This window comes from Mercenaria mercenaria, chromosome 3 (assembly GCF_021730395.1).
Source record: "Mercenaria mercenaria strain notata chromosome 3, MADL_Memer_1, whole genome shotgun sequence".
Classification (NCBI taxonomy): domain Eukaryota; kingdom Metazoa; phylum Mollusca; class Bivalvia; order Venerida; family Veneridae; genus Mercenaria; species Mercenaria mercenaria.
In genome coordinates, this window is record NC_069363.1 from 35,323,066 (window position 1) to 35,395,154 (window position 72,089).

General features: G+C 34.8%; 2 protein-coding genes across 7 annotated transcripts; both read left to right on the plus strand.

Moving 5' to 3' along the window:
- Positions 1-13,335: 13,335 nt before the first annotated feature.
- Positions 13,336-23,304, plus strand: LOC123525091 (2'-5'-oligoadenylate synthase 1A-like). 2 transcript variants are annotated; one of them, XM_045303832.2, is made up of 6 exons: positions 13,336-13,486; positions 15,943-16,397; positions 16,548-16,809; positions 17,037-17,206; positions 18,173-18,411; positions 22,923-23,304. In XM_045303832.2, exons 2-6 carry the CDS (start codon positions 15,966-15,968, stop codon positions 23,086-23,088), a joined length of 1,269 nt encoding a protein of 422 aa, XP_045159767.2. In that variant the 5' UTR covers positions 13,336-13,486; positions 15,943-15,965; the 3' UTR covers positions 23,089-23,304. The 2 variants fall into 2 exon arrangements, with proteins under 2 accessions (XP_045159767.2, XP_045159768.2); XM_045303833.2 differs by having other exon boundaries at positions 13,388-13,486; positions 15,828-16,397.
- Positions 23,305-27,612: 4,308 nt separating this feature from the next.
- Positions 27,613-32,529, plus strand: LOC123525095 (2'-5'-oligoadenylate synthase 3-like). Of its 5 annotated transcripts, XR_008370158.1 has the most exons (5): positions 27,613-27,842; positions 28,113-28,306; positions 28,768-29,050; positions 29,981-30,087; positions 30,633-32,529. XR_008370158.1 is itself a non-coding variant. In XM_053538181.1 (4 exons), exons 2-4 carry the CDS (start codon positions 28,133-28,135, stop codon positions 30,647-30,649), a joined length of 474 nt encoding a protein of 157 aa, XP_053394156.1. In that variant the 5' UTR covers positions 27,616-27,842; positions 28,113-28,132; the 3' UTR covers positions 30,650-32,529. The 5 variants fall into 5 exon arrangements, 4 of the variants coding, with proteins under 4 accessions (XP_053394156.1, XP_053394157.1, XP_053394155.1 ...); XM_053538181.1 differs by lacking the exon at positions 29,981-30,087 and having other exon boundaries at positions 27,616-27,842; XM_053538182.1 differs by lacking the exons at positions 29,981-30,087; positions 30,633-32,529 and adding an exon at positions 30,271-30,441 and having other exon boundaries at positions 27,617-27,842.
- Positions 32,530-72,089: the final 39,560 nt, after the last annotated feature.

Consider the following 72,089-nt stretch of genomic DNA (forward strand, 5'->3'; position numbering starts at 1 on the left):
AACAATGGCAACATTTTGTCAATACAATTTTCATTTTTTCAATAATATCTAAAACAATTTAAAAAATGATCCTACTATCGCTGTCAGAGACCTTTAAAATGATGTATAACTTACATCTGCAAGCCACAGATCAAAGAGTAGTATCGCTGGAGGCGGGGTAAAATTTGAATGAGCTTTGTTTTCAAAAGAAGCTCTGCTTTTTAGAACCGCATTAGTTTGTTAATAGAAATATGACCAATTCTATTTTGTACGACTTCAAATGTATAAGTTTATATACCTTACAAGTACAATAAAGAAAACAAAAAGCGAATTACTTTCCATAAAAGGTCACACGATACATTAAAGATACTAGTTTCTGCCCTTCTAATGACCAGTTTTCAACTCTGGCACTAGCGAATGTTAAATCCCATAATAGTTAAGTCATCGCTTATCCCTGCATTTCTACGGATTTTTACTAAAATCGGGCGCGTATATTTGCAAAGTATTAGCTTAACCTTCGCCACAATTCCATACTCAACTTATCGTCAGCTGAAACATTTTATGTCACCATCCCACTCGGAACGGGGTAGCATAATTATAATGACTGACAATCCGTCCTCTTGGATTCCAGTTGAAAACTTTAGAATGCTTTAACGTTAAAACTTCAAACCTTTAAGTTGGTAGGCAGGTTGGTCATAACTGGCAGAAGACCTTTATTGATTTTGAGGTCAGTTGCTCAAAGCTCAAGGTCGCGGTGATCCTTAGCTGAAAATCGGTTTCAAATGAGCAGCTGAAGATTGGTTTTGCCTACAGGCGTCAAACTTTATAGGGTCATTGTCACTGGTCACTTAAGGAGATGAACCAATTTGTTTTGGGTTTTAATAGTTCAAAGGCCAACTAATCCAAGGTGATGAAGATTATTTGAATAAGGTCTATTTGTTACATGCCACAGAGGCTAACCAATATCTCTATTCTCAACATTTTTCCATTGACCTCTTGTTAAAGATGTTCATCTATATCTAAATATTTCAACTAATATAGAGATAAGTCATTTCTCACATCGCTTAAGACTTAGCCTTACATTTTGAAAAAAATCAAACAACACCAAATCATAAAAAGAAAAGGTTGTTTCACATGAAAACTGAAAGCATATAAAACATGTATATTACTCTACACAACAACTGTCATTTTACTGATATCTACATTGAATTCCCGAAAAGGGCTGAATAAGGGAATCACACTTTCGGACAGTTCAGTGCTTTAAAAACTCACCATTTTCAAAGAACTGTTACATATATCTTCGTTACGATGCATTTGCAATAATGTCCCGGTGCTGAAATTTATCATAACTAGGTTGAAACTAGTTTTCAGCAATTGTTTATTTTTATTTCTTTGCAAATGGCATTCATTCTTAAAGGGGACAATTTTTTCACAATGTTTTAAGCATCCATCGTACGGAACAGCACGGCAGAACATGTAATAGTCAGGCAGATTGTTGGTAAAGATGTTGTTCGTGTGTTTTGAAGATACACTCCTAAACCTTAAAGCTGAAAAATCGAAACTATTGTTTAACTTTCCTCCTGTCCCGATATTCACGTGCTGACTAAATCGTTATAAATATATACAACACGGCTTAACTCCAAGGTTAAGTCACAACTTAACTTCTGAAAGTTTACCAAAAGTATATCTAATGTAGTCAAGCGGAATCGTTTTAACAGTTCCAGAGCGATCTATACAAGAATATTTCTCACAAAGTTTGATGAATATTCACTCAGAGGTTCATGGGCAGATGTTGTTCGAGGGTTTTGATACATTGTGACAATGATGTAAAGTGAAACCATTCCAAGAAGCTTGATAAATGTTACAGACCACGTGTATAATGTCGTCTGCTGTCCGAATGCTGTCAAGAAGCTTGATAAATGTTACAGACCACGTGTATAATGTCGTCTGCTGTCCGAATGCTGTCAAGAAGCTTGATTGATATTACAGACCACGTATATAATGTCGTCTGCTGTCTGAATGCTGTCAAGAAGCTTGATAAATGTTACAGACCACGTGTATAATGTCGTCTGCTGTTCGAATGCTGTCTAGAAGAATCTTGAGGGAGGTCTTTTCAAAATTACACAGACCATGCTTGAGTAAAACACGCAATACTATTGACTAAAGACGATGAACAACGGACTTCGGACTATACACATTTACTAAAAGCTCCGTTTAAAGTCATTTTACTACTATTGTTTATAATGTTATATTGTCAACTCTCTTTAATAAGTAAGACTTTGAACTTAATTGTCACATCATGTTCAGGAAGGAGCTCATTAACAATTCGTAAAAAAAGTGACTATAAGTATTTCTCTCGTGATGATTTTGTGTTGTTTATCCTAACCATAGGATTAAATGAAAATGATCTGAAACTTGGACAGGCTATCAATGCCGCGGATTCAAGAAAGTATATATTTATCTTATTGAGCTTAAAATTGCGTTGAAGTTGACTTTAAATTAATTATCTTTACCTCAGATAATAAACATTGGAATATGTGTTTTATTTGAAGAAAATGAGTAAATCCTTAAAATAAACGTACACTTAATAAATTTTGTAATCTCTATTTTACTTCCTGATCTAAACATACTCGGAATGAAGATAAAGTTGATCATTTTCGTTTTTGAAGCCAGGCAATCAAAACGGGGTAAAAGTGGTGAAATGGCATTGTTAATTGTAATTGCAATAGCACTGTTACATTCAAAGACACTTCTAGTTCAAGGTGATAATGATAATGATACGGAAAATGTTTTGGATATTGTAAAAAGGCAGCTAAACTGGAATGTAAACGGTTACATAGTTTCAAGTCGAGGTTTAACCATAAAAATCGATTACTTGCAACCTCATTCTAGAAATGCTCAAGTACTGGACAACAGAAATTACATGGCCTTCACGTTATATATGAGAAACGGTCGACCGGAAGCACCAAAAACTGGAATATTTCATTTCATCGACTCAGAAATAGCTGATCAAAATATGGATAAGTGCAGTAGAAAGACAATGCATGCTGGCGCTTATTATCATTTCTACAGCAAATGTCCCGAAAACGAAAAAAATATGGTGGCATCGGGATATTGTTATCAAGGATCAAATGGCCGTGGTCTGGTGTATAATTCACTCACATTCAACAGTCCTGCAATGACATATGTAGATGGACAATACTACCTAGATAATGATCCACGAGTTGTTAATTCGTATGAACAGTCACTTATCCGAGCATGCTTCAGTTCCTGGAAATCCAGTGGATTCAAAGTAACTTCGTGGAAATGCCCCACCAGTGGAATTCCTCTTGCATCAGGACTTGCAAGTCATTCCAGAGATAGAGTCAAACGTTCTGCGGAGCAATGTAATGACTGTGAATGTACTCCTGTAAATGATTCGCACAGACTCTGTTATTTGAATATTCTAATTATTGTCATGAGTTTGCATGTTTTCGCTTGAAAAGTATCAACATGGACTGCGTACAAGTTTTGTAACTTCTTCAACATACTTTGTACTGAAATATGTATTGTTCCTCTATTTTTCAGTGATACATGTGTTTTTTGGAAATAAACATCAAACTGAACTTTATCTGGTAAAAATGGTCGGAACTACTTCATAGAATAATATCATTATGTGAACAGATTTGTACTGATTCTGTACAATGTTTGAAAGAAAGTTCCCAGTCTTAGAAGTGTTTGTACAATGCAAATCCGCCGAGAGGTTTCCCAAACGCCTTGTATTTTGCCTGCTCAAGAGTTATTATAATATTTGCTCAGACCGTTAGTCATACGATTACAAGATGGATACATTATTTGAAAGTAACCATTGTTACAAAAAAGTATTGACTCTTGCTATAATAACAAATGTACAGAAGTGCGTGATAATATTATTTCTAATTACTTTTTATCTTCTACTTTGACAATTTGTATCCATATTTATGTTCGTGAAAACCAGAAACTGATAAATTTGTGCAATAAGTTTAAATTCTGTCTGATAATTTACTATATACATATGGATAGACAATCAAAATCTACACCTCTTCATCCTTACGAGAGATAATTGCTCGTTTGATAAATATATATTTTTGTGACTTAAAATGAAAATAAATTATATCATTTTATTGAAATTGTAATACTTACATGTTATTCAAACGGTTTTTTTTTTTTTTTTTTTTGGTAAACCGTGTAATTTCATTAATGTATTTTGATATTGCAATATGAATTGTTTCGTTTTTGTAAAGTTTTGTGTCACATCGACAATATGTTATATCGTAATTTGGTGCCGTTTAAGTCTTTTATGGTGGAGGATGACCCCCCACCCCAGGTACCGACCCCCAGCTTTCATTATTTCTTGGAATGGATGGGTACATTCGTAGAAGCACCGACCTTCCACGAGGCAGCTAGATAGTTTCCTAGCATGAAAGGGCTCTACCTCACGAACAATTTTTCAACCCTTGCAGCGGTGAGGATTGACTGTGATTAAAGTTGGCGGCCTTAAGAGGTCATTAGATCACGCCTGGGAAACAACAGAGCTACCACGTAAATTGTTGGCATTTTCATAAGCATTTTATCGATTCATCAAAAATCGGGGAATGGTAGGCGATGTAGATTTAAGTTTACAAACAACTTAAATTGATTTGTTGCCAAGGCGCTATTTACCAACAAGCTGATTTAGGGGTGAACTAACACATTTTGTCATGACAGCACCGTCGTTATCACATGTTTACCTTTTAACTGATAACAAGAAGCCAAGAGAGTTGACGTGAGATAGCCCTAAGGTATATAGTACATTTGGAGTTGAAATTTACACTTAAATTCGTTGGGGAGTAGAAATATTTACTTTCTGTTGCGAGAGACAACCCTGTCGTGAAGTGAAAGAGATAGTCATGTCTCCAAGGAGATAGCTCTGTTTTAAAAGTTACTATGACTCATTAACGTTCCTAAACTTTCTAGGACACTAGTCATTTCCAGTTACGAAATACAGTTCAGTTATATTCCTTTTATATTCACTCACTATATGTAATATATCTTGCTATATACTTTCTTAGATTTATTTGTTTGCCGTTTTCCATTAGTCTTTCAGTTATATAACCTGTCCAGTGTACCTGGGTTTGTACCAGCACTTACTTGTTCTCCAACTACCGACTTCTCCACATGAATCATGGTATCAATGTTGGAAACGACTGATTTCAGCCACAATGTCAAATCGTCATTGAGAACATAAGCCTCGTCCGGGAATCGAACTCACGGCTCTACGATCCACAGATCTGCGTCCTCCCTACTAAGCTAAGCGGACGGGCTATATTGTCTTAGAATGTATATGTGCTCCTCGTTTTCTGAAATGAATTCAATTAGAAAAAATTTACACACGAAATTAGCTTGTGGAACAATGTGTTGGTTAGTTCCTGCGTTCTAAACTCTGACAGACAATTTTACCCGTTAATTTTTTAACCCCATCTACCTATAAATAAGTCTCGTAGCAGTGGCTCTGAACTTCGTATACATTTCGAATTAAACTAGTAAAGTCTAAGCCGGAAAATAATCATACTAAAATTGCTTTTCTTTGCTTAAATAACTTCTCCCTTTTATCACATTTTTCCAATAATATAGACATTTATAAAAAAAAAAAAAAAATGAATATTGAAGATTAATTAAGAATGTACTTCTGTCTCAATATTGAAAAGAAATAAACTGTCACTGATGTACATTGTATTTGATGTAGATGTGCTGTATTTATTGGAAATAAAAATATATTACAAAAAAAAAAAAAAAAAAAATTGCTTTTCGTGGAGTACAATGCTACGGTGCCCCTAAAGTGACATGTTACACACTTTTTTTCCAGTTAGGTAATGTGAGACTTTTTTTATTTCGTTTAAACGAAATGATTTCGTTTAAACTAAATAATCATTTCGTTTAAACGAAATAACTTACTTCGTTTAAACGAAATGATTATTTCGTTTAAACGAAATGATTTCGTTTAAACGAAATAAAAAAAAGTCTCACATTACCTAATTGGAAAAAATGTGTGTAACATGTCACTTTAGGGGCACCGTACAATGCACCTATATACATGTATTTTTTACTACTACTACTAACATCGGGAACAGTCAAATGCACTTGTAAATCTAAGATTTTAACGAGATAAAATTATCAGACAATCTTTAGCAGAGGCTAATTATCACGTATTTTAGTATGTGAACGTACGCATTGAAATAGCTACATCTGAATTACTCATGCAATAATTGGCGCAACTTTTCTTAGGAAAAGACAAAAAATCCGCATTAAGATTGCGTTCTGTAATACCATAATGAAGTTATTTATATATATATATATAGTGTCCTGTACATCAGCATAATTTATTCGATGTCACTTTCAGTGTATTTCAAAGTTTCGTCTACATCTGTGACTACTTCATAACTTCGAATACGCTTGTCTTTCTTTACTTCTGCATATTCTATTAACATTTCATTCCTAGGTCGGTTAACTTTTATCGTTTATCGTTAAGCACAGTGCATGTTTGGTGATTGACCCCTCTACAGTTAATCGCTACGCTTTCCTATTTGATGGTGCGAAGACTAATAAAGTGTAAGATTCCTTGATGCTTTTCTCCTAAATCCTACATAAAACGGACGGAGGGAGTGGAATTTTGTCTTGCAGCTTCCTTAGTCGTGCCCTTAAAAGTTAGGCTCTTGGTGCTCTGACTTCAGACAAGCTTTTGAGTACATTAGTGTAATTATACCTTAGACTGACCCTGTTTTACTTTCTATGATCTGGTATTTTGTCACTAATGTTAGAGCCCTTCTCTGTGGCGAGTGATTTTATTAGTCCCCTACTGGTTGAAAACCAGTTTCGGGGACTATAGGAATGCGCTTTTCCGTCATTCCGTCCGTCCGTCTGTCCGTCCCTCCGTCCGCAATTTCGTGTCAGGTCCATAACTCTGTCATCCATGAAGGGATTTTAATATTACTTGGCACAAATGTTCTCCATGAAGAGACGACGTGTCATGCGCAAAACCCGGACCCCTAGCTCAAAGGTCAAGGTCACAATTGGAGGTCAAAGGTCAACAGGGCTTTTTTCCTGTCCGGTCCATAACTCTCCCATCCATGAAGGGATTTTAATATTACTTGGCACAAATGTTCCCTATGATAAGACGACGTGTCATGCGCAAAACCCGGACCCCTAGCTCAAAGGTCAAGGTCACAATTTGAGGTCAAAAGTCAACAGGGCTTTTTTCCTGTCCGGTCCATAACTCTGCCGTCCATGAAGGGATTTTAATATTACTCGGCATAAATGTTCCCCATGATGAGACGACGTGTCATGCGCAAAACCCGGACCCCTAGCTCAAAGGTCAAGGTCACAATTTGAGGTCAAAAGTCAACAGGGCTTTTTTCCTGTCCGGTCCATAACTCTGCCGTCCATGAAGGGATTTTAATATTACTTGGCACAAATGTACCTCATAATCAGACGATGTGTCATGCACAACTTTCAGACCCCTGGCTCAAAGGTCAAGGTCACACTTAGCAGTCAAATGTTAACATAGCATGAACAGGGTCTGTTTCGTGTCCGGTCCATAACTCTGACATTCATTAAGGGATTTTAATATTACTTGGCACAAATGTTCCCCATGATGAGACGACGTGTCGTGTTCAAATCCCGGACCCTTAGCTCAAAGGTCAAGGTCACAATTGGAGGTCAAAGGTCAATAAATTTTTTCCTGTCCGATCCAGAACTCTGTCATCTACATCTTTCACCCAACCGTCGATTTCCGACTATCACTGGGCGGCGAATGTCCATCAAGGAATTACAATATCACTTGGCATAATTGTTCCCCATGATGAGACGACATGTCATGCGCAACACCCAGTACCCTAGCTTAAAGGTCAAGGTCACACTTTGAGATCAAAGGTCAGTAGGATTTTTTCCTGTCCAGTCTAAAACTTTGTCATGCAAAACAGGATTTAGATATCAGTTGGCACAAATATTCCCCTGGATGAGACAACATGTTATGCGCAAAACCCAAGCCCAGGGTCTAATGTCAAGGTCACACTTAGAGACCAAAGGTCAGACACAAGAATGACTTTGTCTGGAGCATTTCTTCTTCATGCATGGAGGGATTTTGATGTAACTTGGCACAAATGTTCACCAGGGTTTTCCCGGACGCAGGTTTTCTGCGTCCCTGACGCGCTTTGACTGCTTTGAACTCGCATTTTGTAGTGCCTCTGCGTCCACTGGACCCGCAAAATCGGTCACGAAACTCCTTTGCACTGAAGCCTCCTTTGCGCAGATACCCACGTAAAATGCGCAGTTTTTTACCACCGGGACCATTCCCGAATCGTGGGTGCTCATTACACACAGGTATAGACGATTTTCCAACTTCAAAACAAGTTTTGTTACCGATGTTCGCCATTTTGGTAAAGGGAAACTACTCTCCGCGCTAACTGACACCGCTAAAATCTAAGATTGCCGTTACGTTCCGTAAAAGATCGAATCTACATCTACATCGGTACAACCAACAATGGTTTATTTTTCTATTAAACAAAATTAATTTCATATAAATTCAAAGTATTTTGATGAAAAAATATGAATAAATCACAAAAATTATTATACTAATTAAGGATCGAGTATTATCTTTAACCGAGATCAAACTGTGAACAACATAACTGACACGAGGTGACACTTAATTGCCGGTAATTACTGGCTATTTGATCATAACAAAAAGACTGTCACACCTTTTGTTATCAGTCTGGATTGAGAAGCTCATGCCATTTTGAAAGATATCATTCCGAAATATTGAATCAGCTGCTATCTAAATTAAAAATATACAAGTTCATTCTGTTTTAGGATAAATTTTTTTAGTAATAATGTCCATTTTCAAGATCAATAATTTGTGGACCCCCAAAAATTATTAGGGACCCTTAAAATAGCAGCCATGGGAGTCCATGGACTCCCAAATAAAAAACCCGAGGGAAAAGCCTGGTTCACCAACATAAGACGGATTGTCATGCGCAAAAACCAGGTCCCTAGGTCTAAGGTCAAGGTCATATTTAGAGGTCAAATGTCAAATTCAAGAATGACTTTGTCCGGAGCATTTCTTCTTCATGCATTGAGGGATTTTTATGTAACTTGAACCAAATGTTCACCACCATGAGGCACCCTTATTTTTAGAATTATGTCTCTTTACTATAAATAGATTTTATTGTAACTTTTTTATTATTGGCCGTAGAGAAAAATCGAGATCACTTTTCTGTGGTACAACATGCATGTTACATCCATTTTTTAGGTGTATTTTGACCTATCTCTACCTGGTAAAGAGTTTCTTGTGGACTTATATAGATTTTTTTAAAGATAAATTTCCCTTTGTTGGTACTATAAATAACTTATATGATAACTTTTTTATAATCGGCAAAAACATTTCAATATGAAAACAACTGTGGGTTTTTATATATGCACATTTTAATCCAGGTGTGTTGTTATAACATATTGTATATAATAGTACAATATTGTTTATACATCATTGACTGATATCAGTTCATGATGTTATACTGCAGTAGAGAAAGTTAGGTGCCTTCCAGTAGAGGACTTTGTATTGCATGGCAATACTTCATTCACTTGTTTACACTGTCTTGTCTAACTTGTTGAAAATAGGGTACGTGCGAGTTCGGTATGCCCTAAACGCGTTTAAACCCCCGGTTTCCTTTTTATAGGTTACTGACCGTTCCAAGGAGGTACCCCTATTTTCAACTAGTGTTCAGTCCGTCTCGTACCTTGCGTTGTGTTTGTTGTCTTGTTTGTTGTTAGCGTTTCTTTCCTCTTTCTCCTCACTACCCCCATTACCCCATCGCCCTATCCATCATTTCCCTTGAATTTATGCTACCTTGCATTTGCTACCTCTCTCCTTTTACCAAGAGTAAGTTATCTTGCTCACCATAATTTTGACCGCCGGTCGTTATAGGCGGGGCTCTACTGTTGTTGTTTCTGCGTATGTGTGTTTGTATGTGTATTTAAGCGTGTTTGTTATGGGCGGTGACCCACAGTGTAGTTTTTTCTTTTTTTTCTGTGTATGTTACTTGTGCGTACGTGCGTGCGAGCGCACGCGCGTGTGTGTGTGTTTGTACTGGCGTGTCTGCGACGTTGTTGGAATACTGCGTTTAAGGAACGTTGAATATCAATCATTGCTCCACATTTCCCCTACATCCGACCCTTTTATCTACCCTTACCACCCCACCCCTATTTTTCTGTATTTTGCATATTGACGGTGTCGATCGAAAATCCCGAATAACGAAAATGCCTATTTTTTCTTTGCCGAATAATGTTCAGCATTTTCCCGCGCACATTCTCTCCAAATATGGGGTCAATTAGCCAATGGGAAGGGGGTGAAACATGAAGAAATAAAATACCGAATAATTAGAAAAATAGAAAATGCCGATTGATTTCGCTGACTGGACAAAAGCCGAATAGTGAATTTCAACATTTTTAAGTTACAAGTGTCTTTTCAATACTTTTCAATGCTCAAGTATGTAGCTCATTCAAATACCAATTAGCATTGCAAGTATGGGTGTTCTGTGTTGTTTACCTTTTTCAGAAATTGATCTGAAAAATACATTGCTCGGTATTTTATTTCTGATTTAGAAAAGGCGGGAAAAACACTAAAAATTAGTTTTTTGCCTCTCCTGAAAACCACCTTTTCATTTTTCGGGATTTTCGATCGACACCGTCGATAATGTACTAATTGTTGGATTTTAAAGCAACCCGTCTACAATATTTTTCCGTTACAGCTTCTTTTTGTTGCGGGCCTACTTTGCGATGCATGGCTCAGTTGCTGTGTTTGGGGTGCTCTGTGCTTCCGGGAAATCTACCCTTACATTTTGTCTTTAATAGGGATGGCAGCAGCTGTCTTGTAGGAGATTTGAATGGAATTTAACTTATTGTAACAACTAGCGTTCTATTCTGTGGAACTTTTGGTGTCCTTGGTTGCACTGGCTTTTTTATGTCGTAAATGTAGTGGTAGTTTCCATTCTTCTGAAAAAGATAAAAAGTAAGTGTAGATTCCTGGAAGCACAGAGCACCCCAAACACAGCCATAGAGCCATGCATCGTAAATTAGACCCACAACAAAAAAGAAGCTGTAACGGAAAAATATTGTAGACGGGTTGATTCAAAAGTCCTACAAGTACATTTTAATTATAAGAGGTAGAAAAAAAGGTCGGGTGTTGGATGTTGAATTCTGCCCGCTTCAATACAGCCATCTGGAACGAAACCAATCGTAAAGACTTTTCAATATTACCTTCATTATAATTCAGAAAAATAAACAGAATGTATAACTTTTCAAAACGGTGCAATATAGCCTTATGAAACAAATTCTGTTATTTCAAAAAGAGGACACCAAACGTCCATATATTGCACTAACTTGTACGTATATATACACAAATCGGACGAGTACAAACGATATTAGCTTATGATTCAAACCTATGAAGACAGAGCCATCTCCTTGGCAACATGACTGTCTTCAGAAATTGATCTGTAAAATACATTATTCGGTATTTTATTTCTGATTTAGAAAAGGCGGGAAAAACACTAAAAATTAGTTTTTTGCCTCTCCTGAAAACCACCTTTTCATTTTTCGGGATATAATTCAGAAAAATAAACAGAATGTATAACTTTTCAAAACGGTGCAATATAGCCTTATGAAACGTCCATATACAGTAAAGTTCCGCTAATAAGACCAGGCAAAATTGTGGTCCTATTAATGAATCGGTCTTATTAGCGGACCGTTTTTGCTCTATATTTTACACTTTGGTTCTTTAGAATTTCCAATTTTTGCATGATTTTGAAATATTAGAAGTGGTCTTATTAGCAGAACTTTACTGTATTGCACTAACTTGTACGTATATATACACAAATCGGACGAGTACAAACGATATTAGCGTCTTAACGACAGGTATATCTCACAATAAAAACACATATTTCTATTCCAAAATGCTTTTCGCTGCAGATTGTAATTCCAAATGTATTATATACCTTACAGCTATTCACGCCTACTCGCTGTGCTTCTTGATATCAGTTAAAAGGCAAAGAAGTGATAATGAAAGTGCTGTTATTACAATGGTCATGTTCACCGCCAGGTCATCGGCTTGCTGTTAAATACCATCACGACCACAAATTAAACTTTAAGTTTTCTGTAAAGTTAAATCAAATCTACAACGCCTACCATTCCCCGATATTTGATATTCAATAAAAATGCTTGTAAAAATGCCAAAAATAGATGACACTCAAATTTGTTTACGCTTTTACTCACATGCACTAGCTCGGTAAGTTGCGACAGAACAATTAACCGCCTACATCTGAAAGGTGTAGCTCTGTTGTTTCATAGGCGTGTGCATGTTTTGATACCTGTAAGTACAACTTTTGAAATAATCATGTTGCCACTGTCTTCTACTCTGAAAATTGATACCGGATAAAAATCTAACTTCTATATACCAAAAAATTAAATATTAGGTTATGAGTTGGTTAATGCTCAATAAAAAAATGATCAAAGAAACTTAAAGGTATGTGTCAGCTTCAGATTGAAATTGAATGATGTATAATGGTGTAAAGACTTTAAGATTCATAAAAGGAATTTGGCTTGATAGCATGAAAACGAACAAATACCTAGAATTCGTGATTTAACAAGAACAGTATATTTTTCTCAGTTCATGTTCGAGTGTCATGATTGCCTCAATAAAATTGTAAAAATACAACTAACCTGTTTATAACTGAAAATAAAATAAAAAAAAGTTCTATTTATTTCGTTTCCAAAGCCAGAGTCCATTTACTGATGCAGAGTTGAAATGGATATGGCCATACTATGTCCTCATAGAATAAGTAATTAAACCACTGTTACCTCAAGCTATGATTATTTATTTATTTATTTATTTATTTATTTATTTATTTGGGTTTTACGGCGCACCAACACAGTATAGGTTATCATGCTATGATTAATATTTTAAAGGTCCCAACTTAAAGATTGAGTGGTAAAGTATTAAACGACATTCCCTGTATACTTCAGGAACGGCAGAGCTACCAAAGTTTTTCATTTCAGCGACCAAGATGAAGCAATATGGAAACTTTAGGGATACAAACTTGGACTGAAAATGGGAAGAAATATATGATAGAATTGTGAACTGATATCAAGGATCATATATATGTGTATGGTCTTGTTGAAATGATTTCATATTTAAAAGGGTGGATGGACAACGCTACTCCACGTGATTTTCTAGCCTGTCTTCCGACTGGCTTTGAGATTAACGCTCTTCAATGGTTTATGAACGGTAGAGTGTACACCAGCCTAGTGATTAACCTGCACAGTTATTTTCCTCAATGATGTTTACCGAATTTACGTCATATCTATTTGTGACCATATTTATCCGCACATTAACACCTGCAATTGCAAACAAGGTAATTTAAATCGAACACGAAAGAAGGAATAGGTCAAACAAATCAAATAAAAGGTAAATGTTTTATATAGTTGTTTTAATAATTTAGATTCATATAACTGATGACATGTGTTTAGTTTAATAGCTCTTACATGTATACACGGAAACACAGTTTAATGGAATGTGAAAGCGAAACAGCTAATCAACATCGACGAATAACAAAATGTCCCGAGATGTTGAATAGATTATTCGAATTACATTTTCAAATTAAATGAAAAATGTATGAACATTGGATGTTTAAATTACTGTTTATAGAAATCTACAGTATTTTCTATAGCTGATACATATCCTTGTTTAGTTTCAGTTTTCAAATTGGCGTCACAACTTTATATTCATTTGTTATTGAATAGCAATTGCTTTATATTTGTTTAAATAATAGCTCATAGTTGAAGAAAATTATAGGAAAGAAGCAATTCATCGTATTTTATTTCATTGAAAGACTAAATTGAGACATGACCGCTTTGCTATCCAAACTAAAAGTATAAGTTCCCAGAGTTTACATGCAGACAAAATAAACGCGTTTACCCCCTTATCTCAGTTGTTGTGTATTATTCATGTAAGGACTTATAAATAAATAAAATATGTTTAAACCAACCCCCAGTTTCCATTATATAGGTTACTGACCGTTCCAAGGCGGTGCCCCTATTTTCAAATGTGTTTTGTCTGTCTTATATTGTCTGTTGCGTATGTTGTCTTGTTCGTTGTAAGACATTTTTTTCTCCTCCTCACTCCCCCTTTCGCCTCCTCCTTTCCCTTGCATTTACGCTCCTTTTTGCATCCCCTCTCTCTTTACTTTGAGTTAGTTTTCGTGGCTCCCCTTTATTTTGGCTGCCGGAATCCTAAGGCGGTACACTATTGCTTTTCCTGCTTATAGGGTGCGTTTGTGTGCTTGCGAGTCTAAAGCGGTGCCCTACTGTGTTCTTGTATATTACTTGTCTGTTTTTCTATGTTAGTTAGTTAGGGTTGGGTGTGGTTGTGTGTTTATCTTTGGTACATGAATGTCTGCGCTATTGTTGTTTACGTTGTAGTGTAAGTGTGATTAAGGAACGTGGCATTCCCTTTGTATATTTATCCTTGTTCTACTTTCCCCATCAACTTCCTCACCCCCACCCTCATTACCCCTTACCACTTCATCCCCCTCTGTCTATATTTGGCATAAATTTAAATACTTGTATGATTTTTGAAGCAACCCGTCTGTAATATTTTTCCATTACAGCTTTTTTTGTGGGCCTACTTTGCAAATGTGTGGCTCTGAGGTTGTGTTTTTGGTGCTCTGTGCTCCCGAGAAATCTACCCTTACCTATTATCTTTTATAAGAAAATGCATGTATTAGTATAGGGCTGATAGTTTCCATTTATATTTAGTCGGTATGCTTTTTTCTATTCTTTACTTTTGTGTTGTGATAGGGCGCCATTAAAAATAACGAAACTAATTTGCAAATGAACTAGATTATTGATACCAGTGTACTTTAATCGATTTCACAAATGTAACTATATTAATGTTGAGTTGTTTTTTTTATTTTTACATACGAAATATCAGCGCAACTGTGACGTGTCAATTTATTAATGTCATTTTAAATGAAGAAATTTTCAATGACCCGTTAGAAGTTTACATAGACTCATTTAAATTGTATTCTGGATACAATCGCAAATATAAAGAACCATTTATGATAAGAGAATGCAAATCAATAAAATACAATGAGTAAGCGTTGGTACATGTTACCATGATATGAACAGAGAGCACACTTTTTTCATATTTATTTTTATATTTATATTTGCATATGTACAAATGAAATGTGTTGTTTTTCTGAACCTGTCCCGTTATCAAAATCAAATTAGATAAAATAGTTATGCTGATCAGCTTATTGAGAAGTTGATAAACTTCACATATATTTGACAAATTGACATTCTAATATAAGTTTAAATGACAAGTTGCATATCCCAGTGAGAGAAACAATAGGCCTTAAACAATTCGTTGCACAGATAAAATAGTTGACTAACACATTATTTCTTTTAAACTTATATCCTCACCCACAATGTTTAGACAATTTAAGAAGAAGGTTTCTGCACAGTTTGTCTTTTTTATAATATAGTTAGACATGTATATGTATTGCTTACATTGCACTTTCCAAATATCCTTTTCCGATTTGAAATTTCTGTCATTTTAGATCAAGTGTTCCCCTAAACTGTAAACCAACCGTAATATTTTGACACCATTGTGCACGTATTTAATATAAGATTGTTAAGGTGAGGTCTTCAAATTTTGAAAGCTATATACATTATGTAATTAAAACTATGGCACGTCATTCAATTTTTAAACTTAAATTTAAGATTAAAGTAAAAATTTCATAACACAGACTGATATAGCAACAAACACTGAAGACACTCAGATGTCAAAATTTACACAAATCTACATCATTACGCAATGTCAAGCAGAGTGAAAATAACGTATCTGGAACATGGATTTTACAGATTACAACTGAAACATTTCCAAGATGAAACAACGGCGGTGCCCCGATTGCGGACTGTCTGGTGAATTTAGCAAGTCAAAAATGAGAAAACACCGTCTACAGACCCATGGCTTTGTGACATGTGAATGTGGTAGACAGTTTTGTAAAGAAGAACACATGGCGCAACACAAGAGAGACAACAGGATTCATGCAGGGGGATCGCAGTATTCATACTCGGCGTTGTATCGTGTAGGAATGCAAGGATTACATGGAGCATTTGGAGGCCTAAGCATATCCACTCTATCGTCAGACATATACACATTGAGTTCTGGCACTTTGGAAAGTTTCATTGATGACAACATTCAAGCTAATGCACAATTTCTCGGATGTTGTGGTGAAGTTATTGATAGCCTTGTTCGCAAATTACAGGACACAGATATGGTACCTTCAAAACTTCGCCCGAGGCGAATAATCAAGGTAATATTCCATGCAATAACTTGACGGACGGCAATTTTAAATGAGTAAAATGTTCACTGCAAGTAAATGTTGATAAAAAATAACTTATCAAAGAGTTGTATTATTTGAAGTATATTTATTCATATTTTATTAAGAACTATCTTTTTTAAGTCCGGTTCACTCGGAAAAGGTACAGCTGTGAAGGGCAGGTCTGATATAGATCTCATTCTGATGCTCGTTAAGTACGATAATGTTGAAGTTCTTATGAGGGATATGCGTGACCTTCTCCGGAGTCTAGAGAAACACCTGAATGAAAATACTACAGCAAATCACCAAAGGACAACACGATACTCGGTACAGGTAGAACTAACATGTCGTTCTTCGCATAAACATGATGTTGATATACTTCCTGCTGTTGACCTGCTCGAAATAGGTTATTTTTTTTTATTCGGTAAAGTTTATATACATGTTGTTTTTTAATCCATTATTAGATGACTACATGTTTTCTTTTCTGATACTATACCAGTCAAATTTTTTATGTGTTAATCAATGCAATTCAGTAAAGCTGATTACATAAAATGCATCAAATATTATCATCAAATTATTGATAATTTTCTATGTAATTATCTAGGATTTAGACACACTTTCTTTTATTTTCAGGCAACATACCTTCAGATGTGTATAGAATGATGAAAGGGGTTGCAGACAGTACTATCCATGAATACTCGGTCAGTCTGGCTCCTTTACAGTTAGAAATCATTGGTGAATTGCCTACCAAAGTAAAAAACTTGATAAAACTTATCAAGTACTGGAAAGACAAGAAACTAAAGGTAAATCTTGCAAATTAGAGACAACCTACCAGATACAATTAATACTGGAATATTTGAACAGAAGAACTTAACGCTAAAATATTTTCTTGCATCACCTGTTTGGTTTTACTTACTTCATGTCTTCGAATGGTTTTAAACGCATAAGTAGGACGAAACATACTGGTTACAAAAGCCAGCGGTTTTTGTATCAAAATACAATCAGGACATAATACGAAATATCTTAGGTTGCACTACATTGTCCCTAAAAGAATTTTTGAAAAAAGAGAGAAAAATACTTTTACGGGGTTTTATTTAAGTATTATACAGGACAATTTAAGCATTGGAAATACATAGGTACAGTAACTGAAATTTGAAAACCCTCATTTCAGTCATTAGCTTTTACAAGCTACATGTAAATGCATAATTTTACGAACATCTTTGTTTGTTTTAGCTCATGCTAAATACGGAGCCTCCGTGGCGGGGCAATTACTGTCGCTTAATTCGAATCACTTGCACCGTTATGGGTTCAAAACCCCGCTTGGAGTATAAAGTTTTTTCATGTGAGAAAGCCACCCGGCTGAATGAAGGAAGGCCTGTGACTCTACCAAGGTGCCCGCCCGTGATGAAATATTGCTGGGAGGGGTACTTTGGGTCTTCCTCCACCGTAAAAAGCTTCAGAGTCGCCGTATGACCTATTATTTTGCCGGTATGACGTATAAACAAACAATGACCATATCTGAAATAAAATTGCAGAGCCTACATATGAAATTACTTTGAAAACGTATAAATACATATCTGACTGCTTGATCAGTATCGGAAAAAAACTTTTCTTTCATTTCATGTTGGCTTCAAAAAGTTTGGCAGAAAGTGGCAAGATCAAACAATATCATAGATATCTAAATGGCATACGTATAACAAAAAAGGACCAGTCTTATGTAAGAATTTCAGCTTGAAATTCGTATTCACTGAATCATTTTATCAATATAGGAAAAAGATGAGCAAGAAATGCCGAGCTTTGCTGAGAAACGATATGGAAAACCAAACTGGCCGAGTTCATATGCTCTTGGACTGGTGGTTTTGAATGCCTGGACAGAGGCAAATGAACCTGTGAGCTTTGACATGACTCGAGCTTTGCATGCAGTTCTGACTTCTTTGGTTAACCATAGACAATTTAAAATAATTCTCAGACGAAAAATGAAGTACAACACAACATTGATACAGGCAAGGTAAAAATATATGATTCATATTTTGTTCAAAGTTCATATTTTTGAGTTATCAGTTGTGCGAACATAAAATGTACGAGATAACTGAGGTTCTAAAATGCAAAATACGTAAAATATTCAAACAATATTTTTCCAATTGTGAAAAAGCAACAATATTTTACCAATCGTAAAAAAATAAACAATATTTTACCAAAACTGTATAATAACATTTCACTGCATTATGCTTTACTGATAATTTCGTTATAGAGAAATTTTTACTCATTATAATAAAAATCGGTGACAATACAGTCTTCTTCAGCTTTAAAGGTGGTCAATCACATTTAAACAACATTTAATGACATTTTAGCTCACCTGTCACAAAGTGACAAAGTGGGTTTTTTGATCGCGCGGTGTCCGTCGTCCGTCGTCCGTCCGTGCGTGCGTGCGTCAGTCCGTAAACTTTTACTTGTGACTACTCTAGAGGTCACATTTTTAACGGGATTTTTATGAAAATTGGTCAGAATGTTCAACTTAATGATATCTAGGTCAAGTTCGAAACTGGATCATGTGCCGATAAAAACTAGGTTAGTAGGTCTAACAATAGAAAAACCTTGTGACCTCTCTAGAGGCCATATATTTCATAAGATCTTCATAAAAATTGGTCAGAATGTTCACCATGATGATATCTAGGTCAAGTTTGAAACTGAGTCACGTGCCATCAAAAACTAGGTCAGTAGGTCAAATAATAGAAAAAACTTGTGACCGCTCTAGAGGCCATATATTTCACAAGATCTTCATGAAAATTAGTCAGAACTTTCACCTTAATGATATCTAAGTCAAGTTCGAAACTGGGTCATGTGCGGTCAAAAACTAGGTCAGTAGGTCTAAAAATAGAAAAGCCTTGTGACTTCTCTAGAGGCCATACATTTCATGAGATCTTCATGAAAATTGGTCAGAATGTTCAACTCAATGATAACTAGGTCAAGTTCGAAAGTGGGTCACGTGCCATCAAAAACTAGGTCAGTAGGTCAAATAATAGAAAAACCTTGTGACCTCTCTAGAGGCCAAATTTTTCATGAGATCTATATGAAGGTTGGTCTGAATGTTCATCTTGATGATATCTAGGTCAAGTTCGAAAGTGGGTCACGTGCCTTCAAAAACTAGGTCAGTAGGTCAAATAATAGAAAAAACCTTGTGACCTGTCTAAAGGCCATATTTTTCATGGGATCTGTATGAATGTTGTTCTGAATGTTTATCTTGATGACATCTACGTCAAGTTCGAAACAGGGTCATGTGCGGTCAAAAACTAGGTCAGTAGATCTGAAAATAGAAAAACCTTGTGACCTCTCTAGAGGCCATATATTTCATGAGATCTTCATGAAAATTGGTCAGAATGTTCAACTTGATGGTATCTAGGTCAAGTTTGAAAGTGGGTCACATGCCATCAAAAAATTGGTCAGTAGGTCTAAAAATAGAAAAACCTTGTGACCTCTCTAGAGGCCATATATTTCATAAGATCTTCATGAAAGTTGGTCAGAACGTTTACCTTAATGACATCTGGATCAAGTTTAAAACTGGGTCATGTGCGGTCAAAAACTAGGTCAGTAGGTCTAAAAATAGAAAAACCTTGTGACCTCTCTAGAGGCTATATATTTCATGAAATCTTCATGAAAATTGGTCAGAATGTTTACCATGATGATATCTAGGTCAAGTTCGAAAGTGGATTACGTGCCGTCAAAAACTAGGTCAGTAGGTTAAATAATAGAAAAACCTTGTGACCTCTCTAGAGGCCATATTTTTCATGGGATCTGTATGAAAATTGGTCAGAATGTTTATCTTGATGATATCTAGGTCAAGTTCGAAAGTGGGTCACGTGCCATCAAAACCTAGGTCAGTAGGTCAAATAATAGAAAAACCTTGTAACCTCTCTAAAAGCCATATTGTTCATTGGATCTGTATGAAAGTTGGTCTGAATGTTCATCTTGATGATATCTAGGTGAAATTCAAAACAGGGTCACGTACCTTTGAAAACTAGGTCACTATGTCAAATAATAGAAAAACCTTGCAACCTCTCTAGAGACAAAATTTTTCTTGGGATCTTCATGAAAATTGGTCAGAATTTTTATCTTGATAATATCTAGGTCAAGTTCAAAACTGGGTCACGTGCCATCAAAAACTAGGTCAGTAGGTCAAATAATAGAAAAAACCTGTGACCTCACTAGAGGCCATATTTTTCATGGGATCTGTATGAAAGTTGGTCAGAATGTTCATCTTGATGATATCTAGGTCAAGTTCGAAAGTGGGTCACGTGCTATCAAAAACTAGGTCAGTAGGTCAAATAATAGAAAAACCTTGCAACCTCTCTAAAGGCCATATTTTTCATGGGATCTGTATGAAAGTTGGTCTGAATGTTCATCTTGATGATATCTAGGTCAAGTTCAAAACATGGTCACGTACCTTTGAAAACTAGGTCAATAGGTCAAATAATAGAAAAACCTTGTGACCTCTCTAGAGACCATATTTTTCAATGGATCTTCATGAAAATTAGTCAGAATTTTTATCTTGATAATATCTAGGTCAAGTTCAAAACTGGGTCACATGAGCTCAAAAACTAGGTCACTATGTCAAATAATAGAAAAAACGACGTCATACTCAAAACTGGGTCATGTGGGAAGCGGTGAGCGATTCAGGACCATCATGGTCCTCTTGTTTACTTTTGGTATATTCTGGTAGAGAATTATTTAAGGAACAAAAAGACCGATTACATAGAGTCAGATTCCTATTTGAAATGTATATTTTATTATTTTTATAAAATTTTGTAATTACTCCCCTTTAATATGAAAGTATATAAAAAGCTGAGTATTTCTTTTTATTTCGATACAATGTCTAGTTTTACATTTGCATTTGATAGACATATCAACTATTGAACAATCTGAACCAAAATGCAAGTTTTAAAGCTGTGTGTAGCTTCTGAATTCATTTATTTCCAATCTATCTTGGTTGCACAACCAAGATAGGCAAAGGGAGGAAATAATAATTTTTCAAACTTGCGTTTCTAATGAATTCCATCTAAATACATAATTTTTAATGCAAATATTTTACAAATATATTACAATATGTCTAATATTTATACATTTCCTTAGGCAAAGTATGTTTATCAAATTTATACTTATGATAAAATAACTCTATCTTGGTTGGGCAACCAGGATAGGAAAATGAAATTTTAAAAATACCTCCAGTGAAAATCTAATTTATGTCAAGTGTTAAGTGAACATAAATGAGTGTAAGTTTCGAACAAATCCGTTACATGGCCAAAATCTGATTATCCACCTTTAAGTAAAAACAAACAAATGCAAAACACTTGTGAAATTTATGTTTACTAAAAAATTTTCTCCCTCTCAAAGCTCAGTAGAATGCAAAAGTAATATTGTAATCTTAAGCATGTAAAACATCAACATCCGGGGAAGGAACCACGTAATACACTCGCAGGATTAGGTGTTCCCCACAATAGTCTCCCTTACCTTTCTCCAACACACGTGGTATACATACATATATAACATTGGGTATACTGTCTGATTCAGGGGAGAACCTAACTCACCAACCTAAAAAATGGAGCACATGCTTTTTTGATTGCCTAAAGTTCAGACCTAAGATCATTTTAAGAAAAACATTGTATAAGAATCATTCTAACACGACCAGCGAATAACCTCGAACATGTAGAGCAAAATCTATCTTGGGTTATTCTGCAATAACCCACGGGCATGCAATGACATCATCCGATCCAGGTGTGTTGCACGGTCGTAAAAAGTAGTTACCATTTTTTTTAACACTGTTGATTCTAGTATGTCGCGTTAGAATCGAAATAACAAGTTCCCAAGTGTGATTTATCGTAGAATAACCCGAGGATTTCGTTCTTATGCGAAACAATATATCACTCAGGCCTACGGCCTTCGTGATATATTCTTATGCATAATAACTCAAAACACGGGTTATTCTACAATAAATCACGATTGGGAACTTATTACTTCTTAATTATAAAATAAGCTAAGCTATGTGAGAAATTAGGCGGAACATCAACTGTCTGTTAGTTGTAAAATAAATGTTGCTTTTTCTCAATTCTCACCCATCATATTGTTTGTGTCTTGCATTAGCTCTAGGTAGGTAGTTATGTTTTACCTAAAAGCAGTTATTATTGCAAACATATATGTGAGCTTTATCAACTAGTTTTACTTTCATATTATAAGCCACACAGGTTTATATAGCGAAGCCATGAGCATAGTTAAGTCTAAAAGGTCTGGGAATGCGCATTATATTCACAGATATAATTTATTACATTAATGCTTTTCAAATGTAGGGGGAGAACGTATCTCCAAATACAAAATAGACCAGAGCTGTTCTATAAACCTTTTCCTGGTTAATACTCTTGTGAACCCACTAAATTTGACCCTGAACATTCAGTTTGTATTGTATTTCATGTCAACATAATCAAACACATCATGGTAAAAGCTGATAGATCTGTTCTGTTTATATTTCAGATCGGCTCCGTATATTATGGATCCTGCAAATCCTTTCAACGACATGTATCATGGACTTGTCGATGGTCAGGCGTTTGACTGGGACAGAGTTGTACCAGAAGCCCGACTTTGGCTCAGTAAACCACTATTTTACGGGGTTTCAAATACAAAACATACATGGAACTAGAATGATGTAGTTCTGGCGTTTTTTGACTTTGTTTTGGTCAATAATGATGCAAAAATTGTTTTGCTGTGTTAGTTTATATTTTCGTGTGAACTTATCATTGTCTTTGAGAAAAAACATGATAACATAGCATATTGTACTTGTGAATACTAGACAAGTTTAACTCATTGTATGGAAATAAACAGGAGTATTCAAAGTCATTGTATTCAGTCAAACAATAAAAGCGTTGCATCAATGTATAAGTAAAACAGTGTATTAGGATTTTGTGATATACAATACATGTAAAACAGATTACCATTAGCGCGCAGAACAAAAATAAAGCAGTAATGCACTTGTATAAAACCGTGAAAATACAAGATGACTGCATAGACATTATAAATCAATTCAGTTCGTTTCGTTTTATTAGTACCCTACTGGTTGAAATCAGTTTCGGGGACTATAGGAATGCGCTTTTCCGTCCGTCCGTCAAAGACATACTTCATGTCTTTGAAATCAAGTTTGTATTTCTTTCATTTTACACTTGCTCCTTTCTTTTGAAATTATGTAAAGGAAGACATAATAAAAGTAATTTTTAAATTTGTGTTTACTTTATATGTGTGTATGGACTGTATTTGCTTTCAAACAGCAGTCCTTGCATTAGTTTAGTTTACTTTGAGGCGATAACTCAAAATACTTCATAGACATATTACAAATTATTCAGTTTTGCAAATTCGATATACGCAGAGATGAAAGTACTGTATCTGTTGTATTCACATACGAATATCTATTAAATCCATGTAAGACATTGCCTTGCTTACGTTGAACATATATCAACTGTTTTTTAATAATGGATTCAATGACATAAAATCTACTACTTTTTATAAAATCGTTTTCGACCTTTCTGCTTACCGCAACATTGTGTCAATAGTCGACGCTCATTCGTTTACATAAGAGTCGGCACACATACGCTAGAGCAAACGCTATAGAACAGAAACGACAAAAGTTATCATCCTACCATAGAACAAAATAGTTCCGTCTTGACACCCCTGATTATTATATCAAAAGAAAAATCAAAAGACTTGAATCACACTGAAATATATGCATGATGCACTTCTAGGTCTTTGATTATGTCTTGTTTATTTTACATACACGGTTTTATATTAAGCAGAAAATGTGGTATTGTACTTTAAAATAGCAGTGTCTATTAGATTTCATTTTGTTGCATTCATTGGTTTGTTTAGAATTTAGTATGTTTTTTTTTCATATAACATCAGATAATGAAATGAATATCTGGAAACGTAATAAACGACTATTATTTATTTTTCATTTTAAAGCAATCGTTATCATTCGCTGTTATTTAGTTAATACTAACTATACACTCGCGACCTTTTCAGTTTCAAATAACGATTGTACGTGTAAGCCAAAACATTAACACTACTGTATGTATTGTAAATCTTAACTAATAAGAAATTACAATAAACTGCTATTATCAATTTTGATACAATGAAATGCAGTCTGATGGAAAGCCATACCCCCATCGCTGTACTTCATAGTGAAAGAGGAGACAAATCAGTAAAATTCGTACCTAAAATTATGGTTTTGCACTTCCACTCATTCCAGTCTACCAATATATCATTTAGTTTCATTCAGAAGATGAAAAGTTACTTTGTGCTTTCTTTTATTGTCATTTATTATTGTTATAAGTTCCCCTCAGCTGAAAATATATACATAAAGTGATATAATAAAAATGATTCATGATAGTATGATGGTTTTTGTATTCTTCACATCCTCTACATTATTAGGTAAATGTATTTTGAATGTAAGATATATTTCAATTTTCAATTTTATGTCTCATATTAATGCTTTTATATTGATATATCATTTTATTTAATTAAATGTTTTTATTTATTTTAATACTAGAATTTAAATGTTTGGCCAAAATAACGTTTTGTTACAGTTTATTTAATTATACAGCATATCGATATTATATTATCTAGTCCATATCATTTACGAGTAAAATCTGTTTAGATATGTCATATAATTTTACCCCAGCCACTGTTACAGAGTTTTGCTCTAGACATCGTTTTTAAAGACATCAATTGTGGAAATTAATCAAACCGGAACAGAAGTGCTAAACTTGCATTTAGTCTGTTGTAAATTGAAAACTTTGCCTTATTTCATTTATTTAAGTGGAAGTTTAAACTTTATCTTCTGTATGTTACACATATAAATTTATAAATATCAAGTACATGGAGAAGATGTGTTCTGAAATTTTAACAAGTAAAATGGGCCAAAACAAAAGTTATTAAAATGTTATAGCTACAGAAATGATTTCAAGCTTTTATTTTTTTAACACACAGATATGAATTCGAAATAAACAATTAAAAAGAACAGTGCCGGGAAAAGTGGGCCTGTGTCCACCAGTTGGCTAAGAAGTGACCTATACTTATCAAAGATGCACCCTACTGTTTTGAAAAAAGAATATTTTTTTTCTCAAAATTTAGACTCAGAAACGCACCAGAGGCCACCATTTTATACCTGTATTTCAAAATTTTCCAGGGGGGGGGGGGGGGGGGGAGCCCCCTGACTACTCAAGCAAGAGGAGAGTAACTTCCCCCTGCAATACCTCAAAATTTAGACCTAAAAATACACCAGAGGCCACCATTTCATGCCTGTATTCCAAAACTTTCTGGAACTGCCAAGTACAATACGAGCAGCAGCATTCTTAGTATATTAGAGATGACAAACCTAGCCTATCAAAGCACAAAGTATGCTTTATACCATGCCTAAAGTGTGCCTAATATAATACCAAAAGTATGAATAATTCCTTGCCTAAAGTATATATTAAAATGCACCTAATGCTTGCACCAGTTACATTTTTTTGACAGGAGTGGGGTAGGGGCAGGGGGGAGCATGCCCCCGGACCCCCCCCCCCCCACCAGAAGTGCCCTTTTCATTGCCAGCACCCTGCCCTTTTTTAATCCTAGCTAGAGCACTGGGAAGTATAGAGGCTATATACCAATAAAAGAAATTGTTCTTTGTTTCATATAAAATTCAGCTACTTCAGAACAATTTTGTTACAGTTTCTAGATTTTCACTCCGTCGTAGACCTATTTTCCAGAAGATATCCATACATTTGCTTCAAGAAAACGAAAAGAAAAGGGGTATTGAATAGTATGCAGTAAAATGCAAGTCAACTGAAGTCAGGTACCCCCATACTGCCGCATTTCAGAAAATGGTCCGCAGAATAAACACCCTACTTTCGTTTTCAAGTAAAAAAACCTCAAAAACATGCGAATATTAGCATGAAAAGTGTCCTATTTTATGTGAAATCCATTCCACGAGTGAAATAATGCCCATTTGGCCCCCGATTTTTGCGCAAATGCGCGAAAAATGGAAAAATTAGGTTCTATTTATTAGGCACATTTTTGACCGAATTACTGAAATATAACCTAGACGCCTCACGCACGTGACATTGCCATAATCGGACCTCTCTGTTTTCTAGTATTTAATACCTCAATGACAGATAAACAAAATCAGACATAATAATATGACATTCAAAACACTGGTATTAATTTTCTATATTTATGTAATGTAACACTGGCTGTCTACCTGAATGTTGTCCAATATGTATGACCTTGAAATAAGTCATTTAGTTTGAAATACCCTAAATAAAAATTGAAATTGGCCTACTTGTGTTTAAAGATTTTTTTCTCGCACGCACAATATACAGCCATTTTGTACAAATAAAGGACGGCAATGTTGTGATTAATAGTATTTGGGAATGTCTAAATTTGGGTAAATCGGGGCAACAGTTAAATATTTCCTTTTAAAACTTATTTACCATCCAACCTGTTTGTCGTATAAACATTCGTCAAATTTTTCAAGCAGGTCTTTAGCCAGGGAGAAGCATTATTCAGACTTTACTAGAGAGGTTCGGGTGCTTCCGTTTGGTATCCTGTCAAGTTCGTGTTTACTATACGTGCGAAATGTATCAGCATTATCCGTTAATAAGCTGTTTTCTCGTTTTCAAAGAACCATAATTATAAATTATAAATATTTTTCTGCTATCAAATATCTAGGCTATTGCGTTTTAAAGTTGAAAGTGAAGGACACTATAACCATTTGTGTATACAATATCTAAAGAAATCTGGAGTTCGGAGACTATTAATGTTGAACAATAAAGATTATTTTCTGTTCTTATAGATATTTCACACATTTTATTTATTTTTGTGATTTTTAAAAATTGGGTTGTTGTTTGTTTGTTTTTGTTTATCGCCGTTTTTCAATAGTATTTCAGTAATGTAACGGCGGGCAGTTAACCTAACCGGTGTTCCTGGATTCTGTACCAGTACAAACCTGTTCTCCGGAATTAACTGCTAACTTCCCCACATGAATCAGAAAAATGTCCGATAAGTAGCATAAAGATATTTACAGAGATATCGAGGGAGCGTTATCAGTTTCGTTTTAAAAACTGTATAAACTGTGAAGAATAATGTCTAAAGCAGGTAGCGTACATAAATTGCAAACTGTAGGAGTAATGAGATTCCGAAATGTTTATGTAACGGATAATGTATTTCTTCCTTTTAAATACTCGTGAAGATATGTCCTTGTTGGTAAACAAAAGTATATGATATTTTAGAAATACCCGGAATTGAAACCGAAAGCGTCCTATTTGTCAATGTGTTTATTTGAAATTGGCTGCACACGGTTTATACGTAATTAAACATTAAAACCGGTTTACAGTTGTTTAATTTCAAATCAAAGGATTATTCTAGGTATATTAAAGAAAGAGTTTGGTTCACTTTAGTACAGTAACATACGAGGAAGATAGTTATCTTAATTAACTTTTTTTATATGTAAACTTGTACAATTTGACTCCAGTGTTCTAATATAGGTTTAAGGGTATTGCGTTTTACATCCGAAGTCAAGATTAGATGATTAGAACACAGATAAATTTAATGTTTGTTAAATTTTGTCTTTGTTATGTAATATGTATTTGCATAAAAGAGTTTATAACGAATACTGAAAAGTAAAGTGTATTTCAGACGGAATATAAGACTTGTGGATGATGGATGTGGATTTATATAGTGTAAGCAGTGGAAAGCTTGAAGTGTTTATCGCTGAGACCATACAGCCAGATGCTGCCTATTTAGCTAGCAGTGGTGAAGCCATTGATCAACTTGTACATTTTCTTCAGAAAAATGTGCCTGACCATATCAGACCTGCACGTGTTGTAAAGGTTAGTTTCATAAATAATTATTTTTGCCCTTTAAACCTTGCAGTTTGACATATTGGAATTAATCGTAATTAATATTTTTGTTTTGAACAGTTCTGCAGCTCTTTCTCAAAGAAAAATCGCATGAGAACATAAAGAGAGGTCGACCGACCAAATAGCATCTGCTCATTCATTTAATTTTGGGTTTTGTGTTATTGCCATGACCCACATGGAAAAAAGCGCGATAAAATTGCGTATAGAAGCAGAAACATAATAGTATAAATCAACCTAAAGAGGTGTTGGGAAAAGAATCAATAATTTGCGACAAAGAAAGTAAGTCAAATTGAGCAATACTTAAAAACAAGTTCAGTAGTGTTACCTTTACGGATGTATTCACAACAATAATTTTGAAAAACAACCTTATATGTTATAATCACTCAAACAAATCAGTCGATTACTCTGATTAAAATGATCCATTTTTGCAGGGTGGCTCTCTTGGAAAAGGTACAGCGGTAAAGGGCAAGTCCGATATTGATTTAACACTGATATTAGCCAGGTATAGTGTTGTTGAAGCAATGATCGATGATATGCCGTCTATCTTACGCCAACTGGAACAGCACCTAGGCAAATACGAGGATGTCAAAGTTGTTGGAAAGACCGGTCATGCGGTTCAAGTAGAGCTTTCTTGTCATTCAGGTCATACACACGCTGTAGACATCCTTCCAGCAGTTGACATTCTTCCTAACTTGTCAGAAGGCAATGTAAAAGGTAATTCTGTGATAGAATGAAAACTGTTGAAATGTCCTCTGTATCATCTTAACCCGCCCGCTTAGCTCTATATGGAGAGCGCAGATCTACAGTATCGGGGCCTAGGTTCTGTGTGACGATTTGATAGAAAACATTGTGTATAAAATCATTCATCCGCCATCTCTGAGAAGTTGGCAGTTACTTGCGGAGAACTGATTTGTACTGGTACAGAATCCAGGAACACTAGCTAGCCGTTACATAGCTGAAATACTGTTGAAAGACGGCGTAAACCCCAAAACAAAACAAAATCTGTATTATCTTTAGTATGTCAGTATAATTAAATTCATATTGTCTTTTATAAAACCATAGTCAACTATCTGTGGTCAAGTCATGTTTCTTTTTTTGCGGGTGGGGGATGGTGGGGGGGGGGGGGTTAATTATGAAAGTAAATCATCGTGTTTTACTTTAAATTAGCTCATGAGATTGATTATAAAATTAGTTACAGTAGCATTATCTTTAAAAAGCAACCACATGAAAATGATTCTTCTCACGATTATGTTAAAGTTAGATTGTGTCCAAATTTCCTATTTGAAATAAAAAAGAAAAAGTACATATATTATATTTTAACGATAAAAACTGTTTAATATTAATAATTGCAAAGTTTAATATGAATAATGAGTTTTGTTTTAATTTCAAATTGAAAACAAATAATCTAAAAAAATCATATGGACTAATTTAATAGCAAGGCTTGGACCAGTGTACCACAAACTTGGACAAAGAAACAAGAAAACACGCGAATTCTACTCAGCATCACTTGGACCATTGCAGATTGAATTAACAAAACATTTTCCAACAAAGCTGAAAAGTTTAATAAGACTCATCAAATACTGGAAGAAGAGTAAACTTACATTAAGATATAAAACTGCTTGAAATATCTATCTATTTCTTTAGCTGAAGACAAGTAATTTACCGCACTCTAGACTTGGAGACGCACTACTACAATTTGTACAATGTGGTCTTTTCGGATGGTCATTAGTTTGCCCTTGACAGCTTGCTAGGTTACTTTTTCTAAATTGTTCCATAAAGAACACATTTTTTAAAGCAAACTGTGTTCAGTGAGAGTAATAAACTTTATAAGGAATGAATGGTTGAAACAGTTTGCAATACGTGTATGAAAGAATTCAATAAATGAAGAAAACACTACCTTGCACACAATTTATGAATCTTATTTTCGTCTACAGGTTACTAAAGGATCAAAATTACCAACATCGTATGTTCTTGAGTTAGTGGTTCTAAATGCCTGGGTGGATGCAGGGAAACCAGAGGACTTCAATATGACACGAGCATTACATGCTGTTTTAAATACAGTAGTAAACCATCGTCAATTTAAAGTGATCTTTGATCGCTCTCTTGCCTACTACGATACTGCAGACCGTTTGATAAGACTGTGTTTAAATTTGTGATTTACGATCCTGTATAATGATATTTTAAACGTGTTTAAATAAATGTGATACAATCATCTATAGTAAATGTTTCAAGTTATTTTCATTGTAACACAATCTGATATTTTTATCTTGCATAATTTCTTTGTTTTCATTTTCAGAAAATCTCCTCACATAATTGATCCATGTAACCCATACAACGATGTGTATCATGGATATTTCGGCAATGCATGGGACTGGGATGGTGTTGCAACAGAGGCCAGTAAATAGTTGAGTACACAACTCTTCTCTGGCGTTAGCAATACAAAGCGGCAGTGGTAGAGGACTTGCAAATGTACCCCCAAACAACTGTGATCGTTTTGTTGTACATTGCTCTTTGATTTGTATATAGACTTCGAGTATTTTGTGTGCAAAAAAGTTTCGTTTTTGATTGACTCTTTGTTTTCGTTGACAAAGCTGTAGTGGTAAAATGGTTACAATGTTGTTGGTTCTAGATTTACATCTTATCATCCGTTTATTATATACTTAACTGAATGTACTACATTTGTTAAATTTGTGCACATTTATTTTGTTTGATCTGTGGTGAGATTTTTTACGCCCGAAGGGAAGTATTATGTTTTGACGCATGTGTCTGTCTGTTCGTCCGTCCGTCAATCTGTTAGCAGTTTCGTGTCCGCTCTTAACCCCTTAAAGAATTTTCAAGAAACTTGACACAAATGTTCACCACATCGTGATGACCTGCAGAGCGCATGTTTCGGATGGCTCGTTTCAAGGTCAAGGTCACAATTATGGGTCGAATGTCATATGACTTTGTTTCATGTCCGCTTTGTAACTGCTTGAAGGATTTTAAAGAAACTTGAGACATATGCTCACCACATCAAAGCGACGTGCAGAGAAAATGTTCTGGATGGCTCGCTTCAAGATCAAGGTCACACTTGCGGTGCTGTTGTTGTATTACTTGCTTATTGCTGTTGTTAAGAATACTAGAAAAAGATCTATGTAAAAGGGTGCAGAATATAATAGTTTTAAGTATTGTTTTTGGAAAAACATGAATTTAGTTAGTGTTATACATTAAATTCTAATTATTGAATAAATTGTTTCGTGTGTTGAAATGTTGTCGACGCACATTTTGTAGATTTTCTTTACACATTCAAGCAACAAGGTCATAACAACAGACGTGTCTCAGTTGGTAATACATTTTTTTATCCCTTAATGTACCGTACAGTTTGAATATTGATAAAGCGATTTTTGTATTATGATATTTATATTGTTTATACGGATATGTTAAAAGCAAAAGTGACGTTTTATTTGTAACTTGTACGTGTTATGTTTCATGTTTGTACATTGCAAAAAATGATAATAGTTTAGTTTTGGGTTTTAGGTTGTTAATTTACTTATTTTACATATAATTGATTTGCACACGGTTTCGAAGCAGAATTTGAACTACTGTATATACAAAAGAAATTTTGCTGAAATATCATTGTAACTTGAAAAAATGATGTTACCTTTGAAAATAGTTCTTGCAATTAGTACAATTTATTCATCTATGTCGGAACAATATTTCAGAAAAAAATGTAATTTGGTTTGTACTTAAATCAGATCATTGTAGATATTTCAACTTGTAGTAATATATTATATATATAAAAGCATTATATTTAAAAAATCAGATTCAGAACAGTTTTACAAAAAAAGCGAAATAGGTTGGACATAATGTTTTCAACCACTTATAAAAATCATAGCAAAAACAAATACAATATAAGCAATATTTATATTTTTATTTGATATAAAACCTTGTTAGAAAAACGAAAGTGTTGTAAGATATTGAAGAGGATTGTGACAGTTTACACAAGGATAAAGTATAAAAATAAGAACAACACTGGGTTGAAATGTGGATCATCAATGATTTATGCAACTATCGTTCAAAACATCTAGTTTTATCTGATAACATTTAATATAGTTAAAAGCTCTTTATTTTCTTCTTGTGAACGCTCATTACTGTAGAATAATAAATAGTCTCAGAGACTGAAAGTATGAGTATGCTGAGGCAGCCTAAACAGATTTATGCGTTGGTCGTTTAAGATCGGACATTGAAAGAAATAGTGCTAGGGATCTTAATATAAGGCACCCAACTGGTAAGGCGGAACTTCCACCAAGATGATTTAAGAAAATGTCATTATATAAAGTTCTTATTCTTATTATGCATTTCCAGTTTCTTTTATCTTGTGTAATTTGATGATGATCCACTACCCCGATGACTCACACCCCTACACAAGGTTATATGAAAGTTCAGTCCTTACTTTCCCTAGAGGTCACACGATACATTAAACCTTAAACTTGGTAGACCTGCAGGTCAGTCGTAATTGCCACATGAGCCTTATTGATTGAGGTCAGTTGCTAAAAGCTGAAGGTCGCGGGGACCCTGAGCTGAAAATCGGTTTTAAAAGAGCAGATGAAGATTGGTTTGGCCTACTGTCGTCAAACTTTATAGGACGATTGTCAGTGGTCAGTTGAGAAGATGAACCAAATTGTTTTGGGGTTATTTTTATTATTAATACTACTATACCAGATTTATATAGAGCCCTTTTCAGCATAAACACGTTCAAATGCACTTTACATATAGCAAACGCAGCCACACAGGGCGCGAAATTCATCCTCTATTAGTACAGACACAGAGCGATCTGACCAGAGGGAGGTAAAGCCCGCAGAACAGACAGAGAGAACAGAGAGAGATACAAGCCTGTCCGGCTCACTTAGCCTAGCTCTTTGTGAATAGACAGTCTGGTTCTTTAACGTGCCCGGGTTCAGTTGTTCAAAGATATAGATCACAGAAAAGTTGGGGTCATTGTCTTCTCAGAGGAGCAGTTCTAAATATTGTTGAAACAAAAGAAAAAAAATCATAATATTGTGCTAATGCTACCTCACCATATGCAACGTTATGTACAAACGTTTTAAAGAAACTTCAACAATGAATTTTAAGTACAGAAAACTTTGGTGCGACTGTTTATAAAATATTCTCGTATATCTAGTGCAGTCAAGCGGAACAATTTGAACAGTTTCCAGAAAAATCTATACAAGAATATTTCTCACAAAGTTTGATGAATATCTGCTCAGGAGTTCACGGGCAGATGTTTTTTGCAAGTTTTATTATATTTTGACCATGATGTAAAGTGAAACCATTCAAAGAAGCTTGAATAATGCTACAGCTCACTTGTATTCAGTTTAGAGAAAATGGCGTTAATTGTAGTTAAGTCTGAATCCGAATGCTGTCAGAAACAATCTTGAAGGAGGTCTTTTCCAAAATGGCACAGACCATTTCAGAAGTAAAACATGCAATACTGTTGACCAAGGACTCTACACATTTACTAAAAGCACGACCGTTTACTGAGCTGAACCAAAATTCATTTAACTACACTAATTTATAATGATAGATTGTCAACTCTCTGTAATAAGTAAAACTTTCAACTTAATTGTCACATCATGTGCCGGAAGTAATGAACAATTCGTACAAAAGTGACTTCTGGTATTTCTCTCGTGATGATTCTGTATTGTTTATCCTATCCATAGGATTAAATGAAAATGATCTGAAACTTGGATATTCTATCAATGCCGAGGATTAAAGAAAAAGAAAGTATATTTTTATCTTATTGAGCTTATAATTGTGTTGAAGTTGGCGGTAAATTAAAAATCTTTACAGATAATAAACTTTGGAATGTTTTTATTCAAAGAGAATGAGTAAATCCTTAAAATAAAAGTACACTTAATAAACTTGAAATGCATGTGTGTGCATTTCTTTGTAATCTCTATTTTACTTCCTGTTCTAAACATACTCGGAATGACGATAAAGTTGATCATTTACGTTTTTGAAGCCAGACAATCAAATCAGTGGTAAGATTGGTGAAATGGCTTTGTTAGTTGTAACTGCAATAACACTTTTACATTCAAAGACACTTCTGGTTCAAGGTGTCAGTGATAATGATACAAAAAATGCTCTGGATATTGTAAAAAGGCAGCTTAATTGGAATTCAAACGGTTCCATAGTTTCAAGTCGAGACTCAACAATAAAAATTGATTACTTGCAACCCCATGTTAGAAATGTTGAAGTACTGGACAACAGAAATTACATGGCTTTCACGCTATATATGAGAAACGGTCGACCGGAAGCATCAAGTACTGGAATATTTCATTTCATCGACTCAGATATAGCTGGTCAAAACAGGAATAAGTGCAGCAGAAAGACAATGCATGATGGTGCTTATTATTATTTCTACAGCAAATGTCCCGAAAACGAAACAGATATGGTGGCATCGGGATATTGTTATCAAGGATCAAATGACCGTGGCCTAACTCATACACATTCAACATTCCTGCAAGGACATATGTAGATGGACATTACTACCTAGATAATGATCCACAAGTTGTTAATTCATATGAACAGGCACTTATCCGAGCATGCTTCAGTTCCTGGAAATCCAGTGGATTCAAAGTAAATTCGTGGAAATGCCCAACCAGTGGAATTCTTCTTTCGTCAGGACTTACAAGTCATTCCAGAGATAGATTTAAACGTGCCGCGGTCGAATGTAATGACTGTGAATGTACTCCTGTAAACGATTCGCCCAGACTCAGTTATTTGAATATTCTAATTATTGTCATGAGATTGCATGTTTCTCTTGAAAAATATTAACATGAACTGACAACAACATCAACGTTTGTAACAAAAACAAATTTAATACTTTTTATCTTTGTATTAAAATATGCATTGTTTCTGTACTTTATATTTCAGTGATTCATGTTGTTGTTGTTTTCATTTAAAGCGACTAACCCACACATTGTGATTTGTAATTTTTAAAATAATTTTTCGCCGAAAGTCAAAATGCCGCCACTGTTTCATTTATTTACATTGATCAGTTTCTAGTTTCCAGAATTACGGTAACATTCGACTTTTCGCAGTTTTTCTCATGCACTTTTATAAACCGTTGCAACGGTTTACTTTTGTAAATATTGATAAATATAGAACGAGAAATGACAGTATTTTTAGACGCTATCATCACGTGGGCAGAAACCAAAACTGCGCATGCGCATATTTTGCTTCCTTCACTAATAACAGAGCGCACACGTAAGTATAGGTATTACACTGTATTATGGCGTTTGTATTTTTAGCAATATGTAAATAAACAGTCAGTAGACTCTCGTGTTTAAAAATAAAAGATATACGAAGTAAAATCAATAGTTGGCTTGCTGGCGCAGTAGGTTGAGTGGAAAGATATTAATTCATTTTGTAGTGATAGTTTTGACGGTTCGAACCATGCATCCGACCAATATTTTTTTGGTTTGCATTACATACTTTGTGTAAGGTTTCTTATTCATTGTTTTGTTCTTATTTTCGTTAATTATGACCGGGCAATGCTTTTATTAAAGTAAAGTGTAAGATTGTTATAAATTTTATAAAACTAACCCGTACAGCTTTAAAAATATCACAGGAAAGCTTCAACATAAAATCATATTAAAAGTGGAGTGTATTTAATTAAACATAATTACGTGTCAATAGTGACATATATAAGTTAGTGAATAAGTTAGAACTAGATTAACTAACTCTTTTTGTCTTCGATGAATCGTATTGAAGAAAAAGAAATTAAACACAGTTGTAAAAACAATATTTTTACGGGTCTGGGAATCGAACTTCCGACGAAAATGTATAATACAAATACCGTAACCACTTGGCCAACGGGGATCACTGACTGCATCGTAAACGTAGTGTACTGACTTCATTTTTGTGCGCAGCGAAGCATGCCCATAGATGTACCGTAACACAAATTTACATACGATACGCTTATCCGAAACCGAAGAACAAATAGTTCTATGTCCTTTATAAATTTTACGTAATTCAATCCTGTTTTACTTTCAGAAAGCTTCTAAGATTCAACTTTATCAAAAAATGCATTGCTTAAGTACATATTTGTCGTAATCTATATTTTATAACAAAAACAAAGCGTATGAAAATGAGCATGCTTGCTTTGATCACATGACCAAAACAATTCTTCATCATGTGACCGAAATAAACTATAAATAACCTATAAAAATAGTACCATCCGCGTAGATCTATAATCGGTATTAAAACAAAGTTGCGTCTTTTGTAAACATTTTAAATTAAAACACAGTTGTTCTGGCTAGAAAAGTTTATCGAAATTTTATTATTATAACAACACCAAGAGCTTGTTTTGGTCACATGACATGATCAGAAAACATCTAACTATCACAGCGTGCGTTCTATTTCGATACGTAGATACGATACTGAATGATAAAATGACACCCGTGTATCCGTTGAAGTTTGTAGCATAGAAATGGGTTTATGGAAAAATATATTGCATGAAATCAACAGATAGTCAGGGCCTTGGGCTATTAAAAAGTGAAATTTATTGCCCAGCGGGTAATACAAAAAATATTGACTGTTTTAAATAGGTAAACCCCTATATTTTGAGAAACTATTCATAATTATATTTTATCGAATTGCGAAATTGTATTTTTTCAAGATGGCGTCCAAATGGCGACGATTCACCTTTACGGGGGTTGATGTCTTTGCATTAGGACTGCAGGTTTCTAAAGCCTGAATTGAAAAATATTTTTGCACAAATGACTAAATATATACATAGAATAAGATATTGATGGATATATTGTATAGTATTACATTTAATTGTTGAATAACTTGTAAAAAGTCATTTTAAAGGTTGGCATGATAATTTTGTTTATTGAACAGTTTTATATAGGCATGAATCATATATATCATAAAAATATATTTGATTTGCATAGTATATGCAACAACATGAATGTGAAAAGAACTAATTTTACAATTTCCTTAACGCTAAATCATTCCTTTTTAAACACCGTATTTGATCGTACAGATGATATCAGTACTGAAGTCCATGCGCAATACGTATTTTACTTTAGGTAAAATGCTTTTCTTGTTTTTATTCAAATAAGAAACAGTTGCTGATTTTCCTGATTTTCATAATATATTACATCATACAGTAAATTAGTTGAACTATTTTCGGAGATTGCTATCCGAAATGCTTATACACACACACACTGTCGCATAAGAAAGATGTATGAATAGAAGTTCTTACATTATTTCCGTGTGTTATCTAAAACCATACATTGTCAAACTTGTGATAGCGACCACCCGTGAATAGCGACCACCTGTCGACAACGACCGGTCTCTGGTCCCCCCGTAGAAAAATGCTCATAAAAAGGCCGTGAATAGCGACCACCTGGCGACCGCGACCAGCGACCGGCCTAATTCATTCCCAAGGGCCATATTTGCCCCCAAATAACGACCAAGCTGGACCGTTCCGGCATGAAAATATTTGAAATCCACCTAAATTTCACGACTTTCGCATTATAGCAAACATAATAATTACTGCGTGATTGATGTTTGCAAGTTTGCACCGGCCGAATTAATACATGGAACATAAAGAAAGCAAGAAGCTGTAAAAATACTTTTTATCAGCATTGTAATGGCTAACTGAGAAGTGACCCTTCCCCCCCCGAATAAAGACCACCTGTGAACAAAGGCCACTTTTGCTTGTTCCGAAGAGTGGTCTTTGTTCACAGGTTTGACTAGACATGAAAGATCAAGTCTTTCATTCAAGAACAAAATTTCACCCAATTTAACATATCAAAATATACTCATTGAAGGCTGTATTTCTACTTTCAACCTGTTTTTCTTTTTTGTTTGTAAATGCCTGTTTTGTCTACAATTTGTACCTACATTTTACAGACAATGACAATGACAATGTAGTTTATTAATTTCTGCCACCGGCCCATATCAATATAGTTATAATAATTTATGTACAACAATGTGTGGTGTAACAATTCAATTTATAAAGACATTTCTTTTTCTTCCTTCTGTGTCTTCTATAAGGATACTCTAATTATAGCATAGTGATAGCAATATGTATGGCAATGGTACAATTAAGCTTAATTAATGCATAAATATGATAAAAACAATATATACCCACATCTTTTGTAAGCAATGTATAAGTTATAGATTTTTATAAAAGAAATCAATGTTAGCAATAACTAAAATACAGAAGAAAAATGATCATGTTTGTAATTACCATCGTGATAAAATAGAAAAAGTGGAAACTTCACAGGTCGCTCAACAGGACAAAAACGAAAATGTTGCAGGCTCGGTTTGACTGAGGCTTTTCATGGACGGTAGTGGAAATGCATGCTACCGTCCACGCCCTCTAGCCCCGGGTTGAGCAGAACTCAACATTTACACATGCTAAAAGTACCAAAAGCAATTTAGAGACATCCGCAGATGTATTCAAACGGCGGTGAACATGGAACCTTCAATGATACACATGTTGAGGCGTGTAATTCCACGTAGAGCGGCGTTTGGTCCCCAGATAAAGTAATGGGTTTGCCCTAAACGAGAAAACAATGGGCAGAACTAAACAAACTTGAATTTAGAAAGGGGATCTCAGGTTATGGAGCCTGCATATCACAGGAACTGTCAAAAGACAAAATTAAAAAGCAGGCATCATATCCAAGAGGTGATTATACAATACCCAAGGCTATGAAAGCAGGAGTATTGGAACCAGCCAGGCCGAAATGGTGATGTTGAGAAAATAAACAGTACCAATAACACGACATAAAAGTCGTGCTGAACGATCTGAGAAGATCGAAATATAACAGCCCTGATTGAATCCTGAAATCATTCGCACTCCACCTCCGCTTCATGTGAGAATGTTCGCAGTTACTTGCAGAAAAGTTTACTTTATAAGAAAATAAATAAGATATACTTTTAAAGCGAAAAATATATGTGTTTTATACGTCTTAAATTGAAAGAATAATTTTGTTGTCACAAGTCATGGCCCTAAAAATTGAATATCCATCATTTGACAAACAACCCTGAGCCATGTCTGAAACCAATACTGAAATTGTTCCAGACATATCCGTGGGTATTTTCTTTTATTCTTTAGTTGCATAAGTTGTCTTCTTTTCCTTGTGCCTCTGTGATCTTGTTTGGGATGGCACTGATCAACAATTCAATTCTGCAATGAATAGAAAAAGTGGAAACTTCACAGATCGCTCAACAGGACAAAAACGAAAATGTTGCAGGCTCGGTTTGATTGAGCCTGTTCATGGACGGTAGTGGAAATGCATGCTACCGTCCACGCCCTCTAGCCCCGGGTTGAGCAAAACTCAACATTTACACATGCTAAAAGTACCAAAAGCAATTTAGAGACATCCGCAGATGTATTCAAACGGCGGTGAACATGGAACCTTCAATGATACACATGTTGAGGAGTGTAATTCCACGAAGAGCGGCGTTTGGTCCCCAGATAAAGTAATGGGTTTGCCCTAAACGAGAAAACAATGGGCAGAACTAAACAAACTGGAATTTAGAAAGGGGATCTCAGGTTATGGAGCCTGCATATCACAGGAACTGTCAAAAGACAAAATTAAAAAGCAGGCATTATATCCAAGAGGTGATTATACAATACCCAAGGCTATGAAAGCAGGAGTATTGGAACCAGCCAGGCCGAAATGGTGATACTGAGAAATAAACAGTACCAATAACACGACATAAAAGTCGTGCTGAACGATCTGAGAAGATCGAAATATAACAGCCCTGATTGAATCCTGAAATCATTCGCACTCCACCTCCGCTTCATGTGAGAATGTTCGCAGTTACTTGCAGAGAACAGTTTACTTTATAAATAAAATAAATAAGATATAAACTTTTAAAGCGAAAAAATATAATGTGTTTTATACCGTCTTAAATTGAAAAGAATAATTCTTTGTTGTCACAAGTCATGGCCCTAAAAATTGAATATCCATCATTTGACAAACAACTCTGAGCCATGTCTGAAACCAATACTGAAATTGTTCCAGACATATCCGTGGGTATTTTCTTTTATTCTTTAGTTGCATAAGTTGTCTTCTTTTCCTTGTGCCTCTGTGATCTTGTTTGGAATGGCACTGATCAACAATTCAATTCTGCAATAAATAGAAAAAGTGAAAACTCCACAGGTCGCTCAACACAACAAAAAACGAAAATGTTGCAGGCTCGGTTTGATTGAGCCTGTTCATGGACGGTAGTGGAAATGCATGCTACCGTCCACGCCCTCTAGCCCCGGTTTGAGCAAAACTCAACATTTACACATGCTAAAAGTACCAAAAGCAATTTAGAGACATCCGCAGATGTATTCAAACGGCGGTGAACATGGAACCTTCAATGATACACATGTTGAGGCGTGTAATTCCACGAAGAGCGGCGTTTGGTCCCCAGATAAAGTAATGGGTTTGCCCTAAACGAGAAAACAATGGGCAGAACTAAACAAACTGGAATTTAGAAAGGGGATCTCAGGTTATGGAGCCTGCATATCACAGGAACTGTCAAAAGACAAAATTAAAAAGCAGGCATCATATCCAAGGGGTGATTATACAATACCCAAGGCTATGAAAGCAGGAGTATTGGAACCAGCCAGGCCGAAATGGTGATGCTGAGAAAATAAACAGTACCAATAACACGACATAAAAGTCGTGCTGAACGATCTGAGAAGATCGAAATATAACAGCCCTGATTGAATCCTTGTTAGAAAGTATTTCGATATTATTTTTTTTGGATAAATCGTTAATATGATAGTAAACAGCAAAGTATTTACATGAAGTGTGAAAATGGTACTGAAGGAGTTAATTGAAATATATTTAGTAATTTCATCCAATTCTTCAACATGGCGCCGCGTTTAAGCAAATCTAATTTAGAAATATATACCACATTATATTCGCGTAGGAGCGATTTTCAAACTTGAGAAAGTAGGGAGCCGGGGGAAGGGGAGGAGGTAGTAGGGTGTAGTAAGGAGGCCAACCTTTCACATTTTTGCATACCAGAGGTCTACAGAGTCGATGATGAACCGCTAATAGATGAGAATAAGCTTTCACAGATGTTTCTCTCAAATAATTTTGGCGAACTTTCTTCCATGTACAGATTATACAGTTTATATGTAGCCTCTATCAGAAATATACTTTTTAACCTTTATTAACTGTTTTCATCTGTGATAACTTCGACTTTGTGGCTAAAAAGGAGAGAGGTAGTGGGATGTAGTTAGGAGGCCAACCTTTCACATTTTCGCACACCAGAGGTTTACAATGTCGACGAAGAACCGCTGATAGATGGGAATAACATGTTTCTCCCGAATGATTTTGGCATTCCAAAATTCTCCCTTTCTTCAGTGTACAGATTACACATAGCCTCTATCAAAAATAAACTTTTTAATCTTTATTAACAGTTTTCATCTGTGATAATTTAGACTTTGTGGCCAAAAGGGGTGGGGTTGTTGTAGGAAGTGGAAAAGCAAGGATTACTGTAAAAAAATTAAGTATATCATCCAGATAGCATGAGATGTTGTTTAGAAACCACTTGCTTATATCTGTTTGAATTATTCACGAATTCATGGTACTTTAATGAGGCTAATTGCGCTTAATGACATTTGATATCCTTGGGTTAGGAGTAGTTTGGGATAGCTTGAGGGATATTGCATTGGATTTAGATTTAAAATAAAATCTGTTTTTGAGGTTTCATTTCACTAAGGAGAACCATGGATGAAAAACAATATTACATTGCTGGTACCAAAAGGAAGTTCTGTACATTCTACTGTTTCTACTGTGATTTCAGCTTTATTTAGGGCTGGAACGGTTAATATCCCTTTCAATGTTGCATGCATAGGTTATCAAATCCACATTCAAACATATCAGAAGCAAATAACACAACCTAAGCGACTTTTCCAACCAAACTGCTTTATTTCATTTACTTTGAAATATCACAATTTAATAAAAGGGCTAAAACAATTGTGAACAAAGTCTTCTCTTTACTTTCAAATTTGATTTTATGGAAAATGGTTACTAACAAGCTATATATACCACCATGCAATTATTACAACTCTACCCCAGCAAAACAAAAACAGACTGTATTTGATTTAATTTGTTTATGAGAAAAAAAAATGGAAATGTGCAACATCCCAAGAATTGGCAACTATATAGTTTTTAGCCGCTTTAGATAAGAGGCAGTTTTGCTTAAAGCGGGTCGTTTCATTTCAGTTAGGCACACATATTTCTTTAAAGGTCCAATACTAAGGAAAGTGAACATTTTAATTTCTTTTAAAAAGCACAGAAACTATTTCATTTTATTGGAAAATGAAAGTTTGTATGTAGAAATCCGAAATAAATCGCAGTATATGTACAATTATTTTTCTATGAAGTATGAAGAAAGTTAAAAAGACCTGGGGGGTCATTCTGTCGATTCATTGAAATTTCAACATAATACACATACATTTCTTTGAGTTCCAAAGACCTTCTGTAAATTTTGACCTGCCAACCTTCATTATTTAGTGTCTTGCAGAAGTCTATGCACTGGCTATGAAAAAAATTGCCTACTCACTTTCCCTTAGTAATGGATCTTTAAGTACCATGCTGCACGATTATCCGTACTTGGATTCAGTGTTGTTATATTTTCTGGTCCTTTGGGATCATGGAGTCCATTCAACATGTGTGTAATAGAGTTCCAATTAAGCCGGTGCTAGAGAGGTGTTGCACATGTCAGTCACTCTGATGAACTGATTCAGTTAAACCGAGTCTGCTATTATTCTTCTTAGTTGCATTCTTTGCTTCCAAAGGATCTTTTTACAGATTTTAATTAATGTATTTAAAATGTATATATAGAAATATTATACTTAAACTGAAAGCACAGCACAATACTGCATCTATCCTACGCAAGAATGTCAGCATTAACATTTCGGATAGGTGTATCCGAATATCAGTGAACTAATTAACAGTTTGATGTAATTCATTTTAAAAAAAAAGAGAAAAGAAGAAGCTACATCTGATTTGAAAGAAATCATCAAAATAACGCTTTATCTAATCCAAAAACATATACACAATTAGCGTGAAATACTGAGGTCGTGTGCACGAGTCGTGTACGATGCCAAAGATGGAATAATTTAGCGGACAGTGTTTCAAAACTAATTATTTTTACAATCTTGCTGCTACGTATACATGTTGTAAATATTTGCCTGTCAACTTTTTAAAAATGCATTTTTCTCCTTTATTTGACAGTTAAATGTGACATTTATACACTATACACTCTTACATTGTTTTCTGTGAAAATATTTAGTCTTTTAACTATCAGTTTGTGAAAACATATATTAAAATCTTAATTCCGACTCCCGCAATCTCAATGCAAAGACAAAAACCAGCGAAGAAATGTATCGCCGCCTTATCGCATAGTGCGGCAGTTTTCCTTTGATCTTTGCAGTATGTTAAACATGGTAACACATTAATACTACAAAATCTGTGCTGATATTTTACAAAACTGTCACGATATATATCAACACAGAAATCTCTATAGAGTTTCATTAGAAAACAACTGTAGCGATATATATCAGCACAGTAAAACTGTTCCGATATATATCGCAACACTTTTTCTCTATTGAGGTCCTATCAAGGGAGTATAATTTTTTCCTTTCAAAGAAAAGATGATTTTAGCTCCAATTTACAGTTCACAGAGAAAGAATTATCGCAAACAATTACATTTATAAAGTAAAAGAATAAATAAACTAGAATATTTTAAAAACTCGATAGTTATCGCCAAATTCAGAAATACATGAAATATATGAAATTCTCAGATTTCTCAATTTGATTTTTTTTTTACAAACAAAACAACAAGTTTTACAATATATTTGGCCAATGAAATGCAAAGATTTAAAACCAGTGCAGAAATCTGTTGGATACTTTTATCTGGGGAACACATTTTCTAAAACAGAAGTTTTAGTGTTTCAGTCAGCGAGGCGCAGAAAGGGAATCAAAAGAGTAAAAATAATAATAAACAAATTTAAATGAAAATAATATATAAATTTTAATGATAAAACTATGCGATAAAACAGTTATAATATGTAATGCTCGTGTGTTACGAGGATATATCAGAGCTAGGGGTACATCTCGGTATTTTTCTCTGCACATATCTGTCTCGGCCTACCGGCCTCGACGATATGTGCAGAGAAAAATACCCTCGATGTACCCCTAGCTCTGATATATCCTGGTAACACACTCTCACACATACTATAACTATTACATATTGGATGCCATCTTGAAAAAATATCGATTTCGCAATTCGGTACTGTATAATAATCAATAATTTCTCAAAATACAGGGTTTTAGTAACTTGGAACAATCAGTATCTTTTGTATTACCTGCCGGGCACTAAATTTCGATAACGGAGCGACATTTTGTTACCCAGGGTCCTGGCTAAGAATATGTGTTATCTTATTTATTATAGAGAAAGATACGATCCTTTCATAATATTTAAAAAATAATTGCAGCCGTAACGGAGGGAGCAAATATTCGTACCTGCTTCCCGAAAACACGAACATATGCACAATGCCCAACTTTATAGTACTGCCTCACTGGAATATCACGCCCTAGACACGTGGCATGATACCCCACCCAGTCATTTTATACTAACACCGGGCTGACCAGTCCTAGCACTATCCTCTTAATGCTGAACGCCAAGCGAGGAAGCTACTAATACCTTTTTTACGTCTTTGGTATGATACGGCCGGGGATCGAACCCATGACCTCCCGCACTTGAAGCGGACGCTCTACCACGTACTAGGCTACCGAGGCGGTCTACAGCTGAAAAATGACTGAATGCAACCTGAAGATCATGATGTGTGCTGATACTGGAGGAGACAGTATAGTTGTTTTGGTTGTTTTGAAATTGAATGAAACATTTAATTTCATTGTAAGTATTCTTTTATGGTTGCTTTTAGTTTAAGAACTATTCTGAAGTGTCTTTTATCTATGTATTGTATGTTTAATTTATTCATAGCCTGCTTTTACCAAGATGAGATCTCATTTGAAAAAAAATCACCTGTCAAGGTCACGGGCCTGAACATGGAAACCCGTTTCTGATCAATAACTTAAGAACCACTTGACCCAGAACGTTGAAACTTCATAGGATGATTGGTCATATAGAGTAGATTATCCATATTGATTTTTGAATCACTTGATCAAAAGTTAAGGTCACAGGAACCAGAACTATGAAAACAGTTTCCAACGACATGGGCATGTAGTATTTGAAAATTAATTAAGGATGGGTAAATGTAAGTATTATTGTTTGATGATGGATGTTGGACCAATCGGTTTCCAGATGATAACTGGAGAACGCTTGGGCGTCGGATCATGAGATCAAGAGATTTGTCATGGCCAGCAGATGACGCCTATTGATTTTCAAGATCTCATTGACAATAGAATGTTTTTGCCAGAAAACTAGATTATGTTTTGGTCTAGATCACATTTGATACGGAGGTCATTTAAGAATTTAAAAATAAAATGACCCATAATTATTAATTTAAGGTCAATACGTTGAATGTCAAGTGGGTCGTGACCAAATAAATTCTGTTCCTTGTCATTACTTCATGCAAGTGTTCTGCAAGCTCTTGTTATAACTAGAATCTCCAAACATCCTATAATAGTCCATAACCTTTGCTCACATTTACTGTTATTCCCCTTGTTCCAGTAAAAGCACTGCTTTCCCATTGATCTGTTAAAAAATGCTTATAATTCAAAAAAGATTTTGAGCAAGATTAACCATACCTCACAACATTTTCAACAAACACATGAGCTTTGCTCATATATTATTTTATCCTCATTGACAGAGTAAAAGCAGAGTTTTATCCATTTATTTGGTAAAAAAAGTTGAATATGCTTATCAATCAAAAGTGGTTTAACTAGAATCACCGAACTTAAGCTAACAGTTCATGCCAATTACCAGAAGCTGTCAACCGCTGCCCACATCAGTCCTCTTAGTGCTTTGATTTGTTACAGTTTTGTTTGTTTACATTTCAAAAAGCCATAATACTGTGCAATACCTATACGTGTGCACTCTGTTGATTATCATGTTTGGTGTTATTTTCTCTCATTGTAATGAGATACTTGCAAGGTGCTCTCTGAGCGGAATTCCGTTTTTTTTATAAACCGGGAAACCCTTATCAGAAATAGTAGACGAATGTTTTTAGTTTTTATTTATTAGGAAAACGACGATTTTCAACAGAATTCGATGAAAAATAAATTATTAGAACGTCAAATATGCGACATTTAAGGTGAATATAGGAAACGTTTGATTTTTTAAAATCTCACATCACGATGTGTGGGTTAGTCGCTTTAAATATCACATTGATCTTCATCTGCAAAATGGTCAGAGACTTACTGCAGAACATAGTTTTACTTATTCTATATAGTGTATGAAAGAAAGCTTCTTGTCTTGGAAGTATTTCTACAGAGATAGTTCGTCGAGTGCATGGCTGTGTTGTGTACACCTTTTTGCCTGCTTAAGAGTCGCTACAATATTTGTTCAAAACGTTAGTTGTATCTTTACATGATACACATGCATTATTCGAAAGTAAAAATTGTTGCATAGAATCATTGTGTATATACATTGTTTATAAAACATAGTCTTTTACTGATTTACTATCGTCACATCACCAATGTATTATCTCTTTTGAAAAATTCATGAACTGCCTGTGCTCTATAGTATGGTTATATTTGCAATAGACATTACAAGTATATGCTTTATGCAATTGACATTTTGAATTTAATTGAATTGAAATGAGTTGAATTCAATACAACAAACGTACGGAAGTGCGTAACAACGTTTTTACAAATTCTCTCACAGTTTATGTTATGACAAATGTTTTTGGTTCATTGTGTTCTTGAAAGGCAAAAACTACTTTTTTTATTTCAGTGATTCTGACATTACTCCGTGTCATTTTAATGACAACAATGTTTTTTATTATATAATTAAATATCATTGTTTTAAACACGACTATATAAACAGATAAACATTGATCTTTAAAACAAAGGACACAGATCAAATTGGAAAAGCTATGGTAAACCGTTTTATTATTTTTTCAGTAACTACAGGAAAATTCAACTGATAGCGATGTCTCTTTTCAATGTACAAGTCTGTAATAAAATTCTGTTCTGTTCTGTTCTGTTCTGTTCTGTTCTCTTCTCTTCTCTTCTCTTCTCTTCTCTTCGGTTTCAGAGTTACCTGTATTCTAAAAATGTTGCTCTTTGTCTAAAGATATATCTTTCTTTGAAATAGGAAAAGCAGTACTACACGAAAGTGAGTTACATTTATCAGTAAAACTTTGATTAGCTCAATCTACTATAGATATTTCCTTTTAGATTTAAAAGAACGCTTTTAAACTGAGATAACATTTTAAGCAAAAGTACTCTCACTCTATCTCTAACAAACTAACAAACTAAAAGATACATTTTTTTTAAAAATATCAATTATTTTTACGCGAAAGTGCAATCTTTTTAATCAATAGCGATATTTGCTTAACATTATTTTAACATCACTTTATCTTCAAACGCTTAACAGAGAGTTTTTCTTTAATTCAATAAGCGAGGAAAACAACAACCGCTTCCCAAACAATGATGCGTACGGAAGCAAATTTCTTTGATCGATTTTCATAATGATATCTATTGACATCTTAAACCACTAACTCTTATACTTATAGAGATTTTTCTACATTTTAAGTGTTCCCTGAAATCACAGCTAGTAAACCAGCTTCAAATAAAAGGTCACAATCCGACAACGAATCCCGCTGAAAACGAAAGACGACCACGAATGTGTACATGATAAATACATTAAAAATACAGAGCCGAAGTAATAGTAACTACGAGAAGAAAATAGGTCAGTAATCAGATTAAGACTTTTCAAGATGAGTATTGAAATCTGTATCAAACATTATACTTGTTGTCCAAATTTCTTTGCCATTGCTTTAAAAACAAATAATTATATGTAAAACAAGGGACCACCCGAGCGTGACCGATATTGACCTCAGGTTCATTATTTGAACAAACTTGATAGAGAACTACTAGAGCAAGCCACATACCAAATATCTAAGCTCTTGGCCTTATGATTTTAGAAAGTATTTTTTACAGGTTTTTCACTATATCCGCCCGCTTAGCTCAGTAGGGACAGCGTTGGTCTACGGATCGCGGGGTCGTGAGTTCGATCCCCGGGCGGGGCTTATGTTCTCCGTGACGATTTGATAAAAGACATTGTGTCTGCAATCATTCGTCCTCCAACTCTGATTCATGTGGGGAAGTTGGCAGTTACTTGCGGAGAACAGGTTTGTACTGGTACAGAACCCAGGAACACTGGTTAGGTTAACTGCCCGCCGTTACATGACTGAAATACTGTTGAAAAACGGCGTTAAACCCAAAACAAACAAACAAATTTTCACTATATAAGCCAATGAAAACACTGTTGACTCCAGGGCGCAGTCAATTTTGAAAGGACGCGGTCACGCTTTTCACGGACGATTTTGATTGGTTCGCAACATTTTGTCGCGAAACGACGCTGATTGGCTGAAACGTTTTACCTGTAATGTAACTAAACCACAAATATCGGCGAAATGTGCCAGAGGTTCATCCGGGGAACCACGGTAGACCTCTGGTATGCGAGAATGATTGACCCCAGGGTAATGATGTAAACAATCTTGGTAGAGAACCACTAGAGCATACCACATGCTAAATATCTTAGCTCTAGGCTTTAGGGTTTAAGATAAGATTTTTTTTTAAAGATTTTTTCCCTATAGAAGTCTATTTAAACCATGTGCCCTCCGGGGCGGGGCCATTTTTAACCCCAGGGGTGATAATTTGGTGATAATTTGAATAATATTGGTAAAGGACTACTATTTGTTGCTACATTCCAAAACCCTAGGCCATGTGGTGTTGTACAAGAAGATTTTTCAAAGTTTTCTCTATATAAGTCTATATAAACCATGTGACCCCAAGAGCGGAGCCATATTTGACCCTAGGGGAATAATTTGAACAATCTTGGTAGAGGACTGATGATACATACCAAATATTAAAGCCCTAGGACCTGTTGTTTTTGATAAGAACATTTCTAAAGTTTTTCCTTTCGGTTGCCATGGCATCCAGAGTATGGAATTCAATTCTTTGAACAATGCTAAAAGGAGACAATCGAAGGAACATCCCTGTGAAGTTTCATCAACATCGGCCTGGTGTACAGGAGTAGATCTTGCTTAAAGTAAAATGTTGACGGGCGACGGAATTACTGGCCGCAATAGCTCACCCTTGAGCACTTCGTGCTAAGGTGAGCTAACAATGTATGACTTACCCTAGCCTCTATAGCTGCTCCAGATTCCACATTGTATCCAGGTTATATACCTACATGTACATGTATTTTCCGGTAGTAAAAGCTCGAACTAAGTCTAAAGCCTACCAGATAGGGCCAAAATAGTGGCAGAGTCGAACACTTTCTGGTCACCTTCTATGACCTCTTCTAAAATCTAGTGCTACCAAGTACGCGACTTTGGTCGGACTAACGGCTAAATGTTCATGCAGGTTATGTCTATAATTCCTTTTAATCAATATCTGCTGAAACAGGATAGAAAACCTTCCAGACTTAAAAAGGTCATATTTTAAAGAGCGAACGCTACACAGTCATCTGATATGTCTACACAAGGTGCCTTATCTTAGCGAGAACGTACAGGTATATACTACGATATTTAGTAACTCGAAATTTCTTATTGGTAACTCGAAATTAGTAACTCAGAATTTTGAGATATTTATGTCGTAATTTCATGTTTTGAGTAAATAAAAACACTAATGCTGTGCAATAGTCACTCTATATAAACGAACACAGATTTTATCTAAAGAGAGATACCAAACATTATTCCCAGGGAATAATGTATATAATAGGGATGGTACCTACCTAAGAAATTCTAAGGGGAACTGCTCTGAATTGACAAATAAACTGAAGCCAACATAAAACATTGGTCAAAAGTAAAAGAAAAATCAAACAGGTCCTTTTACCAACAATTGATCAGGCAGACAATATATGACCTATATTTGTTTAAATCTCTTTGTATTCAATATAAAACATGCACACTGTTTTAATGGCTTACACTGACTCGTAGTGAGGCACTGACTGAAAGTTTAGTAGTGCATGAAAATAAAGTAAAATAATGCATAAATTGCATTAAAGAAATTTTATGACATTAAGAAACGTTACTAAGTTTTGATCTTTTAGCCAAAGATATTTATTGATCTCAATGATGATACACTGGTTTCACCTTCGGGATCATTGATTTCAACTCATTTAGATTTGAAGATTGAATACTGCTTAAGCCGGTGCTAGGGGGCGTGGGCAGTGTTGCATTTTCCATTACTGCTCATGAACAGACTCAATCAAACCGAGTCTGCAATTTTCACTGTTTGCCTTGTTCTCGATGCTTCCGAGGGATCTACTTTTCAGATTATATTTACACAAAATTTATATACTAAAATATAAAATGTATATATCCAACAATGAGAACTTACAAAAAAAAAGTTAAATTGGTATCACGTTTGTGCAACAACGTAGCTAGACTGGTTATATTCGTCATTTCAATGGATCATTTTGAAAGTGTTTCGTATGCTTTAGTCATTTTGAAGCAGTTCTCCTACTGTTTCAGTGTACTTTACTGCAAATAATGTAACACAAAAAAATTACTGTCATCAAATGAAATTACAACATTTTAAGGTAATGGTTGTAATTAAGTACAACATTTTAAGGTAACTGATAGGAAGTGACTTTGCAATGTATTTTAAGCAATTCAGCATTTTCTGGATGAAACTTTCACGATCATTGCTTACCATGAAAAACGAATAAATGCTGAAAAAGCATATGGAGATTACTTTATTTGATGATTTTCGTTACAGGTCAACTACCCTAAAAACTATAATGTGTTTATTTATTGTTGTAAACAAGGTAAGCGGGTTACTTCAGATATCAACATTAACTTACAACTTAAACTGTTTACACAATCTGAAAAAAAGAGTTTTGTTGGGGCCTCTCATTTACAATATATCAACAATTATCGCCTGAATTGAGTGCATTCAAGAATGAAAAATATTGATGGTAAAATGGTGTAGGGGTTTGTTTACATTATAAAATCTTTAATAACTTCTTTCGGGTAAATTTTTGGTATGGTTTCGGTAAGCTTATAGTAAAAAGCATGTCATTCTCTTTCACTCAGTTTTTTTTCATAGTTTTAGACTTTTGGCTAGTCTTGAATTTTGTCTTTATTAAAAGACAAAAGGAAGTTCAGTATAGGCTCTTTCAAAGTGTTGAACGTAGACTACAATTACACTATACTCTATTGAATTTGTTTAGCTGTGGATATTTTTGATACAGACTATAATTGGGGAAATCCTAAAATCATTGAAAAACGGTTAATACAAGGGTTGTCCATTTTGCTTCAGATATTTTGAGAAAGTCATTTTTTAAATATCAAATATTTCTATTTTTACGTGGAGAGGAGGAAAATCATAAATATATTTAGTAAATTGGTGCACTAAGCTATCATTTCACTCTGAAAAAAATCTGTAAAGATGAATTCGATTTGTTTAGGTATCTCTATAATATAACATTGTATAATTTTTTGTCAAGATTAACAGCACTATATAGACAAATATTGAACATGGGTGAGGCTTTTTAAATCCTACAAATGAGATAAGTAGTGCACCGAATATGATTTAGATACATGTATGTTCTCTTTTGTAAGCGCCCTTGTACTCTTAACATAACTTCCTGGTTAGAAATACGTGGAATACAGATAATATCATAAACATGAGACGTTCTTGGAACCCGGCTATTGTTATTGGGTCGTTGTTTTTGTTTTTAATCATTTTTGTTTTTTAAGCCGAACGGTAAGGTCAGTGACAAAAGTTTGAAATGGCGTTGTTTATTACAATTATATTTGCCCTTTTATATTCGAGGATTATACTGGCTCAAGATGTAAGTGATAATGGAACAGAAAATGTTTTGGATATTGTAAAAAGGCAGCTTAGGTGGAATTCAGACGGCTACATAGTTTCAAGTGGAGGTCCAACCATAAAAATTGATTACTTGCAACCTAATGCTAAAAATGTTAAAGTACTGGACAACAGAAATTACATGGCCTTCACGTTATATATGAGAAACGGTCGACCGATAGCACCAAAAACTGGAATATTTCATTTCATCGACTCAGATATAGCTAATAAAAATAGGAATAAGTGCAGAAGAAAGACAATGCATGATGGTGCCTATTATCATTTCTACAGCAAATGTCCCGAAAACGAAAAAGATTTGGTGGCATCGGGATATTGTTATCAAGGATCAAATGGCCGTGGTCTGGTGTATAAGTCACTCACATTCAACAGTCGTGCAATGACATATGTAGATGGACATTACTACCTAAATAATGATCCACGAGTTAATTCATATGAACAGTCACTTATCCGAGAATGCTTCAGGTCCTGGAATATCAGTAGATTCAAAGTAACTTCGTGGAAATGCCCCACCAGTAGAATTCCTCTTGCATCAGGACTTACAAGTCATTCCAGAGATAGAGTCAAACGTTCTGCGGAGCAATGTAATGACTGTGAATGTACTCCTGTAAATGATTCGCACAGACTCTGTTATTTGAATATTCTAATTATTGTCATGAGTTTGCATGTTTTCGCTTGAAAAATATCAACATGAACTGCGTACAAGTTTTGTAACTTCTTCAACATACTTTGTACTGAAATATGTATTGTTCCTCTATTTTTCAGTGATACATGTGTTTTTTTTTTTTTTGTTTTTTTTTTTGGAAATAAGCATCAAACTGAACTTTATCAGGTAAAAATGGTCGGAACTACTTCATAGAATAATATCATTATGTGAACAGATTTGTACTGATTCTATACAATGAAAGAAAGTTCCCAGTCTTAGAAGTGTTTGTACAATGCAAATCCGCCGAGAGGTTTCCCAAACGCCTTGTATTTTGCCTGCTCAAGAGTTATTATAATATTTGCTCAGACCGATAGTCATACGTTTACAAGATGGATACATCATTTGAAAGTAACCATTGTTACAAAAAAGTATTGACTCTTGCTTTATAACAAATGTACAGAAGTGCGTGATAATATTATTTCTAATTACTTTTTATCTTCTACTTTGACAATTTGTATCCATATTTATGTTCGTGAAAACCAGAAACTGATAAATTTGTGCAATAAGTTTAAATTCTGTCTGATAAGTTACTATATATATGTGGGTAGACAATCAAAATCTACACCTCTTCATCCTTACGAAAGATAATTGCTCATTTGATAAATATAAGATAAACATTTATTTTTGTGACTTAAAAAACGGACAGAGACCGTAAAATGAAAAATAAAATGATATCATTTTATTGAAATTTTAATACTTACATATTATTGAAACGTTTTGTTTTTGGTAAACCGTGTAAATTTCATTAATGTATTTTGATATTGCAATATGAATTGTTTCGTTTTTGTAAAATTTTGTGTCACATCGACAATATGCTATATCGTAATTTGGTGCCGTTTAAGTCTTTTATGGTGGAGGATGACCCCCAGGTGCCGACTCCTAGCATTCATTATTTCTTGGAATAGATGGGTACATTCGTAGAAGCACCGACCTTTCACGAGAGAGCTAGATGGCGGCCTAGAACGAAAGGGCTCTATCTCAAGAACATTTTTTCAACCCTACAGAGGTGAGGGTTGGCTGTAATTAAAGTTGGCGACTTTAACTATTAGATCATGGCGGCCAAACTATCAAGAGGTCATTAGATCACGCCTGGGAAACAACAGAGCTACCACCTTTAGAGTTATACGGTAAATTTTTGGCATTTATAAGCATTTTATCGAATGTCAAAAATCAGGGAATGGTAGACGATGTAGATTTGATTTAAGTTTACATACAACGTTAATTGATATTTGTTCAAGGCGTTATTTACCAACAAGCTGATTTAGGGGTGAACTAGGAAATTTTGTCATGACAGCATTTATAATTGTTATCACATGTTTACCTTTTAACTGATAACAAGAAGCCAAGAAGCCAAGCGAGTTGACGTGAGATATATCTAAGGTATATAATACATTTGGAATTGAAATTTACACTTAAATTCGTTGGGAGTATAAATATTTACCGTCTATTGCGAGAGACAACCCTGTCGTGAAGTGAAAGAGATAGTCATGTCTCCAAGGAGATAGCTCTGTTTTAAAGTTAATACGACTCATAACGTTCCAGGACACTAGTCATTTCCAGTTATGAAATACAATTCAGTTATATTCCTTTTACATTTATTAACTATTTGTGTTATATATCTTGCTATATACTTTTTGTTCCGTATTTAGTGCCGATTTCCATTAGTCTTTCAGTTATATAACCTAACCAGTGTACCTGGATTTGTACCAGCATTTTCTTGTTCTCCAACTACCGACTTCTCTAATGAATCATGGTATCAATGGTGGAAGACGATTTCAGACACAATGTCAAATTGTCATTGAGAACATACGCCTCGCCAGGGGATCGAACTCACGGCTTCACGATCCACAGATCTGCGTTCTCCCTACTGAGCTAAGCGGGCGGGCTATATTTTCTAAGAATGTATATGTGCTCCTCTTCCTCTGAAATGAATTCAATTACAGAAAATTTACACGCGATATTAGCTTGTGGAACAATGTGTTGGTTTGTTCCTGCATTCTAAACCCTGCCAGACACCTGCTGCAACAATTTTACCCGTTATATTTTTTTAACCCCATCGACCTATGAATAAGTCTCTTAGCAGTGGCTCTGAAATTCGTTTACATTTCGAATTAAACTTGTAAAATCAAAGCCGGAAAATATTCATACTAAAATTGCTTTCCGTGGAGGACAATGCACGTATATACATGTATTTTTACTATTACTATTTTATCGTTGTACGGGAGCAGTCAAATGCACTTGTAAATCTAAGATTTTAACAAGATAAAATTATCGGACAATCTTTCGCAGAGGCTAATTATTACGTATTTAGTGTGTTAACGTATGCATTGAAATAGCATCATCTGAATTACTCATGCAATAATAGGCGCAGCTTTTCTTATTTTATGTCAAATTTAACATGTAAGTAGATCTAATCACATTTTCATCTAAGCAACATCCATGACCAAAAGACATGCAACGAAATTTCATTTTGCTACTATCTTAGGTAAAGACAAGAATTCCGTATTAAGATTGCGTTCTGTAATACCATAATATTTCATTGCTCTAAGTTGTCGTTCCTAGGTCGGTTAACTTTTATCGTTTATCGTTAAGCATAGTGCATGTTTGGTGATTGACCCCTCTATAGTTAATCGCTACGCTTTCCTATTTGATGGTGCGATGACTAATAAAGTGTTAGACTCACCCAGGGCTCGAACTCACGACCTAGAGATCTGTAGATCTGCGCTAAGCGAGTTATAATCTTCTTCTTCTATTTAAATTTAATAAGGGTCCATCCGCCCTTTCAGGCATAGTATAGCATTTTTAGCTCTGTAGAGTATAGGCCCCACAAAAGTTAAGCAGACAGTCAGTGTTTAAGTTTAATAACGGTCCATCCGCCCTTTCAAGTCGACACCAACAATCTAATGGATTTGAAAAAATGCGTACAGAAAGTTCACAGCTTGAATTTTACAAAACAAATTATCAAAAGGCATAACATTACAAAGTTCGAAACATTTTATAGCTCAATAAAGTGAAAAAAATGCATTATACAGTTCTGAATAAAAACAAGGGAAGTAATTGAAATGTTGTAATACGGTGACGGTGCGTAGCGTGCAAATAGCATTAACAGACAAGCGGAAAAATCTCGAATTACTTTAAAAGTACAGTAAATCTATGTTTTGATGGTAATACTTAACGTCAAAATAATGTAGTTGATATGAAATAAAATCTGTAAAAAGATCCTTTGGAAGCAAAGAATGCAACCAAGAAGAATAATAGCAGACGATATTTTTGGGCGGGAGTCTATTTTAGATGATGCATATTCGTTTAATTTATCTCGATTCTACAGTATGACATGTTAACTTTAGGAGTTATATGATTTAAACAATATATATTGTTTCTTGTAGGTCTGTTAATACGTAGTTGTATTTCACTAAAGATTGACTTAAAGATGCATAAACACACATAGGCAAAGAGGCTATTTGTAATGGATATGCATGAGTCCAAGATGGCGGTGCCCTACTGGAATTCGGATGCCTTTAATGATACCCTTATATCCATTACCTGCTCAGTTAAGTGTGACATGTTCTACATAAGTGTTCCTTCCCTTGAGAAGGAACAATAATAATAATAACTTTATTCAAACAAACAGTCATGACCGCACCCTGCCCCTGAGGCCCCTCACCCCTATTGCCGAATATCGGTGTTTTGCATTCAATTCACGTACAAAATGTAATTTATTAGAACTTGATAAAAAATGCAAGTCTTTTCAACCTGATTAATGTTTATACATAATTTTGGAAATGGCATATCGAAGTAAAGATGATGTGTATGTTACTTATATATTTTATGTTATATTTTAAATGTTTGATTCTTTTAAAGTAAAATATCATTATAAAAATCGCGAGTAAAAGCAGTGAGCTTCTTCACATACATATAATATGAAATTAGGTGCTGCCTAAAAGGCAGAGCTTCCTTGAAAAATCACCAGTGCTCCATAAAAGATTAAAGGAGTGGTGTTATTGTAGTGGCTGCAAATATCTGGAATCATGGAACCGTTTTAGGAAGTTTATGTTTTATTAGATCTACTACAATTATTGGATTAATGATAATTCATGATTTCTGAATGCAATATAAGTTTGTCATGTCTTAGACTGCATTAATATTAAATCTCGACATGTGAAAACTCGACAAATATGTATATAAACAAAAGAAAGTTCGGTATAGATCTACACCTGCACCAAGAAGAAGAGAAAAACGTATTTAAATAATTTCTGTTATTCATATTAAAACGTACTGCATCAACAATTTTACATAAATTATTATCATAGAAACCACCAGTCGCAAATGATAACTGCTTCAAATTGAAAAGCTTTGACGGTGTAATTTTTAAACCTAACAGAATCTCATTAGGCCTATAGCCTATGAAATTGTGTCTGTTTGGAAGACTTAAAGGTCCATTACTAAGGGAAAGTAAGTTGGCATTTTTTTTCATAGCTAGTGCATAGACTTCTGCAAGACACTAAATAATGAAGATTGACAGGTCAAAATTTACAGAAGGTCTTTGGAACTCAAAGAAATGTATGTGTATTATGTTGAAATTTCTATGAATCGACAGAAAGACCCCCCAGGTCTTTTTAACTTTCTTCATACTTCATAGAAAAATAATTGTACATATACTGCGATTTATTTCGAATTTCTACATACCAACTTTCATTTTCCAAAAATATGAAATAGTTTCTGTGCTTTTTAAAAGAAATTAAAATGTTCACTTTCCTTAGTATTGGACCTTTAATGTAAATACTTCATGTTACAATTCCAAAGTTTATAGAGATCAGAATTTATGTAATCCTGGGATCGTAAACAATGACTATTGTAGTTCTTTTTAATGTCATTATTGTCAAATTACGGTTCTTTTTGGAAGGAAGAATGGGTCCAATTTTCGGGCAAAAATACTGCTATGATAGACATCTTGTATGGGAGAATGACAGTCATTTACATGTACAAAGCTTGTTTTAAAATCAAAAGACAAGCCATTTTTAAAAGTTAATGATAAGAATTTTACTCAGAGAAAAACACTGTTTGCCGAAATTCTCGAAAACCCCTGTTTAATTTACAGAACTGCTAAGTTAACAGTCTATGGCTTTTTTAAGGTTACTGTTTTAGCTCTATAGAGTAGCAATGGTAGTAGGAACCTTTTTGATGTTTATTGATAATTCTCATCATTTTGTATAGCCAATAGTTTTTTTTCCTAGTGTTAAACTCTGGTCAGTGATTTTTAAGATAGCGGATGAAATATATGTAAAAGGGTAGAAGAGCAATATGTGCTTTTCAGTGTTCAATCCTGTTAATTTTGACCCCAACACTTTTTTTAAGTTATATCTACTGTACACAGGCAGTACATCGGAACCTGACATAAAAACAAAACGCTTGTTAAATTTACACATGAATGATTTTTGTTACAATATTTTCAAAATTCATGATAAATACAATAAAAAAACTAGTGAAATAAAAAATAAAATAAAATAATCTCTGGTCGTGGTGAGGATCGAACTCCCGACCTTTGGATTGCAAAGCGAACACGCCAAACATAAGGCCACAGTGGAACTATGACGTCATACTTTACAAACATATATATATATAGTAGAGAGAGAATTTATACGAACTAAATCACCACCACAATATACCAGACCAATTACGGCAAAGCGCCTAGCAGTACAAACGAACTCACACATGCCACAGCAAGTCCACTAACCCATAAGATTAGTTTCGGTGCTGCTTTATATACGAGCCCGAATTGTACTACACATTCGTACTGGTTCAATATTTGCATATATATACTCAAATCTCTGTTTTCAAGTCTCACAAATCAGTAGTGACATTTTAGTCTTTTTAACTGAGTGGAACCAGAGAAGCTATTTTTTCTCTCTCTGAAAGTTAAATATAATATATAATATATAAAATAATAAATTTCAGTTTCGGCAGCGTGACGAAAATCGTTTTACATTGAAAATATTGTATTTTATTTATTTTCTACATAGAAAATATATTTAGCGCTAATTTCTTATTATCAAACACTCATTTACATTTTTATTCAATGTTCAAAGCAGTAAGCGAGACGATTTTGTCATCCGTAAACAGCGAGCGTCTACTGACTCCGATAATTACTATGCGCATAATGTACTGGAAGAAACCCGAACAACACCTATTTTTCAAAAAGTACCACGAATTTTCAACTCGATAGTATTTTCTTTTTTACACGTCTAACCGTAATGCGACGTTGTCGGCGCCGATAGCTCTGCTATTTAAGTTGATTGAATGTACCAAATTAATGTAAAATTCAAGAGTTAACGCCAAGAGTACTTATAAGAAGTTACTTATTTATATGCAAGTCTATATTAAACTCGATGGCTCAACTTGCCTTTTAAGTGTTGCCTTTGGAATCATGGTTGGGGCCAAGTATAAGGATACAAACGCAGCAAACTTGAATTGTTTAAATTTACCATAGGTGTGTTTGCCACAGGTTACAGGATGATGCCCGATTGTGTTCATTTCGTTGTTCATTTTGTCTTCGTTGTCTATAAGTTTTTCTTCGTCTATATTGTTTAGATACGTTTATGTCCACACACACATTCATACATACACTGCTTGTGGTTGCGGTTTGATGGGGGCTGCGTTTTCTCGGAACCAGACTTTTCCGGATAGACATTAATCTTTGTTACCTTTTTTCAGAATCCCAAGTGAGGATTGCGTTCTGATTGTCTCACTAATTGTGTTATCCTAAATGAAGTGAACACTATATGATTTTCAGCATCTATTATCTGTAATATCCTAACCATACTTTTCTCAAGTTAATTAAGATGATTCCTCTCAACAGTACCCTATACTCGCCCTAGTTTGATACGGAAAACCCATAATATTTCAGATATTGTACACATTTTTCCCCCACACAGTTATTTAGTGGTTTGTGGTAGCCAGCCTTACTGTACTTTCAGTACTTTGATTTATCTATGCTGTACTAAAAATATTACTCAGAGAAATTGCATACAAACAGCCTGGCTCCCTGTCTGAATGGTTATTTTTTTTAATACTGCATACCTTTTATAAGTTAATTGTAAGCCTCTAAAACAGCACATTTTATCTCATGGCTAAACCATGCACCTATGTTCGGAGCCAGGGGCTATGAAAAATGTCAATACAGAAACAACCTGGAGTTACTTCCACTGTTAATGAAGAAACTTTATATATGAGAAATATTACAGAACAAACACACGGACGGGAGCCAGTCTAGTATACATGTACCAACTACAGATGAGAATTGAATGTAGCACCAAAAATTAATTGTGTAAAGATATTAAAATTCTGATTAAAGGATTGTGATTTCAACCAAAAACTAAAAAAAAACAAATGCATATTTTTTTCACGATGTTGTTTATCTGGAACGGTATCTTTTTCTTATTCACAGTCTTAAAATACGGACGAATACTTCACGTTCAGTTTATGTTCCAAATACATGTATAACAGACGGTATCTTACCAGTGATGCCACAAAAACCCTTATAAACAGCCTGGTTACTTCACGGTTAGACTACTGTAATGCCTTGTTAAGTGGTATACCAAACAGCACACTTAACAAGTTGCAACATGTCCAGAACACTGCAGCTCGCGTAATCACTAAGACGCCCCGTCGCAATCATATAACACCGGTTCTGAAGGAGCTTCACTGGTTGCCAGTGAAATACAGGGTGCAGTACAAGGTTCTGACCCACACCTTTAAGGCGTTACACAATCAGTCCCCTGCCTATATTAGGGATATGCTAGAAGTGTATAAACCGGTCAGGACCCTAAGATCGCAAGACACGCTGTCACTGGTTATGCCAAAATCTAATACCATGATGTATGGCAATCGCAGCTTTTCGTGCACTGCTCCAAAGCTTTGGAACTCTCTTCCTGTGAAGATCAGGGAAGCTGACACGCTAGCTGCTTTCAAAAGCCTGCTCAAAACCCACTTCTTTGTACAATATTTTGTTAACTGACCGATACATTTATTTTTTTTTTATCTTGTTTTTTTTTAAATTATACTTGTTTTCATTCATGATTTTTGTTAATGTGGAATGCATTATCTTTGTATACGTATTTGTTTGTATTTTTGCAATTTATTCTGTAAAGCACTTTTGAACGTGTACAAGTGCATGAAAAGAGTGCTATATAAATGTGGTATAATAATAATAATAATAATAACAAAGGATATCATTATACACTGAACAAAATCTGAAACTAAACCTAGCCTATGTTTCGATAGTTAGGTGTATAGCCTTGAAGTTTACAGATAAATATTTTGAAGTACCCTGAACAGAAACTGAAACTAACATACTTACAAGATAACGTGTAACCGACTTAATGTTGCACAATGAGCGCACAGCAGATATAAGACAGGTGTGGTGTTATTTATAGTACCTGCGGATCTTTAAACCAAAACTAAACTAAGGGGTTATTTGGTGATATATTTAATTTCGTTATAGAAATCATATGTATTCTAAAGCAAGAATATATCTAGTTATGTTGTCGCCATCCAAGAAGTTTTTTATTTGATTTATTTCTGTTTTACCATACTTTGCATTATGTGCTTTGGGGTAATCCTAATACCAGTATTGGAAGCAGCCTGGTATGCTGAGTTTAGAATTATATGTTCGGGAGATTAGCAGCTCGTGTACCAACAACTCAAAAACTATCTATTTTTTCTTACGGCAAACGCAAATGCCCTTTCATTTTATACTATTATTAATCAGATAACCTTTAACCATTATGTTAAACGTTTGTTTTCAAATGTGAAATATTCGTCATAGAAATAAAATTATAAACCTATTTTATATTTCAACCCTTAAATTAGACCTGAGAATAATGTTATTTTGATTTTTATTATAGAGAAAAAAATAAACAATGTAGAAAACCATATTGTTTCATTGAAACAACCGAATTAAGCAGACAGAACACTAAAAGCAAATAGAAATGAATATATGCATTGTACACATACACAAAGGTTGAATGCGACCATTAAAAATAGATAGTTTTGTGTTGCAACACGAGTGAATATATCAACACAGAGTCAAAGTATGGGAGAACATTTACTGTCGCCACACGGCACTTTAAGACTATTGTTGTAATAGCTAATAAAATCTATCAGAAAAGCTTGTTAAGAATGCAGCCAATGAGATCAGTACGGTGTTCCGTTTGGACAATCGTGACTTTTTATTTAATACTAAACCGCGATGCATGATGGTACGATGACAAAAACGCGATGGCGCGATGGCACGATGATGAAACAACGATGGTACGATGGTGAATTTCAGAAAACGCGATGGCACGATGATGAAATAGCGATGGTGCGATGGTACGATGGTGAAATGTCGATGATACATATTAAACATTCATTTGATAAAAATGACTTCTTTTATTTCTAATGAAAAATCCCTTTTCCATAATTTGTAACTCCAGTGATAATTGAAGCTTGTTTAATTATCCTATGAAAAACCTTCCCTTTCATTACACTTGATATTGAAATAAACATCCAGGTGACAATACCCGGAGGCAGTAGATGTCGACATCGCAATACCGGTCACCTGTTACCAATATATGTTACCAATACCAAATAGCTGTTGTCTCCCCTGATATCGATTTTCTGCAATATCGGTCATGAGGTCAATTCTTCCTCATGATCGCAACATCGTGCCATCGCGTTTTCACCATCGTACCATCGTGCCATCGCGCTTTCACCATCGTACCATCGCGTTTTCACCATCGTGCCATCGCGTTATCATCATCTTACCATCGTGGTTTCACCATCGTACAATCGCGTTTTCACCATCGTGCCATCGCGTTATATCATCGTGGTATGGTACGATGGTGATAACGCGATGGTACGATGGTGATAACGCGATGGTACGATGATGAAAATGCGATGACGCGATGGTACGATGATGAAAACGCGATGGTACGATGACGCGATATTACATCGACATTTCACCATCGTACCATCGCGATTTCATCATCGTGCCATCGCGTTTTCACCATCGTACCATCGTTGTTTCATCATCGTGCCATCGCGCCATCGCGTTTTCGTCATCGTACCGTCGTGCATCGCGGTTTAGTTTTAAATAAAAAGTCACGATTGTCCAAACGGAACACCGTAGATCAGTAAGTGATACACTAGAGAGTTTGTGTTCACTCTACTTGTCAAGTATGTTAATGCAAATATAACTACAGACATTAAACGACGGGTGGAGGTGGGTTCTGGCAGCAGAATTTTTGTTATTTGCAATGACTGTGTGCCTCACTACTCGACTTTGTTTTACAGTTTGTCTTTTTAGTATATATCATGCCATCTGTTTAAAATTTTATCTAAAAAAAAAAGGAAACGCCGAACACAAAATACCGATACAGAAAATGATAAAGATAGCATAATACCAAATCATCCATACGTTCGCTTTACGAATATCCTCACATAAAACAATTCTACAACTCAGGTGGGATTTGGAACCCACATCAGTGCGGGGCAAGTGATTTGAAGTCAGCAACTTTGACAACTCGGCAACGGAGATACCCTGTATTGCGAATGTGATGAATAAGAAAGTTAATAATGGTTCTTGCTTTTTTCAGTAGGAATTAACGAGTTTCTGTTTAGACCTTACTATTCTTCCTCATTCTGGCATCATTCTGCAGAAAAGAAACTCAACTGACTGAAAAATTTAAGACAGTCAATCTTCGCAATTTGTATATACTAAGACTGCGGTTTATTAGTTTTAAATTCGTACAATTTACAGTTTACTGTTATCAGAAGACCAGCTTATGACATTTGTATTTGTAGTTTCTGAAATTGTAATCTACAGAAGTAGTAAGATCTATCTTTAAATCTGCGACATATTTTTGTAATTTCTTTTTCAGTGTTACCTTGTAAAATAACGCTCCTGTTGGATACACAAATTAAATATTTGTGAAAAACGTTAACATAAACGAAGTATATTTTACAGAATTTAAGCCTGAACTGGTTTTTACGACAACAAACAATGAACCATAGAGTACTTATGTTTACAGTTGTTCAACATTAAATAGGCCAAATATTTAATCATTTACAGAATTATTTCAGGAAAAGTTATCAAAAAATGATCACCCTTAGTGCGGTAATTACGTACACAAATAAACAAGCCAGCTAGTTATTCAAAATATCAGTTTTACACCAGTGTTAAATCTATATTAATTAAAAGGGTATTGCGTTTTAATAATTTAATTACAATCTTAGGTCAAGCACAAGACAGTTGTTTAGATTACCGGTACAAAGAAAATGACTTTGCTTTTTTGTGAAATTATTTCCATTATCGAAAAAACGAAAAAGTTTGCTTTTGAATAAGTAAACAAAAAACTGTACTCCAAAACGATATAGAACAACCAGTGATCGTAAGCAGGAAATATGTATCATGGATACCGTACTTATCCGTCTAGCTGTGATGCGGTCGTTAATCGGCTCGGAACAATGTTCCTGGTCATATCAGACCTGCACGTGTTTCCAAAGGTTAAATGCAACATGAGATTTTCGCAATTAAAACATTTAATTATACGAAGTATTATGAATTGCTAAACTATTTACCCTGTTTACAAGGGCTCCTACATCCTTAATAACCTAAATAGTTGCATATAATTGTTTCGAATCTGGAGGTCATACCGGGTTATCGCAAAGTACCTGTACAAGAATTACAGGAAATTTCTACAAAGAAAAACACCTAATCTGTCAACAGGTATTTAGAAATTATTATAATAACTGCAATTACATCTTTTTATAAACTAATCATACATTAAGTTCAACAAAGAGTTAAAAATGTAAAATTACGCTAAAGGTTTAATTTTATTCATTTTTCTACCACACCCCTATTTCTGAAAGTCACAAAAGTTTACATTGAAAGACTTACGAAATATAAGGACAACGTGATTTGAAATGTCCGACTCCATGGCACATACTTACGCCATAACGGTATACCGGCCCCTAATGGCGCAGTGCAATATGTGCAGTAGGAAAGCAATGTATACTTGCATTTGTTATTACTTGTACAGCAAATTCATTGAAAACGAAACATCGGGATGAATGGCCGTGTTTTACTCTCACATTTAAAGGCAGCAATGACAAACGTCAATGGGCAGTACTAGATAATACTTAATTTGTAAATTCATATAAATAGTCACAACCATGCAGGCTTCAGTTCATGGAAAGCCATTCGATTCAAAGTGTTGTCATGAAAATGCAATACTATAAAAAGCTGGAGAAAGGGTTAGCCTAGGGTTGTCAAATTTCATAGGGTGGTTGCCTGTGATCATCCCTGCAAAAGGAATAGTTCCGCACTGGAGAACAGCATTTCCCAACGTCCAGTGGAAAAGAAACTCACGTGTAAATCGATAGTTAGAATTTCCTTATCATTTCAATTTCTACTGATGGAAAGAACACTTTGCAAATTGCCTTAACTGTTATGAAATGTTCATGAATTCCATATACAACTTCCTGTGTCTGTGCTAATAAACTTTTCAGATTCAGTTGAGGTTCGTAGGATGCAATGACCTTTTCGGTTGAAAAAGTCCCTTCCTTTTGCATGTTTTTGCTTTCATGTGCGTGTTTTCTCTTGAAGAAAATTTTGCGTTTTATTCGTTATATAATATTTGACAAGTATATCAAGAAATGATAGATTCTGCTATATTGTAAACAGACAATATATTATTTATCCCACGTTTTGCACTGCCTCTGTTTAAACACCATAACTGAGTATGTCTTTATTTTGATTGACAATAAGAAATAATGTTTACAGTTCTAAAACAAAATTGCACTCATAAATGCCTGAAACGGAAAAATTCAACTGACTGTGACATTGCTAAATGATATATAATAATAACATAAAACTTCATGATTGATGCTCTAATAAACAAACAAAAATATAGCATATTTATTGCATCTTTATATAAATCAGCAAAACCGTGCAAAATGATTAAAACTGATGACGGTAATCTCTGGATACTAATAACATTTATCAACATTAACACCAAAATGAAGACAGTCAAGAATATTTATTGTAGCAGATTGTCACTAAAAACAAATAAATGGTTAATAAGAAAAAATCTAGAGAAATACGTTAAGTTACTTCATTTGAAACGTTACAACAAGAACATAATTGCGGACACGAATCAAATTTATTCGTAAGTAAGACGAGGTAAATTAATATCTCTCACGATCCGTATCGACATTTTCTTCAACGCTTGTTAGCTAAACAACTAATCCGCCATTAATAAAACAAATACTTAAACGTTATTTTTGAAATTTAGCATCCGCTTAGCCTTATAACATTAAAAAAATCCAAGATCAGACATTAAGAATTACTCATTTTTTGACCTCATCCCATTTTTTTTGAAAAGTCACAAAAATCTACTAAAATGACTAGAATTTTCAAACAAGCGAAAAGCGATGTGAGGGAAGAATACGACAATAAAACGACAAATAACGTTCTTGTCGTTCCATATCGAAAAAGATCGTGTGATATTTATATGATATCCTTAGGACGGCCAGCACATATTTAATCCCGCCATGCACATGTATGTTTTTGACAACACAGAAAATGACGTCACTCGACCTTCAGCTATTTCCGGAAGTAAATAAAATGAAAGTAGAAATGCTAAACTTGAAAACGAAAGCCGCATTTTAATTCGTAGATAGTCAGGGGTCACGCGCAGGGGTCACCCCGTCTAAATGTATGCGCGTGGATTTTTTATTTTTTTGCTATTGGGGAGCCAATTTTCAGCACTTTATTACGAATTGAAATTACCTGGGCTTTAGTACAGCATGTCAGCTTTTAATCTTTGAAAAAATATTTGAGCTCTGGATAAACAGAAATCCCACAGGGGTCCGTAACGGACCAAAGGTACATCGATAATTTTGAAACTTCATCAAATCGCTCAAAATGTCATTTTTGATGTTGTCTGAGAGTGTCAGTATATGCCTCAGATGTAAGATATAACTGTATTTGAGAGCTGCAGACCTAGACATTTCAGAAATATTTTCAAAATAAGTTTCGTGTAATAAATGTTGTTTCTACGGAAGCGTGAAAGGGCCATCAGACGCTAATACGTTTTAGTACGTTAAGGCTGCGGAAAGGATATTAAACCATTGTCTAATAGAAATAAATCTTTACATCTGTATTCTTATAAATGGTATTCATCCGTTTTCTGAAAACACAACTTAAATGTGTACTTTTGTAACTTTCAGAAATTGAGGTGTGGTAGAAAAATGAATGAAATTAAATCTTTGCTTAATTCATTATTTTTTTACTTTGCTCTGTTGATCTTAATGTATGATTGATTTTTAAAAAATATAATTGCAGTAATTTTGAAGATAATGTGCAAATTGACAGTTTTAGATGTTTTCACAACATATATTGACAATAATTGTTTAAATTAGGTTATATGACCTCTTGATTCGAAACAATTTTAGGCAAGTTCCATTTTTTAGGTTATAAAGGAGCTCTTGTAACCAAGGAAGATTCAAATTTATTGAAGTATAGAAATTCATATATCGTACAGTATAATGTTTTAGCTGCGAATATCTCATGTTTGTATGTCTATGTGGCTTCAAGTAAAACAAACTAATCAGGTTAGAAGTACATGACCCTTAGTGAAAGAAAAGGGTAAATATGTATATTTATCCTGTCACTTGCAGTATTTTCGACCCGATATCAGGGTGCCGTATATCTTTCTTGATATACAGTCAGTTGATCATGTGACCAGTGATATACGGTCAGTTGATCATGTGACCTTATGATCGATATTGTTGTCATAAGAAATTTTGCAACGAAACCATCATCATTGTGTTGGAAATGTCCGAACTAAGAAAATGAGTGGTCAAATAATGAGTTTTTATTCAAAAACGAAGAAGTTACTGCGATTTTGCCGGTAATCACGTCATTATATAAGTGACGTCATTACGAATATGACGTCATTAAAGCGATTGTCGCACACTTATTTTTGTAAAATAAATTGCCAAATATCGGAAAATGAAGTAATGACAAGATAAATAGAATAACAGGTTGGTGCCTAAGCTGGAGAAAGTTTATCTGGCTCGGCTCCGGACGTTATCAGGTTCGCCTTCCGCTCACCCGATAACCTCCTCCACCCCGCCAGATAAACTTTCTCATCTACGGCACTAACCTATTATTCTCTATTTATCATTTTTCAGCTTTTAACGGTTTTACTCCTATCCGTAGAAGTTTGCATTGTGAAACATCTTATTGGTATATGCATTAGTATTCTGACCATGGCAACAGGGGTGTTTTAAAGATATCTTATCTTTTTCGACGAATGCAGTACTAAGATCGAATTCGTGACCTGGACTGACCCATGCTACGTGACATAAGTTGGCACTTTCGGTTAATTATTACTTGGATAAATGAAACCCATCATGATTTTTATTTAAATATTTCAATGACCATTTTTTTTGAAATATTTTAATAAAGATCATGATGGGTTTCATTTATCCGAGTAATAATTAAACGAGTCTTACATCAATATGACGTCATAATGGACATCATAATGTTCTCTTACCTGTCCGCGCGTGTTTATTGCAGAATATACTGAGCTTGAACTTCTTCTTTCTTTAACTGGCAATCAAATCCGGCCATGGTAGAGTCATCATTTTGGCAATATTAAACCATTTAGCATTAAATGGGAGACAGAAAAAAATGGTAGTCGCATAATGGCGGACACAAATAGTCCTCAGTTTTTTTGCTAAGTAGAGCTATTTTCCCTATTTTCTTTGCATTTTTTTTGCTAAAATCACATGACAGATCTATGCTTGACATGTAGGTAGCATTTTCATAATGAAATAACAACATGACAAAATTTTTCATGGAAACTTAGATCATACACCACCAGTATAATTTGGGGTCTCATTTTTAAGCTGATTTTGCAGTTTGTTGGTTTGACTGAAATTATTTTTCTTGCATCATACATGACCCCCACTTTTCTTTTGATTATTAGTTAGCACTGACAATATTCTTCAAGAAAATGTAAGTTACAGAAATTTAAAATGGGTCCTGATGTGTGCTGCGGTCATTGGAAATAGGTCCATTTTATATAGAATAAAGAACAACAACTATTTAGTGTGTTATAACCTTAAATTTGTTGTGAATTATCACATTCCGCTTCCGGTTGGACATGCGCACATTCAATTTTATTGTAGGTCACAATAAGATGATGAGATAAGTAGGGGTCATGTATCTTCTAAGAGAGATTTCTCTGGTCACATTTGCTTACTGTAAACTGACATCAAAATCACACTGCACTACTCATACTAAAATTGAGCTTCACTTCACCAAATACAACCTGCTCTCCCATTTTTCCTACCAAAATGTCAAAAATACATCCACAATGAAATTTAAACAGAAACTAGCTTCAATTTAGACCTCTGTTGCCATGCCAAATGAAAACTTAGTGTTCAAATACCTGGCAGCCATTACGCGACTAGACCAGTGGCTCCCATGCTGGTTCCTTTAGTTTAGTTAGGCCTGTATAATACTTCCTTAAAGCTATCAACCGTCTCGGATGGAAATGTACAAGATACAGGTTTGCGCAATAGACGTTAAAATCTGTAACATTTTATCATGGAAACTGAAGACGGTGTAACAACCGGTCGTTTACTGAATACTAGTATATTGATAAATAGAAACTGAAGACGTTGTAACAACCGGTCGTTTACTGAATACTAGTATATTGATAAATGGAAACTGAAGACGGTGTAACAACCGGTCGTTTACTGAATACTAGTATATTGATAAACGGAAACTGAAGACGGTGTAACAACCGGTCATTTACTGAATACTAGTATATTGATAAATTGAAACTTGAAGTCAATGCATGTGTTCTTGAACTATACATTACTTGATGTATCGTTATGAGTCAGAGAAGGGAGAGGGATAACGACAACAGGCCGCGCATGGTTGCAAAATGCGCATGCGTCAATTAGTTACTTTTTATAGATGTCGGAAATTCCAATATTTACATATCATTTAAGTTCCATATTGTGACGTATCCTACCGTACAGTATGACTTAGCAGGGTTGTCAACTTTATGTAACACAACAATGATTATTAGCCTAATATGTCTCATTTATTTCCGTTTATTTGGCCTTGAAAACTATCAAATGGACACGTCTGCGGATGAAATAACGATGCAGTAGTTTCATTTAACTGGAAGTGGTTAGTGCAATTTGAATTCGTATATTTTTTCTTAATATACATAGGTTACACTTACCCCATGAAACTGCCACGTTTAATGCAATTTTGTTCAAAATAATTAATTACCTTGAAATAGAAAGTTTTGAGGTATGGTTCAAAATATTTAATTCATGTAAAGCAAGTAGACAGATATACAAATAAACAAACATCGCCAGCAGAACATTTAAAATAATGTTTCAATACAAAACTTATGCAACAAAACTCCCTGTAACTTAGTGTTTCCTTTTGTAGACATCATTGCTTTCAAGTTAAAATTGTTAGTTAGACATGCACTTCAGAGGAAGCAAAACAGCATGTATTTCCTAAACCTAATTAGTTTATACTAATTTGTTTTAGCTCGATTGTGATGAAAGCTTCAAGCTTATTGGAACCACTCTCGAGTCCGCTTCCTGGAAAAACCAGTATTGGTGTCATATGAGAAGTCATGGTCGTGACCCCAATGGGGCTCGAACCCACGACCCCTGGATTGAGCGGACGACACCTTATCCACTAGACCACCGCTCCCCTTTCTAACCTAATTGTGATGTTTATTTGATTAAAATTCTAATCTTACATATCCCTTTTAGAATTATTGCAGCCTTTCACAGTCACTGCCCTTGTGATAACTAACGAGAAAAATGAATGCCGTTCTCTAAAATTCAAACTATGTTTGAAGTGGATAAAATGTGTAAGGGATCGGGTAGCTCTGTCAAAAGAGTTCGTCCTATAAGCGAAAGGCCCCGTGTTCGAGTCCTGGTCACGCTGTACATTTTTCTCACCCAGTGACATATTCCTCATTGAGCAGCCTATAAGCCACTTACGAGGCAAAAATTTAAAAACACGGTATCATAAGTTTACTTTTTGTGGCAACATACATTGAAATGGCTGCTTCAATATTTGACATATACATGAAGATAAGGTCTCACAATTCTTTCTACGACACGCACCATTTGAAATATTAGTGCTATATCGAATGGTATACACAAAAGTTAATTGTGCAGAATTTGATCATATTTGCATCATTTTTTTCTACAAACGTTATTTGTACTGTTCTGAAATTACTTTAGCCATGCACCCACTGTTGTCATGGTCAGAGCAAGATCTGTATCATAAATACAGACAAAAAGGCTCCAAACTGATGTCATGGTCCGGTAACAACAGCTAAAGTAGGTCTGTACAAGTACTATAGATAACCAGGCCCCAACTGTTGTCATGGTTGTGTAACAACAGTTAGAGCATGGTGTGTATAAGTACTATAGATAACAAGGCCTCAACTGTTGTCATGGTTGTGTAACAAAGGCTAGAGCATGGTCTGTATTAGTACTATAGATACGAACGATCAAACTTTTCTTATGGTTGTGTTACAACAGCTAGAGCATGGTCTGTATCAGTACAATAGATAAACCTGCTCCGGCTGTTGTCATTGACCGGTAGCAACAGCTAGAGTATAGTCTATATCATTACAATAGATAAACATGCTGCGGCTGTTGACATTGACCGGTAACAACAGCTAGAGCATGGTCTGTATCAGTACTATATATACCAGGCCCCAACTGTTTTCATGGTTGTGTTACAACAGCTGGAGTATAGTATAAATCAGTACAATAGATAGAAATGCTCCAGCTGTTGTCATGGTTCGGTTACAACAAATAGAGCATGGTTTGTATCAGTACTATAGATAACAAGGCCCCAACTGTTGTCATGGTTGTGTAACAACAGCTAGAG

Coding starts and splice junctions, on each gene's coding strand:
- LOC123525091 (XM_045303832.2), top strand. CDS start 15,966: ATGAAACAACGGCGGTGCCCCGATTGCGGACTGTCTGGTGAATTTAGC. Junction 17,207..18,172: donor GGAAAGACAAGAAACTAAAG/GTAAATCTTGCA, acceptor TTATCAATATAG/GAAAAAGATGAGCAAGAAAT. Junction 18,412..22,922: donor ACAACATTGATACAGGCAAG/GTAAAAATATAT, acceptor TTTATATTTCAG/ATCGGCTCCGTATATTATGG.
- LOC123525095 (XM_053538180.1), top strand. CDS start 28,133: ATGATGGATGTGGATTTATATAGTGTAAGCAGTGGAAAGCTTGAAGTG. Junction 28,307..28,767: donor GACCTGCACGTGTTGTAAAG/GTTAGTTTCATA, acceptor CCATTTTTGCAG/GGTGGCTCTCTTGGAAAAGG. Junction 29,051..29,771: donor GTCAGAAGGCAATGTAAAAG/GTAATTCTGTGA, acceptor CTAATTTAATAG/CAAGGCTTGGACCAGTGTAC.